The 69,543-nt window shown below is 48.4% G+C and overlaps 4 protein-coding genes across 10 annotated transcripts; 1 reads left to right on the top strand and 3 right to left on the bottom strand.

Annotated features, from left to right (window-relative positions):
* The first annotated feature begins 5,176 nt into the window (after positions 1-5,176).
* Pcsk1n (proprotein convertase subtilisin/kexin type 1 inhibitor) lies at positions 5,177-8,783 on the top strand. Its single transcript, XM_052744414.1, has 3 exons — positions 5,177-5,385; positions 7,662-8,128; positions 8,446-8,783. Exons 1-3 carry the CDS (start codon positions 5,272-5,274, stop codon positions 8,639-8,641), a joined length of 777 nt encoding a protein of 258 aa, XP_052600374.1. The 5' UTR covers positions 5,177-5,271; the 3' UTR covers positions 8,642-8,783.
* Positions 8,784-9,944: 1,161 nt separating this feature from the next.
* On the bottom strand, positions 9,945-10,682 carry Eras (ES cell expressed Ras). The gene has a single exon (XM_052744403.1). It carries the CDS (start codon positions 10,665-10,667, stop codon positions 9,981-9,983), a length of 687 nt encoding a protein of 228 aa, XP_052600363.1. The 5' UTR covers positions 10,668-10,682; the 3' UTR covers positions 9,945-9,980.
* Positions 10,683-15,939: 5,257 nt separating this feature from the next.
* On the bottom strand, positions 15,940-40,246 carry Hdac6 (histone deacetylase 6). Of its 7 annotated transcripts, none has more exons than XM_052745639.1 (29): positions 40,075-40,246; positions 39,236-39,355; positions 39,024-39,152; positions 38,611-38,699; positions 36,363-36,447; positions 36,224-36,264; positions 35,389-35,485; positions 35,147-35,244; positions 33,056-33,160; positions 32,867-32,935; positions 25,735-25,861; positions 25,575-25,640; positions 25,421-25,480; positions 25,266-25,355; positions 24,360-24,466; positions 24,206-24,273; positions 23,845-24,001; positions 23,630-23,758; positions 23,297-23,465; positions 22,993-23,126; positions 22,322-22,390; positions 22,010-22,202; positions 20,301-20,450; positions 18,390-18,564; positions 17,608-18,107; positions 17,425-17,526; positions 17,143-17,289; positions 16,600-16,728; positions 15,940-16,357 (listed from the first exon to the last, which is right to left on the bottom strand). In XM_052745639.1, exons 1-29 carry the CDS (start codon positions 40,180-40,182, stop codon positions 16,289-16,291), a joined length of 3,582 nt encoding a protein of 1,193 aa, XP_052601599.1. In that variant the 5' UTR covers positions 40,183-40,246; the 3' UTR covers positions 15,940-16,288. The 7 variants fall into 7 exon arrangements, with proteins under 7 accessions (XP_052601599.1, XP_052601962.1, XP_052601622.1 ...); XM_052746002.1 differs by having other exon boundaries at positions 16,596-16,728; positions 40,075-40,244; XM_052745662.1 differs by having other exon boundaries at positions 39,024-39,149; positions 40,075-40,241.
* Positions 40,247-57,804: 17,558 nt separating this feature from the next.
* On the bottom strand, positions 57,805-60,999 carry Gata1 (GATA binding protein 1). Its single transcript, XM_052744388.1, has 5 exons — positions 60,783-60,999; positions 59,959-60,336; positions 59,709-59,854; positions 58,660-58,785; positions 57,805-58,176 (listed from the first exon to the last, which is right to left on the bottom strand). The coding sequence occupies exons 1-5, from the start codon at positions 60,997-60,999 to the stop codon at positions 57,805-57,807; spliced, it is 1,239 nt and encodes a 412-aa protein (XP_052600348.1).
* Between the last annotated feature and the right edge of the window lie 8,544 nt (positions 61,000-69,543).

Genomic DNA, 69,543 nt, shown 5'->3' with positions numbered 1-69,543 from the left:
TCTACTTTGAGTCCGAACCTTAGTTATCTCCTAATGGACACTTGCTGTGCTTCTGTTTGTAAGCTATTATTTATAATGCTGATTTGAATAGGCAAGTGCAACTTTTTTGCAGTAATTCATACATTAATTATATGTATATTGATTTTTTCCCCCTTAAACTATTCAGCTGGAGGTTTGGAGGTATAACTCGGTAGGGTGCTTAGTTTACTTCCGTACATGAGACCCTGGGTTTGGATCCCTCCAATACAAAAAATATTCAACTGGAGTTTGAGATTGTATTGCACTTGTATGCCGGTGCTAGGAGCTTGCCTAGTGAGTGTGAGGCCCTAGGTTGATCCCCCAGCATCACAAAATAATGTGTATCAGTTTGGAAAGAATATATATCGTTTGTAAGCAGCATTTGCTCTAGCCCAGGTTGGCCTGGAACTATGTAGCCCTGTGTGCTCTTGTTTCAAGGCACTCTTTCTGCCCCAGCTCCTCAAGCTCCGGGATTACAGGTATGAGCCACTATTCCAGGCTGAAAATGTAAAAGTGGGGATGCAGCTCAGTGATCAGAGTGCTTGTCTAGTATCCTCAAGGCTCTGAGTCTAATCCCCAGCAAAACACACACACACACACACACACACACACACACACACACACACACACACACACACACACACTGTAACAGTATGGTGGCCTAACTTGCAGTTCCAAGTATTTAGGCTAGGGAGGAACACTACTTGACTTTGGTGGTTTAGGGTCAGCCTGGGCAGGATAGCAGGAACCCTTCCCTTTTATTTATTTATTTATTTATTTATTTATTTATTTATTTATTTATTTATTTATTTATCTATCTATCTATCTATCTATTTATTTATTTATTTTGAGACAGGGTTTCTCTGTGTAGTTTTAGTGCCTTTCCTGGAACTCACTCTGTAGCCCAGGCTGGCCCTAAATCCTAAATCCTCCTGGCTCTGCCTCCAGAGTGCTGGGATTAAAGGCATGAGTCACCACCGCCCGGCACACTTCCTTTTTTAGGGATTTAAAAACTATTTTGCTGGGCGGTGGTGGCGCACGCCTTTAATCCCAGCACTCGGGAGGCAGAGGCAGGTGGATCTCTGTGAGTTCGAGGCCAGCCTGGTCTACAGAATGAGTTCCAGGAAAGGAACAAAGCTACACAGAGAAACCCTGTCTCGGAAAAAAAACCAAAAATAAATAAATAAATGAATAATAAATAAATAAATAACTATTTTATTTGGGAAAGTAGCTGGAGAGATGGATCAGCATTTAAGAGTACTTGCTCTTGCAGAGAACCTGGTGTCAGTTCCCAGCACCCACTTGTGTAAGATGAATCTTAAAAGGTCTTATTAATTAAAACAAACAAACAAACAAACAAACAAAACCACAAAACCAGAGTCTGGTATAAGGGGTGAATGCTGACAGATCAGAGAAGCAGAACAAGCCACAGCCAACCTCACCTCAACTCCTCAGCCGATTCTGTTTCCACAAATCCTCAGACTGAAAGCCTCTGAGTTCTCACCCCTGAGGGTCTCAGTTGAACTGCTTAAAAGCCTCTAGTTCCTGGTCCTCATGCCTTATATACCTTTCTGCTTCCTGCCATCACTTCCTGGGATTAAAGGCATGTGTCCTTCCCAAGCAAAGGCATGAAATCTCAAGTGTTGGGATTAAAGGTGTGTGCCACCATGCCTGGCTCTGTTCCCAGCGTGGCCTTGAACTCACAGAGACCCAGACGGATCTCTGCCTCCAGAGTGATAGTGTTAAAGGTGTGTGCCACCACTGTCTAGCCTCTATGTCTAATTTAGTGACTGTTCTGTTCTCTGACCCCTAGATAAGTTTATTAGGGTACACAATATATCAACCACACACTAGGTTGTTCACAACTATCTGTAACTCCAGTTCTAGAGGGTCTGACCCTCTTCTGACCTTTGTAAAAGCGCCAGGCATGAATGTGGTGCATAAACATACATGAACACTCATATACATAATTTTAAAATATTTTCTTATTTTTTATGTCTAATTGTGTGTGTGTGTGTGTGTGTGTGTGTGAGAGAGAGAGACAGAGACAGAGACAGAGACAGAGACAGAGACAGAGACAGAGACAGAGACAGACAGAGAGAGATTTACAGAGGCCAGGAGAGGATGGATCCCTTGGAGCTGGAGTTACAGGCAGTTGTAAGCTGCCCAACATGGGTAGTAGGAACTGAGCTCGTGTCCTCTGTGAGAGCAGTGCATGTTCTTAATCAACCACTGAACTATGTCTCCAGTCCCTCTGAAGGGATTTTTAAGGCATGAATTAACTGTAAAAAGTGAGGAATGTATTCTGGCATTCCCGCACATGTCTGAATGAACTTCATTCACATACACCTCATTCCTCTTTTCACCCTGATGTCATCTTTTCTCCGTACACAGCCATAGGAGAATTACTTTTTGTAAGAACGCTTTCAAAACAGTTTTTATAATATGTAATTATTTCACCAAAGTTTTATGAAATGTGTCTTCATGTAGTAAATCATCTTTTAAATATTTTAATTATTGGGGCTGGAGAGATGGCTCAGTGGTTAAGAGCACCAACTATTCCTCCAGAGGTCCTGAGTTCAATTCCCAGCACCAACATGGTGGCTCACAACCATCTGTAATGAGATCTGGCACCCTCTTCTGTGTACATAATAAATAAATAAATCTTTAAAAAATTTTTAATTTTTTTTTTGAGACAGGGTTTCTCTATATAACAGTCGTGGCTGTACTGGAACTCGCTCTGTAGACCAGGCTGGCCTCGAACTCACAGAGATCCACCTGCCTCTGCTTCCAGAGTGCTGAGATTAAAGGTGAAAAGCACCACCACCTATTTACACTAGTTTTCTGTTAATACAACCTTCAAATTGTAGTCAGGGCACAAAACTTTGAATCCCATCCCCAGCACTACAAAACAAACAAGTCAATAGTAAATAGTAAATAGCCTGATCTACAGAGTGAGATCCAGGACAGGCACTAAAACTACACAGAGAAACCCTGTCTCAGCCCACCGCGCCCCCCCCCCCCAAAATACATAAAACGTGTAGAAGAATGAAGGGCTTCAGTTTCCTATTGAATGTTCAATGAAGAGTACCCCTTAGCTCCTATAGTCTAGCCAGCCAGCCTCTAACCTTTGCTACTTAAGATGCCCCAAGTCCAGAGGCATAGTGGTGCACGCCTTTAATCCCAGCACCTGGGAGGCAGAGGCAGGTGGATCTCTGTGAGTTCGAGGCCACCCTGGTCTACAGAGCAAGATCCAGGACAGTCAGAGCTACATAGAGAAACCCTGTTTAGGGTGGGTGCAGGATGGGGGTGGGGGCGGGGGTGGGGAATGCCTCAAGTGGCTGCTTGCCTTTTCGAAAGCAGCAGAGTAGTTAAGAGTGTCCTCAGTAGATAATTGTTTGATCTTATGTTTAATATACACATATGTTACATCTAACCTGTCACTTATACACTCCATAGGAGTGGATTATATAATCAAAGATGTGAACACCAAGAGGTGGGAGAAATGGAAGCCATCTCAAGTGTGTGTGCACTATATTGGTGTTTAATCCTCAGGTCCAGAAAGGAATGTACTTTTAGCCAGGCAGTGGTGGCTCATGCCTTTAATCCCAGCACTCAGGAGGTGGAGCTAGGCAGATCTCTGTGAGTTCGAGGCCGCCCTGGTCTACAGAGTGAGTTCCAGGAAAGGCTCCAAAGCTACAGAGAAGCCCTGTCTCAAAAAACCAAAATAAAGGAAGAAAAGAAGAAAAAAAAAGAAATGTACTTTTTTTGTGTGTAGTTTGAGGCAGAGTCTCACTATGTAGCCCTGGCCGGCCTTGCACCTACTGGGTAGCCCCAACTAGCCTTGGACTTGCAGCAGGCCTCCTGCTCCAGCCTTTCACAAGGGCACCCGGGAGCATTGTGATGTCACCTGAGATCCTGGGAATAGACAGGCATAATTGATGGATTAGATACATCCTAGGCCACACAGATGGACTTTTCTTTTCGCAGCTTTTTTTTTTCTTGTAGACGGGGTCTTGTAATTGCCCAGGCTAGGCTGAAACTCAGTATCTCAGCTTCCCAAATGCTGGAATTATACGAGTGTTCCAGTGGGGCTGGCTCTTTTCTTTTCTTTCTCTCTTTCTCTCTCTCTCTCTCTCTCTCTCTCTCTCTCTCTCTCTCTCTCTCTCTCTCTCTCTCTTTCTTTCTTTCTTTCTTTTCTGATAGAGTCTCAGTGTGTAGCCTTGGCTGACCTGAAACTCTCTATGTAGACCAGGCTGGCTTTGAACTCATAGAGATCTTCCTGCTTCTGCCTCCTGAATGCTAAGGATAAAAGGGGCTCACCACCATGCCTGGCTTTCCCTCACTTTTAATTTATGCCATGTCACCATATTTTGTTTTAATTCTATTTGAATTTTTTCTTTAGTTTCAATTGTAAATGAAAGCAAAAAAGAGAAATTCTTTCTGGAACAACATATGGACATAAATCTATGTATTTATGGAGAAACAAGTAAATACAGACAGTAAATGAAAACAGGAGAATTTGTGAGCGATTAAAGGAGAGACTGGTAGAAACTAGGAAGATGGAGAGAGCCGAGGCCACACGAGGACGAGGACAAAATAAACACAGCCATGGAGAGGTGAAGGGAATAACAGAGGAGAGAGGGTGGAAAGGAGCACTTAGTGAGCTCCTTCCTAATATCAGTCCTAGAGAAAGAACTTCGTGTCATTTTGAGGTTGCATTTGCTGGTAATAGCCTTATTTGGGGACGAGGCTAATTCCTAGCAGTACGAACTGAGCTGTCCATGGCCATGTCACCTGGACTGAACTCATTTCTCTGTGAACATCGTGGTCCGCAGCATGCAGCCCGTAATTGTTTATCCATCCATCTAATAGAGTAGAGTCTGTTGTTTCCCCAAGGACAGAGACCAGACCCTTATTTCAGTCCACTGAGTCAATTTTCCTTGTCTGTCTGGTAATTCGACAGCAAGGTCTATTGCCCTAGCAACTGCCCTTCAACTGCCATGGCAACCGCCAGTGCAGACTTCAGTTCTCCACTTTGCCCCTTGGACATCTCCATGGCGATGCGCAGGATGAAGAGAAGGCCAGAGCCCCAATTCTGCGCCTGCGTGGAGTGACAGGAGGGGGTGAACAGGAGGAGACCGGGCTCCTGGATGTGCGCAGCCGCAGAGCGCCACGGCTGTGCCCACGAGTCCCAGCGCTGCGCACTTGACAGCCAGTCCGCCCGTCCGGAGCCCGGCTCGTTGGGGCAGCATGGCGGGGTCGCCGCTGCTCTGCGGGCCGAGGGCCGGGGGCGTCGGCCTTTTGGTGCTGCTGCTCTTGGGCCTTCTGCGGCTGCCCCCCGCCCTGTCAGCGAGGCCAGTAAAGGTGCGACTCCAGTCAGCAGGGGGTGGGGGTGGGGATGGGGAGGAAGATGGGGGGAAAGTGTTGGTGAGGCTTTCTTGCTAGTATGTGCATAGAGATTGGCAAGGGTGTCCTGGGCTGCAACTGACAGTCTCCATATAGGCCAAGCGCATTTTCTGGGTGTGAGGATGCTGATGCTCAAGGGCTCTTGGCTAGCAGACGCACCCTGCCCTTCCCTCAGCATCTGGGGCCTGGTCTGACCTCGACCCGCGGGTGGCCTGTGGCGCTGTCCATGGCACTAGGGCATATTTAGAAAAGATGTCCGTGTATCAGTATGTGTGCCTGTGATGTGGCCGAGGTGTATAGGTATTGTGTTCTTTCAGTGTGTCCTTTGGTTTGACTGCCCCTGAACGTCCTGCAATGCTGGAGATTCTTGTGTTTGACTTTTTTTTGTGGGCTTGATTGCTTTCTCGGTGATACCATGTGTATATTTGTGAACTCTTATGTGTGATGACGTAGTATATGGGCGTATCTTCCCTGTGTACTTATGTGTTTCTGTGGTTTTTTTTTTTTTTTTTCATTTTGGAAGGAGTGGTTCTTGTATCTCAGGGTACATATTTCATGGTGGCTTTGGTAGACTGAGTGCTTGGGTTTTTCTATGTGCATCCACGAGATGGTTTCCTTCTTGTTTCTTTGTGGAGCTGTGTCATTGCTGGGAAAGAAGCCATGATGTCTCTGCTCTGCATTGTGTTTTTAAAAGAGATGCCTATCCTTGCACCTGGGTGGCTCGGAGAGTGTGACAGCAGATCATTTCCCCAACAAGGAATGTGCACACAAGCATGAAAAGACCACTTCTGTGCAGTTCCTTGCAGCAGATATGGCAGTGTTGGGTTGCATGTGTGACATTTCAAGGGCTCGTGTGTGTGTGTGTGTGTGTGTGTGTGTGTGTGTGTGTGTGTGTGTGTGTGTAGGGGAGATTGCTGGTGAGTGATTCCCCCAAGGGCAGAAGGTGGTGTGGTGGATGCTGACCAAGGGGAGGGACATGGAGCAGCTTGCTCTCTCCCTCTTCAAAGCTGTCTGAATCACAGAGAAGCGTTTTTTAAATTATTAAATATTTAGCATGGAACAATCTATTTAACATATATGTAAGTTATAAAGAATAATAGCTACTATTCAACTTAAGAAATAAAGTATGACCAATACTAAGGCCTCCTTTGCTAGCCTTATCTCCTATTTTCTGCCCATTGATTCCATGTATTTGCAGCTTATCTTTAAATCTATTGTTTAGTTTCTGCTTTTGGAACATTATAGAAATGGAGTCAGGCTAGGCATCTGCTTCCTGGTGGTCTCACTAAGAAGTCCCTGGTGTTGGATAGTCTTAGGCTATCTACAGTGGGATTCTAGAATTTGCCTTTGTGTGTCGGGGGTGGGGGGGTGGGGGGGGTGGGGGCGGGGGGGGGGGGGGCAGGGCGTGCATGTGGTTTTGAATCGAGGCCTTTCTGAATGCTAGCCCCCAGAACCTTCTTTTGGTTTTGCTTTGGTGGAAGATTCATTTATATTAAAGTGTATGGTTGTAGTTCATTTTGATGCATAACATCATATTCTATGAGTGTATCATGAGTATAAGTATGTCATGGTTTATTTCCAGGGCACTCTTTCCTTTACTCCCCCTACTTTTATGCTATTAGAAAATACTACTATGATGGTTCAAGAATTTATGTCCAGTAGACTTTGAGTGCAACACTCTAGGAGTGGGTCATAAAATCTGTTCTTTTGAGACATGGGCAATTTCCCTTTCAAAATGATTTCTGTAATTTGTTCTGTTTTGTTTTTTAAGACAGGGATTCTCTGTGGAGCCCTGGCTCTCTTGGAACTCCCTTTGTAGACCAGGCTGGTCTCGAACTCAAAGATATGCCTGCTGGGAGCAAAGGCGTGTGCACCATGCCCGGCTTATTTTTGTGCATTTAATTTCCAACAGCGAAGTATTATAGTTTTTATTCCAAACCTGATATCACCCCCCCCCCCCCCAAAGGCAACAAACAACCTGGTATCCAGAAGACTCAGGGCAAGTTCTGAGTGATTAAGGCATCACACTGAGATTGCGTGGATCCTAGAGGTGTTTAGTGGTCTGAGTGCCCTTGGAGGCAATTGAGTGTCTGCTGGGGCCTTAGAGACGATAGGAATTTTGGAGGGGCCCAGTGAATGTGGTGGTCCTTGGAGCCCCACTCCTCTAGTTGGGCGTCTCTGGCTAGAGGGACGATGACGATATCGGTTTTTTCCCCCACTTCATCTTCTCGCAGGAGCCCCGGAGTCTGAGCGCAGCATCGGCGCCCTTGGCTGAGACGGGCAGTCCCCGCCGCTTGCGTCGGGCCGTGCCCCGAGGAGAGGCGGCGGGTGCGGTGCAGGAGCTGGCGCGGGCGCTGGCGCACCTGCTGGAGGCCGAGAGACAGGAACGCGCGCGGGCCGAGGCGCAGGAGGCGGAGGATCAGCAGGCGCGCGTCCTGGCGCAGCTGCTGCGGGTCTGGGGCTCCCCGCGGGCCTCGGACCCGCCCTTGGCCCCCGACGACGACCCGGACGCTCCTGCCGCCCAGCTCGCACGTGCTCTGCTCCGCGCTCGCCTAGACCCCGCCGCCCTCGCGGCCCAGCTCGTTCCCGCGCCTGCCGCTGCGCTGCGCCCCCGACCCCCCGTGTACGACGATGGCCCCACCGGCCCGGATGTCGAGGACGCCGGCGACGAGACCCCTGACGTGGACCCGGAGCTGCTGAGGTGCCGGGACAGGGGGAGGGAGGGAGGGAGGAAGGGAGGGCGAAGGCTGAGATCACCGAAGCGCTGCACTGGAGCCTGATCCCGGGGACAGGGGACAGACGCCCATAGACCCCAGACTGGGTGACACTATACAGGACTAGGGCTCCCGGAGAGGTCTTTGGGGAAGGCAGTTTCTGGGACGGAAGGCAGGGACCCCTGACTTAATCTGAAAGGCTTGAGTGCAAGCAATATGGTGTTACAACGTTGTGTTGGCCGGGCTCGGGACTAGAGTGGTGATGCGGAGCCGCACCCTCACTGCACCCCGCTTCACCATGCAGGTACTTGCTGGGGCGGATCCTCACCGGCAGTTCGGAACCAGAGGCTGCTGCGGCCCCCCGCCGCCTCCGCCGAGCTGCCGACCAGGATTTGGGGCCTGAGGTGCCTCCCGAGAGTGTGCTGGGGGCGCTGCTGCGCGTGAAACGCCTAGAGAACTCCTCTCCCCAGGCGCCCGCACGCCGCCTCCTGCCTCCCTGAGCGCTGCCGCATCCCGCACGCCCTGGAACCCAGGAGCAGCCCCCCAGCAACCCTGACTTCCTGCCAGCACGTCCACAGGCGCCTACCCGGCACCCCCTGAGATCCCCATCTCCTGAACCCTTAATAAAAGCGCTCTATAGCAGCTCTTTGACTGAGTGGCGTGTTCTAGGGGCCGGTGGGCTGGGTGACAGCCATAGTGGCTGTGTATTTGGGTCCTCTACTGACATGGAACGTGCCCCTGCCTAGTCTGCTCTCCTCACTGGCAAAAAAAGCACCTACACAGGCAATAGCAGTGGCATTGACGTACTCACCAGGTGCCTGGGCTAGCCTTCTAGGCTCCGCTGAGGTGGGGTTCCCTGAGAGGCTGAGGTCACTTTCAGCGTCTGCCAGGGGACCATGGCACTAAAGGTCAAGGGGCTATGGCTACACTCGTTGCCCACCAGGACCAGGGACTGCCTGTTGTGAGGGCCCTAGGTGGAGCGCATCTGCAGCTGGTCCAGTCACCCAGCACACCATCAACAACATGCCAAGCCCCGAGCACACAGGGCTCCGTGAACAGTCAGCCCAACCATGGCCTTTGCACTGGTTATTTTTCTGCCCTCAATATGTGCAAGTTTTTTTGTACAAGCGTCACTTCATAACGCATTTTTAAACCTTCCTGTCACTGCGAGCCATTGCCTCTTTTAATATATAGCTTCTATCATTGTCTAGTATTCCTAGTATCCAAAACAAGGTATCTAGTATCTCTCTCCAAGTGCTGGGATTACAGGTGTGTGCCACTACCATGCTCAGATCCCCCAAATTCCTTGAATGAAAGAATTCTCCTAACTCAAGCAACATTCTCCCACCCACATAACACTTAGTATGAAATGAAAGCTGGGTACAGTATACACACCTGTAATATGTAATAGCAGCACTTGAGAGGTGGAAACAGGAAGATCACCCAAGAAGGAGTTCAGTGTCAGCCGGGGCTACCCTGTCTCAGAACAAAACAATCAAAACTCGGCATAGTGGCACATACCTTTTATGGCAGGACTCAGGAGGCAAGGGCAGGCAAGCTCTCTGAGTTCCAGTCAGGGCTACCTAGTACATAGTAATACTCTGTCTCAAAAAACAAACCAACAAAAAGACTTAGTATGGAGGCAGCTTTGAATCCTGAGAACAACATTTATTTAACTTTGCATAGAACTTCATAGAACACAGCCAATGCTGGACACCCCATGTTACCATCTAACTCCTCACCAAATGAAAAGAAAAAGGTGTCCGTAGTAACTGTTATTTGGTGGGGAAGGGTCATCTTGACGCGACCGGCAAGAGGGTCAATTTGCTTGTAAGACCTTCAGGCCACAGAGCAGCCACAGCTACACACGGCTTTGCGGTGCCGGGCCTCCTTGCTTGGCTCAGCCATAGCTTCCTGGGCCCGCCGAATCTCATGGACAAGCAGATCAAAGGCTTCCTCTACACCTTGCCGCGTCTTGGCTGAGGTCTTCACGAAGGGGGCTCCCCACTTGTGAGCAAGGATGGCCGCAGCAGCGTGAGCATCTCCAGCGGTGGTCACTAGATCACACTTGTTGCCCACGAGTACCAGAGGCTGCTTCTGGTGAGGACTCCAGGTAGACCATATCTGCTGCAGCTGCTCCAGAGAGGAGGGGTCATCAAGAGCAAAGACCCCCAGCACGCCATCACCAGCTGCCAAGCACTGGTCACGCAGGGCCCTGTGGATATCCTGGCCCGCTGTGTCCAGCACGTTCAGAACATAGCCTCCGTTGTCCAGGGCCACCTGCTTCCAGTAGGAATCCTGGATAGTGGGGTCGTGGTCTTTCACGAAGCAGTGGTGGGTCATCTGGATGGTGAGAGCACTTTTACCAACACCACTTGCCCCCACCACCACCGCCTTGTACTCAGGAAGCTGCCTACCAGCATTTTTGCATTGTGCCCAGGCCTCGTGGCTTTCCTCTGGGGATCTCGTGCACTGTGCGCTGAGGCTCAGATCCAAGATGCTAGACTTTGTTGACAACGCCGCCATTCCCCAACAGTCAGCTCAAAGGAGCGATGTAAACAGCAGGTGCTGAGGGTTGAGAGAGAATGAGAGGTCAGGTGAGACTGGCTGGAAGAAAGGAGACCCCCCAGGTGTCATTGAATCAACATCGTTAAGTATACACCATGTTGTTTTCTCCTTATTTGGAAGTGGGGTGAGGCAGGGTCTTAACATGTAGCTCTGGCTAGCTTGGAATTTGTCCTACAGGTCAGGCTGACCTCAGTTTAAGCAATCCTCCTGCCTCTGCTTTCCCAGTGCTAGAATTACAGGTGTGTCCCACCATGTCCAGCCTCCTTCTTAAACCCAGAGACTCTTTTCAGTTGCTCCTTCAACACCAAGCAGGGATGTCTCTTTTCAGTAGTTTTTCATATACATACATACACACATACACACACACACACACACACACACACACACACACACATATATATATATGAAATTTTATATATATATATATAATTTACAAATTGTATTTATTTTGTGCACGGGAGGTGCTAGACTGGGATTGATGGAAGTGATCCCACCCCCATGGTGGGATTGTTTTTGTGTACCATAGCATTTGTGTGGAAGTCAAAGTACAACCTATGGAGTAGGTTCTTTTTCTGCAGGAGTAAGCAAGGTAGTCAGGTTTGGTAGCAAACACCTTTATCTCTGAGCCATCTGGCCTGCCTGGGATTTTTCAAGTACTCCTACTACTAATATTAACATGCACCCCATGAAGCCCACCCGGTTAAAATGTGTGACTCTTGTGTAACCGTTACTGCAGTTGAATTTGAGAATGTTTCAAAAATTTTGAACATCTGTATGTTCAGAAAAAGAATCTCTATGGCCCTTACTAAGTCTCTCTCCATTGCACAAGGAGAGTGGGATTTGGGTTGGTTGTCTTGGAACCCCAGCTTGGCAGAGTAGTGCCTGTCTGGTGACTGGCTGCTGGGAACTTTCCCACCAAGGGGTTTATGTTGTAAAAGAACATCTTACTGCAGAGAGATAATCAACCCAGCCTGGAGATCTATAGCTCAGTTGGTTTTAGTGCTTCCATAGTATGCACAGAGCCCTCAGTTCAATCCTCGGCACCGCATAAAAACAGCCTGCTGCCTCACATCTATAATATTCCAGTATTCAGGAGGTGGAGGAATGGTTAGAAGTTCAAGACCAGCCTCGGTTACATAACACATCGGGAGCCAGACCCTATCTCAAAAAAAAAAAAAAAAAAGACAAGCCAAATCATATAGTCTAGTACCCACCTATATTGTGAGGCAGGGACAGAGATATTCACAGAAAGTAAAAGAAAGCTAGGGATGTGGTTCAGTTGGTAGAATGCTTTGCCTAGCCTGCATGAAGTTCTGGATTTGATCCTCAGTACAATAGGAAATCAGGCAGAGGACCAGCAAGACTGCTCAGCAGGTACTAATGCTTGCCTACTGACTTGAGTTCTTTCACTGGAACCCATGGTGACTGACACAGGCTTATTCCTTAGGAAATAGCACTTAGGAAACAGAAGTAGGTGAATCTCTGTGAGTTCCAGACCAGCCAGGGCTACATAGGGAGACCTTGACTCAAAAAAAAACAAAACCATCACCACCACCAACAAAAACCTGGAGACAACAGCACCCCCAACAAAAACAACCTTACCTGCTGTGAACTAAACGTTACTTTCTACATTTTATTTTATAATCCACACTGTTGTCTATAATCTCACATTGTCTGGCACCAGATAATTTGTTAATTAATGTTAAGTATTTTATTATTTAATATTAGCTAATTAATTAAAAAAAAATCTTCCCGTATGCCAAGCACTGATATGGTACAGAAAAAAAAAGACTCAACTCCTGGGGCCTTTAAGAAATTCTAATGAAAAGAGGGACAATAAATATGATAAATAAGGAAATTATCTTGCATAGTAGAAGAGGTTAGGCACACAGCAGGTGCTCAATTTGTGTTAGCTATTAATAGCAAGTCATTAACTCCCTGAATGCACCTCCATATCCGGTTGGGGAAGGGCCTTCCAAGAGTGCACCATAATGGTGTTTGCCACACTTTTCACTAGAAACTGGGAGGAGTGGCAGGGGGCAGGTGGTGGGTTCCAGGGGTCCCTAGCAGATTTTGTAGAGTTGGAGGAAGTGAGGAGGGATGGGGGTGGGGGGAAGGCCTTAGGTGGAGGGATCCCTCTTTGAAAGGGGCCACTGGAAGTGCCTACCCACAAAGGGGATGCAGGGTGAGGAAAGTAGGCAGAGAGCGGGGCTTTGGAGTATCCCAGTGTCTGGACCCAGAGAGGGAAGAGTCTGCAGAGGCGATGAGAGACAGAACCAGGAGGGCCTCAGTGCCGAGGCCCGAGTAGTGGAAGAACCCAGGGGCTGGGATAGTGGTGGCAGTGGAACAGGTGGAAAGGAGACGTCAGGTTCTGGTATATTCGGAAGGAAGGTGGAACTGAACAGCTTCCTTTCAAGATTAAAAGGACAGGGGGTCAGGACAGAATGACTCTTAAATTTCGGACTAGAGCAGAGCAGCTGCAAATCTTGAGGTGCTGTGACTAGAGGTGGGGATAAATACGAGAAGGGCGCCTCCCCAAGGTGCTGGCGACTACCACAGTGACGAACGGAGGTCGGGGGAGGCCGAGTTGAGCCCCCAATATGGCCACTCAAACCCATCTTTGTGATACCCCAGGAAGGCTGGGGCTGTAGTCTCCGTGTCTCTCGTTCACAAGGAACAGAGAAAAGAGTGAGGGGACTGGCCCCGGGCCCCTCGGCAGGAACGGTAGAGACAGCACAGATCGGCGCTTCAGCTCTCTGCGCAAGTTACACAGAGCCCTATGTAGAAGTGCTGCTGGAGCATCCCCAGAGAGCTCTGGGGACCCTGGGGTCACCGGCTCAAGCCGCCTCAACCAGTCGTCTAGACTCGCATCTCCGACCCAGGAAGGCAGGAGTCCCAGGAAGGCGAGCAGAAGCGGGCTGGGCACACGGGGTCCAAGAGAGAGGGAAGGGTACGGAGTTGCTCCAAATACGAGAGCTTGCGGGCCCCTTCCCAGGGTTAGCCTCAACAACTCGCCTGGTCTCCGCACTTTTCCGTGTCAGAGTCAGGTGAGGGGGAAAGCTCCGGGTTGGGGAAGGGCGACCCTAATCCATCGCCGCCGCCGCCGCCGCCGCCGCCGCCGCCGCACTCCTCCACTTCGGACGCAAGTTAGAACGGCGGCGGCGGCGGCGGCGGTGGCGCCCTGGTTCTCCTCTCTCCTCCTCCCACCTCGGGAAAGAGCCCTGCTTCCCGCTCAGCGCGGCACTCGACGGAGGTGAAGCGAGTGCGAGGCGTGCGCCCCCCGACAAGGCAAGGACCGCGAAGGGGCCCCTGGAACCCCGCGCCAAAAGACGTCTGGGCCAGGAATGCCAGCGTCCCACTTACCTGTGTGCCCGGAGTGGCGGTCCGCTGAGGGGCGGCAGGCTGCTCTGACCGGACAGTCTGGGGGCTACGATGCTCCCTACCCCCAGCAGCGGCGGCGGAGGGCGGGGATGTGGGCTCGCCCCCTCCCACCTGCCCGACCCCTGACCCCCCGCCTTCTCCCCTCAGCCGTCGCACAATGTGGAGAGCAAATGTGGGCGGGACCTCCACCTGCCCCTCTCTACACAGCACCCCCCTCTCCGGCCCGCCCCTCCCTCGCCTGGATTGCTTGCTTTAGGGTTGCTTCAGCTTGGGCCATTTGTGCGTGTGTATAGTGCTGTGTCAGGATTTGACCTGGAAGACCCCATTTTGGAAACCATTTTGTGGTTTTTTTTTTTTTGACCCAGAGAACTTGTACAACTTCAGCTGGGTTTCTAGGTAGCTCTGAGGTAGGTTGTGTCTGTCCTGAAGGGAAACAGTTGTAGAGGAAGGGCTATTTTGTGAGGGCAGAAAGAACCTGATCTGAGGCAGAAGTGCAAGTTATAAATCCCTCAGACTCTCTTGCAGCTATGGCAATCATAGGCTAGAATTCTGAGCAAGTAAGGCAGGGCATCTGTAATGCTTTCCCAAAAGGGACTGGAATGGGTTGTGACTTAGCTCAGTTGGTAGTGCTTGCTAAGCATGTAGGCACTGCCTAAAATGTATGAAGTGCTGTCATCCCAGCATTAGGGAGGTAAAAGCAGAAGGCTCAAAAGTGCAAGGTTAAGGCTGAAGAAATGGCTCAGTGGTTAAGAATACTTTTTGCTCTTCCAGAGGACACAGGTTCGATTCCCAGCACCCACACAATGGCTCAAAACCATCTGCAACTCTAGTTCCAGGGTTATCTGTCACCCTCTTCTGGCCTCTGTGGTACCAGACATGCACATGGTGCAGAGACATACATGCAGACAAAACACTCATACAAAAATAAAATTTAGGGGGCTGGAGAGATGGCTCAGAGGTTAAGAGCACTGACTGCTCTTCCAGAGGTCCCGAGTTCAATTCCCAGCAACCACATGGTGGCTCACAACCATCTGTAATGAGATCTGGTGCCCTCTTCTGGCCTGCAGACATAACACTGTATACATAATAAGTAAATAAATCTTTAAAAAAAAAAAAGAAAATTTAAAAGGATGTACAGGGTCAGAGTCTGAAGTCAGCCTGTTATATGAGAGCCTATCTAAAAAGGGGGTGGGGGGGAAAGAGCTGCCCTTTTCTTCTTTTTGAGTAGGTGAGTCTCTGGAATCAGAAGGTGGCAATGAACAAAATTCCTAAACCATCAGCCAAAGCAATTTTCAGATGTGGAATAAAACTCCAGAAAATCCTCCAGTTATTCAACTCAGGATGCCACCCATACCCACTACGTCCAAGTTAAAATTGAACCTTATCCTCAATGAGATAGATGGGCAAAAAAGCCCACGAGGCTACTTCCTGACAGTTTTCATGTCTTCTCACCCTAGAATTCAGCTGGGATAGGCTGAGACCCTCTGTCTTTGTCTTTAGTAGTTCTGACTGGCCTAGAACTCTGCTATGTAGACCAGGCTGGCCTTGAACTCAGAGCTCCACCTGCCTCTGCCTCCCAAGTTTGGGGATAAAAGGCTTGTGCCACCATGCCTAGTCAGACTCCTATTTCTATAATGGGCAATCATTTTCTCAGGAGTTCTATTAGTTCATTCCCAGTGGAGCCGATCTAGCTGCCTGCTTCCATTTTAGTTAGATTTGGGGGGCGCTGGATGGACAGTTGACTTGATGAAGACCCCCCCCCCCAACCAATTTCTTCTTCCCTCCCTTCCTCCAGTTGTGCTGGCTGGGAATGAGGGGTTTTTCCAAATTAAAAACAGCTTTCTTCAGGTTTTGTAACAACTTAAACTTTATTAAATATGCAAGGCTGCTGTAGCTGCCAGTTGTGCCCTTCAATGTCATCCTGGTGATTGCAGCTCCTTCTTAGGGCTACTAAGTTGTCCCTCTTTCCTTCTGGGGTAGAACAGTGGTGTTCCTCGAGCAGGCAGTGAGCAGGGGCAGAGCTACAACCGAACATCATAGTCTTTTTAAAAGGATTTGCACTTAAACAAGCACCTTGCAAAGGATATTCAGGGATGGGTTTAAGTGAGGCCACCCTCATCCAAGGTACAGGCTGCAGTGAACTAAGCTGCTCTGTCTAAGGCCTCAGAAGGCAAACAGGCAGCAGCAGGTTCTGGGACTTAGTGTGAGTGGGGTATGTCCTCCCCAAACTTGTTCTGGTGGGCAGCGCTCTTCACCTCCTGGAGATCCTGAGGAAGAAGCAAGGACACAGTAGGTAAAAGTGAAGGTGGCTCTATTGCGGTCACGAAGAGGCGGTCGCCACTGTAGCCCTTAACGGCCGTGTCTCACGGACTACTCACACTCCTGCAAACACCCATGGGGCAGCCATGCAAGGAGTCTGTGTTCTCCTCTTACCAAAGGACAGAAGGGATATGGGGTGGGGAGGGACCGGGCTCAGTGTGCATTGGTTAAACCCCCTGCCCAGGCTCACCTGGTGGTGGACATAAGCCTGACAGTGATAACACCAGGTGGACAGGTCAACACAGCTGAGGACTAGTGGGTGTTCCGAAGCTTCGTGGTGGTGGACCATATGGGAGTTGACGTAACGACTGCAGTACACCTGAGGTTGAAAAGGGAGGGTTCAGCCGGATGGTGGCGCACGCCTCGGGAGGCAGAGGCAGGTGGATCTCTGTAAGTTCGAGGCCAGCCTGGTCTACAGTGTGAGATCCAGGACAGGCGCAAAGCTACACAGAGAAACCCTGTCTCGAAAAATCAAAAGCCAAAAACCTAAATAAATAAATAAGGTAGGAAGGAAAGAAAGAAAGAAGGAAGGAAGGGAGGGAGGGAGGAAGGAAAGAAGGAAAGAGAGAGAGAGAAAGAAAGAGAAAGAAAGAAAGAGAGAGAGAGAGAGAGAGAGAGAGAGAGAGAGAGAAAGAAAGAAAGAAAGAAAGAAAGAGCGAGTGAGGGTTGCCTGGCACCGGCTGAAGTTTGCTGCTGGGCCAACCTCTACCCATACCCTTCTTTTGTTCCATACCTGATAGCAAGTCAGGCACACCCAGTTCTCCTGGACCGTTCCACAGGTCTCACATGGTTGGGCCACATCTAGGCCTTCTGCAGGAATGGGGCACACTGCCGTCAAATGGGGACACCAGGATAGTGGGGTCACAGCATAAAATACATCCTAGAGTGGGTAGGTAAAACTGAGTAAGTAAAGGATTCCACCTCTCCACGAACATCACATGCTCCATCTGGAGGCCGGATAGCCAAGGCAGCAGCAGCAGCAGCAGCCATAACCCCAGGCTCTGCCTGAACTCACCTGGCCACTGAAGTTCCCAAATGCCTGTGTCAGCATCAAGCTGTTCATGCTCTGACCTCCAGCTGCTTCTCCTAGTAGGCCCTCCTCGGCTTCAGGGGCCTCCTAGACACAGAAGGAAGGATGTAGCTGAGAATGCCCACTTCTTGCCCTTTCTACCCTCTTCCTGGGTGTGCCAGGCTTTACCTGAGCGCCACCGCTTACTTCCGAACTGCTCAGACTCCCAGTCAGCTGCTCAGGGGACTGCTGGGCTGCGGCTCCCTGCACAGGTGAAGCTTCTGTGCTCTCTTTGTCTCTACAGGAGGCTGGAGGGGTCCCAATTGGCTCAGTTTCTTCTCCCGCAGCCTCCTCTGAGGTGGTCTGATCAGGTACATGTGTGGTTGCTGCTGAGGCACGCTGGTCCACTGCGGTTTCTCCCTCGGTCTCCTTTGAGGTGGCCTGGTCCGGTGGAGCTCCGCTAGCAGCTTGTTCTGGGGACTGGCCCTGAACAAGCACTGCCTTAGCTGTCTTTGATTTAGTATGGCCTAGAGTACATTCTTTTGCAGATAACGTAGTCTTCCTTGGGCCTGCTTCTGGAACCTTTCCTTTTGGTGTGGTCGTTCCCTTAGCTGACACAGGACTGGTCGCTTTGGGCAGCTTCTTGAAGACAGGCTTAGAACTGGAGCATTCTTCCCTGTCTTCCGTCTCTGGAACGATGGAAAAGATACTTGAGTGTGGATACCACCCCCTTTCTGCCTCTAATCCTCCCTCCCTTCTTTGAATTGAATTCCCTTATAGTTTTCAGTTTCTTTCTCTCTTCTTTTCTTTTCTTTCTTTTTTCCCCTTTTTTAGGTTCTTCGAGACAGGTTTCTCTGTACAGCCTTGGCTGTAGACCAGGCTGGCCTTGAACTCACAGAGATCTATCTGCCTGCCTTTACCTCCCGAGTGCCGGGATTAAAGGCCTGTCCCACCACCGCCCGGTCACTCACTCATCATCCGCAAACTGCGCCAGTATTTGCGATGGACTTGGATGGTCTCGTTGATTGAGGCCAGGGCTCCTGGCTGTGGGGGTCGCAGCAAGGTAAGCGGGGGTGGTGGGTCTCCAAGGAGGGAATGGGTGCAGGCAGCCATAGATTCAGAGATGGATGCCAAGTTGTAGCCACCCTTTGTAAAAGAGAAGGAAGAGTACAATGAGGGTCCATCAGGGAATCTGGAGGGTTAGCTATCCTGGCTCTCTAATTGGTTCTCCTCCTTGTTCTAGGGTACTAAAAGTCTATAGAGTGCAGGGCAGAACCAGGAACAAATGAGTGTAACACACATTTGTACAATGGGCAGTACTCACTGTGAGGTGGTTGTTGGGGGAATGTAAACTGTGCTGTCAAGTGCAAGATAATAATAACAACACTGGTAATAGTATTAATAAACAATAGCTTACATTTACTATTTGCTGTGGGCTAGACCCTATTTTAAATATTTTATGCATGTTAACACAATCCTCACAATGACAGATGCTCAATCTGTACAGAAACATGCCCTCATTCCATATCTGTCTTCACACTGTCCAGGAACCCTTGGCCACACATCATATAAAACACAGATTTGACCCACACAAGTGCACATACATGGCAGATCCAAGAGTTCCTCTTGTGACCTGGGACAGGAACAACTAATATTCTTTCTGTATGATCCCCTAACCTGAACTCTTTCCTACTTGATCAAACCTGTTTCTCCTCTTTTTATACATAAGGGAGCCAAGGCCCAGCGCAGTTAGAAGACTTGTTGGAGGTCGCAGCAACTGAAGAAGCAGTGCTGGTATTTAAATGTGCGCTGACAAAATAGTCCACGTTGTTGCTAATATCACCAAGGAATTGAGCCTGGGCCCTTGGTACATGCCAGACATGACATGTTCTACCACTGAACTACTAGTTCATGTTCCTAACCAATACCCTTAACCTTCCATAAGCAGTCCTGGGCAAGCCACAAGTGGGACATTTTGTAAGCCAGTTAAATTCTCTGTGACTTACTGTCCTCATCTCTGAAGACAGCACCCAAGTTTGCTGCGAGGGTTAAGTTACTGTCTGAAAGATGTAACAGCAGTCCTCCTGAATGCTTAAGGGAAGTTCCTTGTCTGTGTATCCTGCATAATGGGCGCTAACAGCTTAGATGCAAGATTATAAAACATCGGTAGCGAACTTCTGCCCTCCGGGGTTCTCCCATTGTGCTGTAAGCCTGTATTTAAGACCTCCTCCCTCCTTCAATAAACCGCATTCGGCATTAAAAAAATAAAAAAAGATAAATTATTACATATGGAAAAAAAAGAAAAAAAAAAAGATGTAACAGCAGGAAGACAGAGCATCTTTACAGTGCACACTGTATGCCAGGAATGCCTCCATAATTAGCCGGCCCCATCTGTAGATCAGGAAACCCAGGCACAGGGGTGGGGGCACCCGTTACTTACAAAAGGTCAGTGAATTTACTCTGTCTCTCTAACATGTTAGGAGCAATTCAGATGTGGTGAAAAGCAGACCTCCAGAGCCAAATGTTCAAGTCTCAATTCTGCCATTATTAAATAAGTGGCCTCAGACTAGTTACTATTCCAATCCATTCTCTGATGTGTTTTTATGGGGGGGGGGGTTGAAACAGGGTTTCATGTAGCCCAGGCTGGCCTCAAACTTGATATGTACCTGAGGATGACCCTGATCCTCCTGCCTCCTCCTCTCAAGTGCTGGGATTATAGGTTTGTGCCACCACAACCCGCTCGTTCCTCTGACCTTGAGAGGAAAATGAGCTGAACAGACTCTACCTCACAGTGCTGTTTTGACAACTAAACTGGAAAGACTGACATAGTCACCTCCTCCCAGCTGCCCTCCCACCTTGACAAGAGGGATCAAGAGAGTTACCTCTAGGACAAGGATAATGCGGCCATTGGCAAGGCCCATCAGCAGGTGAGTAAGGTGGGCATAACCCTCAGGTGTCACTTGGCAGCCACCCAGCGGGTCCCCTTGTGCAGCATCAAAGCCAGCTGAAACCAGCACCAGTTCTGGGTTAAACTGCAGTAAGGAGAGAAGAGAAACACGGGCATCAAGGCTTGGGTGGCAGCAAGTGATGGAAACAAGGACAAACGAAGGCATGGAAATGTAAGTCAGAAAGCAGAGGATGTGAGAACACAGATCTGAAAAGAAGGAGCAGAAGACAGGGAAACCAGGAGAAACAGACATGGACAGCCTGTCAGAGACAAGGGTATACCCACCAGAAACTCAAGATATGTTGGGAGACAGGGGCTGGAGAGATGGCTCAGCAGTTCAGAGCTGGCTGCTTTTCCAGGACTAGGGTTCAATTCCCAGCACCCATATGGCAGTTCACAACTGTCTGCAACTCCAGTCCCAGGGGCTTTGATGCCCTTTTCTGGTTTCCATGGGCACCAGGCATGCATGTGGTACATAGATATATATGCAGGCAAAACACCCAAACACATAACATAAATAAAAGCTGAAAAAGGATATTGGAGACCCGCTACAAACTGACAGAAGGGGGCCTGAGATAGTCATGGGATAGCTATGGGTCACAGAGACAAGGATAAATGGAGACTCAGCTGGTAAGAGACAGTGAGAAGAGAAATGGAGACAGAGCCATGTCCTCTCTCTCACACACAACAAGGGTCAAACATGGGACACACATGCACATGACGCAGGCTTTTATACACATAATATATACTAATACGAGTGTCATACACCCCAACTTCCAATCTTACAACCCCACACTGGCAGGACTGCAAACCACACCAGTCACACACATATACTTGGTTTCTCCTGGGGACAAAAATACACAGCCACTCCTGCATAGCCACAATGATGTACATATAGCCACCACAGTTATAATGGTTAGACACACTCTGTTCGTGCCCACAGGAGGCAATCGCTTGCACACGGCTGCAGACACATAAAGGGTAGTGACTGCCACCTGTGCATGGTCACATGCATGCAGATCTAAAAGCACACTCCTAAGGCCAGACTTGTAGACTTATGTCCTCAGTGAGTCAGTCCCACACATGCCACTGGCCGGCCCCCAGCTCACACACAGCTAGGTTACCCCTGAGTTGGAGCACTTGGAGAGAGCCAACACAGAGACATCTGGACCCAGTCAAACAGACATGGATGATTATCTCACTACGCCCCCCACATTCGAAGGTCTCTCTCGAGTCATCACAAGACAGCAGCATCCAGCATCACATCTATCACATACAGAAAGAAGATGACAGCCACTGTGCAACATTACACACATGTATCCAATCTCCTGCTTCCCTTGTACACACAGTTCCACAGACAGCATCTCTTGCAGATACCCTTATAACCATGCAATCATGATGGCAGACATATCCAGGAGACACACACACGCATTTACATACAGCCAAGACAGTTGTTCCCATATAAAATGTCATAGAGAGGCCATTCACATGCAGCCATATGTACATGGTCAGACAGATACATAAGGCTATCACTGCCACCCCTGTCCCAACAGCCATCATATGATCAGTTACCTGGTAGTCAAACACACATGCTGAGGAGGCAGATAGGTGCTGCCACCTACACAGATGTCACATGAGCCTTACCTCATAGGCGATGGGAAGTACCAGACGATACCAAGTAATCAGGTAGTCAGCGTCACCCATGCGGGGCCCATTCCAGGGCACATTGACAGTGAAGCCTATACCGGCAGCTCGGCCTACTTGGCTACTGGCACCCTCGTCCCCCATGGGGAAGAAAGTGCCACGGTCGTACCGGTGCAGGGACACGTATAACACACTGCCAGGGAGAGGACAGGATGAGAAAGGGGCCGTGACAAGTTGGGGGCTACAAACATTCCTGCAAGGATGGTTTAGCACCCTCCCACACCATCTCTTGCTAATAGTCCCATCTCTCACCTGGGGTCATCTTCAAACATGTGCTGAGTTCCATTACCATGATGAACATCCCAATCCACGATCAGGATCCTGGGGGAGAGAAATAGCTCCTTTTAGCAGCCTAAGACATTTAGCCCTAGGAGAAGGAGGGCTATGCCTAGCTAGACTCCTGGGGTCTTCGGAAGCATTTGGTGCTGGGTAGTAGGACCATGGGTATCTTGAGAAAGCATTGGCCATCATTTTAAGACTGAAGGCCCAACCTTGGTTTCCAAGGGCTTTTCTATGGGCCTAAACAAGTACTTGAGGCTAGGTCCTAGATTCTTCTGAGGACTGACTAGGGAACAGGGCTCCAGGCCTGGTTGGCTAATGTCACATGCCAAACCCTAAGTCTTTTGGAGTAAGTACCTGGAGCCTGGGCTTGGGCTTTGTTGGAATGACCTGTTAAGGATCAGGAATGTTGGTGTCATATCCTAGATCCTAGTTTATTAAGCATCTAGATGACATGATCTGGTGACACTACTAACACAGCCCTTCTGCCTCTTTTGTAGTCAAGTGCTGTCCAGTGGACCCTTGCTTGTTTCTACAAAAGCTCCTGGGACTGTACCATGGATCTGCCAAGTGAGACTGAATGGGGGGAGGAGTGTCCAGGTTCCTTCAAAGATTGGGTTTTGGGGTCTCTGGGCAGCCCTCACCGCAGGGCACGTCCAGCAATGGCTTGGGCATGGCGAGCAGCCACAGCCACAGAGTTGAAAAAGCAGAAACCACAGGCAGCATCTGGTTCTGCATGGTGTCCCGGAGGGCGCACTATGGCAATGCCATTCAAAACCTGTGGAGAGGAGCAGTAGGTAAGACCCTGGCCCTCACTCCTGTCCTTTCCCAGCAGAGACTCTCCCACTGCCTCTGTCCTCCTAAGGAGGGGCAGGGAGTGCTCTCTTTCTATTTCCTTAGGACCTCATCTCTTCAGCCAAACTGCCCTGGCACCCCAAGAAGACGTACCTCTCCTGAAAGCACAGCTTCCACCAGGCGGCAGGCGGCGCCTGCAGCAAGCTGGGCACAGGTGAAAGTGCTGGGGCAGATGTAGATGGAGTCAAAGCTGGCACCTTCACGGTGCAGCTCCCGGGTTTTCATCTTTTCTGTGGCCCGGATACGCTCGACGTACTCGGCGCTGGAGACACAGAGAACAATGAGCCACAAGCTCATCCCCAGGTAAGGTCTTAGACCTCTCTAGGTGGGCAGTAGCTCCACCCACCATGGAGTAGAGCCCCAGGCCCTACTCCTAGAACTTCCCTATAGTCCTGCACCTGACCTACCCCTGGCACAGGGTCTGACCTGTGGCAGGTAAGAAGCTCAGCATCCATGGCAGGCCGCACAGGCAGGATGAGGCAGCGTGATGCAAGGCCCAGCTCCTCTAGGTGGCACATGATCCGTAAGATGCGCTGAGGTGTCTCAGGATGATGACTAGTGGTGGGGGAAAACGAGAGCTGGGGGTGTAGTGACTGAGGTGAGTGATCAACCATCACTCACCCCCGCCCTTGAACACATACTTGTCCCACAGGTTGCAGTGGCTCATCATTTTTTCGTCATAGACCAGCCCAGTGCGTTCCTGCAGCGCTGGCCATGCATCCAGTGGTAGTGCGGCAGTCTCCCAGCGGCCTTCCTCATCTTCCTCTTCTTCCACTTCATCTTCCTCCTGGGGCTCGACTAAAGAGGGGCTCAGATCACCTGACTTCCTGAGTCTGGATCCCATCATATTCTGAGACAAATGTGGCCCAGACAAAAGGCCTAAAACCCACACGGCCCTCCCCACCAAGGCATCCCAGGAAAGCAAGAGGGGATCTGGAAGAGAATATCCCCAGTTGCTCATTCCACGTCTGATGCTGATCATGCCCATTCCCCACCTCCTACCTGATCCCGCAAGGATCTCCCAGAAGGGTTCAAGGGCTTCTAGAGTGCAGGAGATAGAAGTCCGGGCACTGGGGGTGGTGGAAGCAGGTATGTGATAAAATGGCCCCCAGGCAGGTAATAAGGGCTCTCCATTTCCCCATTTCCCCTGGCTCACCTTGCGCAAGGTGCACCAGGGGACTCCAGCATGGGGCAAGGGTCTCCAAGAAGAGTGTGGAGTGATGCACTGACACCCTTAGCCAGGGCATGGAGGTTATAGCCACCCTGGGGAAGGAGTTGTTGGGGGAGGCAAACAGAGGGCCAGATATTACCAAGGAATATACTGATACTGATAACAGCAACATTATTCGGGTACATACTATATGTCAAGCAACAAGAAATTTAGAGGGTGACTTCATTTAACTCACTGGACAATGATGTAAAGTGATTAGCAGAGGCACAAAGAATTATGAAGTAGTAAGGCTGAGCAAGGAACAACTTTACAAAAAAAGTCCCATGAAAAAATTTCAAGAATCAATTATTTATGATTATGAATGTTCTGCCTGCATGTGTGTATGTGTACCACGTGTGTGCCTGTTAGATCCCCAAGAACTGGAGTTATGGACAGTTGCAAACAGCAAGCTGGAATCGAACCAGGGTCTCTGCAAGAGCAGCAAGTGCTCTCAACCACTAGACATCTCTTCAGCCTCCAGGAAGAAAACTCTTGTTCTGTTTTTAGTGGTACTGAGAATGGAACCCCTTGCATATATCAGCTAAGCATTCTACCTTGTAACTCCATCTCCAAGGCCCAAAGATCTGTTCTTAAGCCTTCAAGTGGGCCAGTGAGATGGATCAGAGGATAAGAGGGCTTGCCACCAAGCCTGATAACCTGAGTTCAATCCCCAAAAAGAATCTACATGGTGGAAGGAGAGAGCCAACTCTCACATGTTGTCTTCTGACCTCCACACACATCATGGTACATGCGCATAGTGTATGTACATGTACACACAAACAATAAATAAACAAATATAAACATTCTAAGTCCTTTAGGACCTCCAGGGTTAGATGAAAGTGAGTTACTCACCTCCAGAGACAGAATCAACTTGCCTCCTGCCAGACCCATGAGCAAATGCGTTAGGTGGGCAAAGCCTGGTGGAGTGGTAGCCATCTCTCCCTGCGGGAACATGAAGCTCAGTGTACTTCCCTTTGCCTACCTAACACCCGGAGAACTTGCCTTACCTTGGGGTCTCCTTGGAGGGCATCAAATCCAGCAGCCACCAGGACCAGCTGAGGCTGAAACTGGGGAAGGGAACAGACTATGTGAGAACACCCACCTTCACAGGTCACCCCTCAGTGTTGCCCCCCACCCTCAAATTTCCTGGATCTCCAAGACCTCAAAGGCAACTGGCAGCAGGATGTTCAGGAAAGCAGCAATGTAGTCAGCATCCCGCATCCCCACCTACAGACACAGAAACGTGATACAACAGTCAGTCACCTTTCTTGAGCCCGTGGGAGGGCAAGGCTAGGCTCATTTTAGGTGAGAAGACACTGACCTGGTTCCAAGGTACATTGATGGTATATCCTTGGCCTTGGCCAAAACCTGTAGTGGACCAGTTAGAAGCCTTAAGGTGGGGCCAGAACCGACCCTGCTCATATCGGTGGATGGAGAAATACAGGACACTAGAGGCAGAGAAAGAAATGTTGAGAGTTGCATAGTATGTGTTAACTCAACCCCTAGCATAGAAAAAATTAGGGAATTGAAGAGTCAAACTTAAGGCTCCCAACCTACAGCTGCAGGGATTTATTCAAGTTGTTTTTTACCAACTACTCAACTCATTCTCTTGCTCATAAGTTTTTCCGATTCTCAATCTATACTCTTAATTTTTCCATTAATTTACCCTCCTACTCATTCACCAACTTATTCCTTTTCCCATTCATTACTCCTCTCCCAGTGGTTTACCCCTTTTTTCTACATATTCATTGATCTCCGACAGGAACCCTTCTGTCAGTGTCCACCCAATTTTAGACTCAAGTCTAAGGTCTCACGAGCTACTGAGTCGACCCAGGAACCTGAGCAATGATGACCCTATGAGGCTAGTCATGTCTTCTCACTGCTCCCCACAGTGTTATCATCCCAAGGTAATAACACCACTGAATACTGGAGGTCCATGGGGGTCTTACGGGAACGTATCTGCACAAGCCAGCCAGGGCTGTAAAGAGTCTCATCAAGTCCATGCTGGGGAACTTCGAGATTCCACGGAAAGAAGTGGAGAGATGCAGAGGCCAGTAATGAGGAAGGACAGGGCTTGGTTTTGTGTGTGTGGAGCTAAAGTGAAGGATGGTGTCTGAGGCTGCCATAAAGTCAGTGAGGACAGTCTTTTTTCCTTAATACTTCACAAAGCCATCTCTACTACTTCTATTTCATAGATGAGAAAGTGCCCACAGGGGTAAGAAGGACCACGACACAAAACTGATGCTGAAAAGCCACAATGTGCAGGTTCTGACTAAAAAGGTAAAATCTGTAGGCTCAGACAGAGAGGACATATGTACATGTTCTGGGTGAAAAGACACGATGAACAGATTCTAGCTAAAAAGGCATGATATTCAGGTTGAGACTAAAAGAACATGATGGACAGATTCCAACAGAAAGCAGAGGGCTGGGGGGTTAACTCTGCTTGGGGAAAAATGAATAATCTATCATTTATCTGTCCATCTGTCTATCCAGTTACCCTCTATCTGATCAACTACACCGTGCCTTGTTCCAGTAGTCTGAGGCAGTATCCTACCCGCCTCCTTTTTATGGGAAATGAAAAAATAGGGGTGAGCAAAGAATCTAGACTAATTCAAGAAAGATATCTTCATATATGTTGATAATATAGCTGTGAAATTTAAAGGATATAAAAATAATACTTAAAAATGATTAAAAGTATCTTGGAATTGGGGAATGAAATCCCCGTAAAAAGCTTTAACCTGCATGGGTCCATGCTAGGTCCTCTGTATATACGCTGTAGTTGTTTAGCGTGGTGTTCTTGTGGGGCTCCTAACAGTGGGAGTTGGGCTGTCTGACTCTTTTGCCTACTCATGGGGCCCTTTTCCTCCTACTGGGTTACCTGATCCAGCCTTGGTATGACGGTTTGTGCCTAGTCTTATTGCATCTTGTTATGCTGTGTTCGGTTGATACCCCTGGGAGGCCTGCTCTTTTCTGAAGGGAAACAGGAGTGGATCTGGGGGAGAGGGGAAGTGTGGGGGGCAGGATGGAGAGGAGTGGCAGGAGGGGAAACTGCTGTCAGGATGGAACATATGAGAGAAGAACAACAACAATAAAGCGCTGGTCTTGAGTGGGTAGAGGATGATTCTTTGTTTTGGTTTTGATACAGGGTTTCTATTATGTAGCTCTGGCTGGTCTACAGCTTGTTATGTAGACTAGGCTGGCCTTGAACTCACAGAGAACCACCATGCCCAGTCTGGATTATTTAGTTTTGTTTGCTTAATTATATTATTTTAAAATTTCTGACACTGACATGTAAATCTTGGCTTTAAACCTTCAGCAAAGTAATGAGTAGAGGAGAGTAAGAATTTTCCTCGGGGGAATAAATAAGCGAAGACTTGAAGAAACCCAGCTCCCCAACAGCTCTCAGTCAGAGAACAGAAAACAGCACTCATCAAGTGTGGTGGTGCATGCTGTGATCCTCGTACTTGGGAAGCAGAGGCAGGTAGATCTCTGTAAGTTCAAGGCCAGCCTGGTCTACAGAGTGAGTAGCCAAGGCTACATACACAGTGAGACCCTGTCTCAAAAGACAAACAAGTAGCATCCAAGGAAACTAGGTTTATAGAGTAAACAGAAGAGGATTTTATTTTTATTGATTGATTGATTGTGTGTGTGTGTATGCTGCTATGTATTGAATTGAGGGCTTTACACAGCCCAGTAGATGTGTGTATGTGTATTCATATGTATATGTGTCATGTAAAAGACAAAGGACAACCTTTGGTGTTGTTACTCCAGAATCATCCACCTTGTTTTTTGTGATAGGGTCTTTCATTGGCTTAGAGCTCATCAAGTAGGTTAGGTTTGCTGGTCACTGAGCCCCAGGGATCTGCCTGTCTCTGCCACTCCACTACTTGGGATTGTAAGTGTGTACCATCACTCTGGCTTTTTAAAATATGGGTTCTGAGGATCAAAGTCAGGTCCTCAGAAGCGATTTACTGACTGAGCCATCCTCAGACTCCAAAAGGATATTGTACAGTGAGTTCCACCAACTTCAAGTATAACAGTGGACTGATAGAACAGGTTTACTCTCTACCTTTCTGACACCCCATGCAAAGGACAGTAGAGGTGCCAGCCATAGCAATGCATATATATATAATCTCAGCACTCCGGAGGCTGAGGCAGGGGGATTGAGACTTTAAGGATAATTTAGGTTACATAATGAGACTATATTTTACCCCACACCCCCAAAAGGCTTATTCAAGTCTTACTCATTTTCTCAGACATGATACTGAGGTTCATGCTTTTTTTAAAATGCTGGGGAGGGAAGCTAAACCCAAACTGTAAGAAACAGTTCTACCACTGAGCTATACCTCCAATGAGTAATATGTTTGCTAAAAATGAATCCCTAATTTTAAAAGATACATTCGAGAATTTATGCAGAAATAATCCAGGATTAGAGTAGAGGGTGTAGATATGGATGAAATAAACTGGCTTATTAATGCTGAAGCATTTAACCCAGGTTGCCACAAACAAACAAAATAAAGAACACAAGTGGAAGAAATTTAAAAAGATAAAACAGAAGAATTAGTTAAGTGTTAAAATAGTAGAGATGACAGAAAGAGCCAGAGATTAAAGATTAGAAAATGAAGTGAGGAGCTGGAGAGATGACTCAGTGGTAAAAGAGCACTGGCTGCTCTTCCAGAGGGTCTAGGTTCAAATCCCAGCACCCACACGGCAGCTCACACCTGTCTGCACACCTGTACAGTTCCAGGGAATCTGACACACACCTTTATCAAGGCTGAGGATTATAAAAAGAGATGCTGGGGGCTGCAGAGATGGCTCAGAGGTTAAGAGCACTTACTGCTCTTGCAGAGGACCCCGGTTCAGTTCCCAGCACCCCCATGGCAGTTCACAATTGCCTTTAGCTCTAGTTCCAGGGGATCTGACTCCCTCTTCTTACATCTGCAGACTCATGCACACCCATGGTATACATCCATACACTAAGGAATACACATAAAAATAAAATTAATTAAATAAAAAATGCACTCTATACCCCCTCCCCCAAAGTGGCATTCTTTTTTCCCTGGTATTTGCAAAGTCCAACCTAATGCCTGGATCTTTTCCCACTGTCCCTGAACTTGAGATCTATATCAGCAGACATCCTGTTTCCATTCTGGGGAAATGCTTTTTAGGAACACAGATCTACAAATAGCACAGCACAGTAATCTCATGATGGCCTCAAGAACAGCCCTTCAATTTGAGGTATAAATAGCCAAAAGGAGACACTTGAGGAAAAGCACCAATATAAAAGAGAAGAACCAAGAAGATAATTCAGTTAGCCTCGGAATGAAGAGCTATAACATGGAATGGGAGAAAGCTTAAGGTACTTTTAATTCTTTGTTTCTTTCAAGACTGGGTTGCTCTGTGTAGCCCTGGCTGTCCTGGAACTCGCTCTGTAGACCAGGCTGACCTCGAACTCAGAGATCTGCCAGCCTCTGCCTCCCAAGTGCTGGGGGATTAAAGGCGTGTGCTACCAAGGCCCAGCTCTAATTCTTATTCTATAAAAACAAGCTCAGGAACGAGAGGGTATAAAAACAAGAGAGAAAGAAAATGCTTGTGCCGATCAAAAAAATGTCTAGCTAGAGAGGGTGGCACATGCCTGCAGTCTTAGCATTTGGTAGGCTGAGAAAGGAGGACCTCAGGTTGGAGGCCAGCCTGGACTGCAGAGAATAAGATCAAAGCCAGCTTGGGCTACACAGTAAGATCTCATCTCAAAAGAAAAAAGTCAGAGTACATAATTCAATGGGAGGACTTACAAACAGAATTAAGGCCACCACTCAGGACACTGAGCAAAAGTAAAAAGAGATAGAAAACATGAAATAAGCCATCTAGGAGAGGAGAGATGTCAGCAGTTAAGGGGATTTTTGCTCTTCCAGAGGACCTGCATTTGAGTTTCAGCATACAGACAGCTCACAACTGTAAATCAAGTTCCAAGGAATCCAATGCCCTTTTTTGGCTTCCAAAGGTACTAGACATGCACACGGTACAGACATACATGCAGGTAAAACAGCCACATACATAAATTTTTTAAAAATAAAGGTTTATTTTTAAAAAGCCGCACAGGGCTGGGGATGTAGCTCAGTTGTACAATGCTTGCCTAGCATGCATGAAACCTTAGGTTCGACCTCTAGTGTCTTAGAAACCAGGCCTGGTGGCACAGGGCAGGAGGAAGAAGAGTTCAAACTGAAAAAAAAATCCAGACCATCCCTTAGGATTGAGGGTTTGGAGCAGGAAGTCAAAATGAAAAGGCAAAGAAGGGAAATGAAAATTAGATAAAACTGTAAGAATAAAGTGGACTAGATGAACCTTCATTTGAAAAACTAGGTAGCAGAGAAACAAAAGAGATCTGTTTAGAGGAGGTGGATGTGGCACAGGTCTTGGCCTCCCTGGCATCCATGTGGGAGAGGCAGAGTTAAGACCCCTGCACTTCATGGGCAGAGGGCAAGGGACTCTCATCCCAGACAGCAACATACTTGCCCTGGCCCTGGAGTGTAAAAGGAAAACACCTCCTGTCCCCACTTAAAAACAATAGGTCATCCTCAGCTATATACAGAAGTAGAGGCCAGCCTGCGCTAGAGACCCTGTCTCAAAAGTCAAATCAAAACAAAACAAAATTCCGTAAACGATCCAGCCAGGAGGTTTAAAATCTAATAGGAGTCTGAGAGGACAGAGAAACTAAAGTTATTATCAAAGATGTAATATAAGAACATGTAGCCATGCGGTGGTGGCGCACGCCTTTAATCCCAGCACTCGGGAAGCAGAGGCAGGTGCATCTCTGTGAGTTCCAGGCCAGCCTGGGCTACAGAGTGAGATCCAGGACAGGCGCCAAAACAGAGAAATCCTGTCTTAACCGCGCCCCCCCCCCCCAAAAAAAAACCACGTGCAAAGATAGAAGGTGTAGGCTGCAGATGTAAAATGTCAACCCACTGCTAAAGAGACATTAACAGGACCTAGAGTTCACGTGGGATAGCAGATGGCAAAAAGAGGAGAACCTAAAGCCTTTCAGAGAGCAAAACAGATCAACTCAGAAAGAAGTGAGAAAGACAACTGGCATCAGCACCAAGTGCTGGAAAATAGTAAAGCAACGTTTAAAGAACAAAGCATCAAGATAGGACCAAGGGCCACGAGAGCACAAGTGGATTCTATATAATAAATTGGATGGACGGCCAGATAAAACAACTACTATTTACAATATAATACCCCCTAGTAGCAAACACTTAACCATTTTCTTTCTTTCTTCCCTCCTTCCTTCTTTCTTTCTTTTTTTTTTTTCTTCTGAGACAGGGTTTCTCTGTGTAGTTTTGGAGTCTGTCCTGGAATTCACTCTATAGACCCAGGCTGGTCTTGAACTCAGAGATCTACCTGCCTCTGCCTCCCGAGCGCTGGGATCAAAGGTGTACACCATCACCGCCTGGCTTCACTTAATCATTTTCTCCAGGAAGGATAAACTAGCACCCTTCTGGGGTAAAGTCTGGCAGCATACACCAGACCTTAAAGCATGTCGATCTGCCTGACTCAGCAACCCACTATTAGAAATTCATTATACAGCTATACCTAGAGATGTAAATTCTGTATTTACAATACTATTCACAGTAGAATTGTCTACAATAGCAAAAACTAGTAAGTATCTTAAATGTCCTAGGATTAAATGACCAGAGCTACAAGAATGCAATGAAATACTCTACAGTCTTTACAAAAAATAGGATGCTTTTGTAGCGTCAACATGGTAAATGTGTCCCCAATACAGTTAGATGAAATAAAGCTGCTAATGAACATATGGAGAATTATCCCATTGGTAGTATATTATTAATAATAGTGAATATCTCTGTATACATAAAAATCTATGAGGCTAAAACCTGAACTGTCAACTTCTTTTTATTTTCTGCGTATATGTGTGTGGGTGTTTGCATGCTACGGTGTATATATGGAGGTCAGAGGACAACTTGTAGGAGTTGATTCTCTCCTTCCACCATGTGGGTTCTGGGGATCAAACTCAGGTTGTTAGGCAATCACCTTTACCTGCTGAGCCATCTTGCCAGCCCCCTATTTAATTTTAAAAAATAGTTTGAAGTACTGTTAAAATAAACAAAGTATTAATTTGAGGTCCACTCCAGCTTAGGGGTAAATTGTTGAACAAGATCTCCAATTACTTTTAAGTCAAATCCCACCTCTTTCACTTGTCTGCATAACACTAATTTCCTACTCTGCATATGGTTCAGTTTCACCATCTGTAAAATGGGAACTCCGTAGTTCTTGCTTCAGAATTTGGAGAGAGCAGACAACCAGGACGCAGTATATTTCCTCATCCCAGGCCAACTCACTCAATGTGAATGCCTTTCCCTCCTTCCTAACACCTATGGCTGGGTCTCACAGAAGTAGTTAGGAGTCCAGTATTTAAGGTGGGACTTGAGATATACCTGGGGTCCTGGTCGAAGATGAACTGTGTTCCTTGACCATGGTGCACATCCCAATCCACAATAAGAATCCTGTGGGCAGGAGAGAGGAGAGCTCTGTACAAGGGGATCAAGTGAAACAGGGAGGAAGAACCTAGACCATGGTACCCCTCTTCCATGCTACCCACATTCCATCCATCATCTGCTGCTGACCTCTGAATGCGGTGCTTCTTTTGAGCATAGCGGGCAGCCACAGCCACATGGTTGAACATGCAATACCCATCCATAAGACTGCGCTGGGCATGGTGTCCAGGAGGCCTAAGCAAGAAAGGGAAGGCTACAGATTTGGGAGTCTTCCTCCCACGCTCCCCATTCTTCCAGCATAGATTCTGTCAATCTGCCAGCAACTGAGTAACTGTGGCCTCTGAAGCTTTGCAACCCCCAATCCAATGCTCTCTCATCAAAGGAGATTTAAACACAACCATTAAAATGTATCCACGTGCCAGGCGGTGGTGGTGCACACCTTTAATCCCATCACTTGGGAGGCAGAGGCAGGCAGATCTCTGTGAGTTCAAGGCCAGCCTGGGCTACACAGTGAGTTCCAGGACAGCCAGGACTACACAGAGAAACCCTGTCTGGAAAACAAACAAACAAACAACTATACAATACAGTGAAATTCTGTCTCAAAACAAAACAAAAAAATCAACAGAGAGAGACAGAGAGACAGACAGAGAGAGAGAGAGAGAGAGAGAGAGAGAGAGAGAGAGAGAGAGAGAGAGAGAGAGAGAGAAAATGTACCCATGCATGCATTTGGCATCGTGGCACATGCCTGTAATACTAGCACTCGAACATGTTGAAGCAGGAGGATCTATATAGTTCAAGGCCAGCCTGGGATATATAGTGAGCTCCTGTCTCAAAAAATAGAACATGAAGTTAGTTGTCCATACATACTTTCTCATACCCAGTCATTTTGCTACATGGTCTTAGCTGAAAACTATGTAGTAAACATTGCTATGTTCGCACTGGGGATTTAGCTCAGTGGTAGAGCGCTTGCCTAGCAAGTGCGGGGCTCTGGGTTTGGTCCTCAGCTCTGGGAAAAAAATTGCTATGTTCATAAATGTGCCACTGTTATTTGCTATGGTATTTGAAGCAGCAAATGACTGAAAAGCAAAATGCCCAACAGCATGAGAGTGACTAACTTAGAAAGTATATTTCACAATGGATTCTCACTCAGGTATAACCCATACACTGTTAAGAGAAAGCTTTCAAAAACATCTAAGTTGTTGTTGTTGTTGTTTAATACACAGAAGCTGGGCGTTAGTGATGCACGCGTTTAGTCCCAGCACTCAGGAAGCAGAGGCAGGTGGATCTCTGTGAATTCGAGGCCAGAGCTAGTTCTCAGGCAGCCAAGGCTACACAAAGAAACCCTGTCTTGAAAAAGCAAGAAAAAAAAATGCAGTTTGGAAGGGCATCGTGTGCTTACTGCCCCTGGAGATTAAAAAGGGAGCGAGGACAAAGGCTAGCTTCTGCATTTTATCAGTACTAGGGAGTCGGCTGTGGCAAGATAGGCTATGATTTTCCATGGCAACAACAAAACAGAAAATGCTTTGGGCGAAAATCTGAGATGTCACAGTTTGTTGGCTGCATCTGGATTTCAAGATGTTCCGATAGAACTGGCTGCATCTGGATTTCGAGATGTTCCAGATAGGAAAGAAATATGTACCTGTGAATAAGTGGACTATGATACTTATCACTTACTAATGAGACTATCTGTGAGAGGACACAAGTTACTGATTACAATGACTACCTTTCAGGAGTGCAGCCACGAGGAGAGGAGAGAGGAGAATTTTTATTGAACTCCCCTTTGTACCATTTCGCTCTTTAACCACATGAACATACAGTACCCAAGTTAACATATTTTACATTTGAGGGAAAGACTTTTTTTTTTGAGAAAGTATCTTATGTAGCCCAGGCTGGCCTCAAATTTACTATATAGCTCAAGGTAGCCTTGAACTCCTGATCCTTCAACATTCACCTCCAAAGTACTGGTATTACAGACATGGACCTCCATACACCACTAGGTAGGAAGATTTCTTTTTAAATGTAAGAAACTGCCAGGCAGTGGTAGTGCAACCCTTTAATCCCAGCACTCAAAAAGCAAAGGCAGGAGGATCTGTGAGTTCAAGGCCAGCCTGGTCTACAAAGCAAGTTCCAGGACAGCCAGGGCTACACAGAAGAATCCTGTCTCAAAAAACCCAAATAAAATGAAATAAAAATTTAAGAAGCCAAAAGCTTGAGTCCTACCTGATGACGGCCATGCCATTCCGAATCTCAGCCCCCAGGACCGCATCTACCAGCCTGAGGACAGAGCCTGTGGCCAGGCAGGCACATGAGTATGAGTTCTGGAGACAGTGGAGAGCCAGAGAGAAAGAATGAGAAAGGACTATCCTATCTATTTAGCCTCTTTTTCCCACAGTGAGGTTGGCATGGATATGGGAGACCCCGGAATTGCTGCCACACCCTGGCCTCACAGTTCTCATGCATACCGGATGCAGATAAACTGAATCATAGGTGCCTGCTAGTATGCGAAGTTCTCCTTCATTCATGTACTGGGTTGTTTCCATCAGATCAATGTATTCCAGGCTAGGGACACGAGATAGGGGATAAGATTTAGAACCCTATCCTCCCTCCCAGCCACACCTTCTACAAACCAGGCCTCTGGCCAAATCAGGCCCCCACAGTCAATCTAGGGGATCAGCGGAGATGTAGGCCACAATCCCTATTTCTTCTCTAGCCCACTTCGGCTCCACGGCTGGACCCACTGGCCACCCCTCCACCCCACCCCCCACCCCTGCCTTTTGGAGCTCAGCTCAGATACTCTGCCAAGCTAGTTTTCTGTGAGTCACACTGTACCAGGCCTCTTCCTCTGAGTTCCTACAGCCCCCTAGGAGCCTCCTGATCCCTCTGCCAGACATCCACCATCAGTTAACAAACCACATTATAAGAACTCGAGCCTATCCCAGGCTTAGGATCTATAAGATGCTGTCAGGTACCTGACAAACATATTGACCGTCCTGAAGAACTAAGATTTTTTTCTTTGGGGGGGTGGGAGGCTTTTTCAGACAGGGTCTCACATAACCCAGACTGAACCTGCTATGTAGGTGTGGACTGTCTTGAATTCCTGAATCTCTTGTTTTCCTGTCCCAAGTGATGGGATTATAGGCATGTAATCACACCTAACTGGAACTTAGGTTTTTTGAGCAATGACAGATTCAGAGAGGCTCAGGGACTTGTCCAAGGCTGGCCACGGAGTCTATGGATTCTTTCCTGGTTGGGCCAGAGCATCCTCCTCCCCGCCCAACCCCACTCCCAAGTTTTCACCTGTGAACCAACATCAGCTCCTCCTTCTCAGCAAACCGGGCCTGGGGAGACACAAGGGATAAAGGGGCTAGAGCACAGGCCATGCCTAGGTCCTGCCAGTTCCCTGCCCACCACCCGCATGCCGGGGGCGGGAGTTCACCTGAAAAGACACACAACGGTCCAGGAGGCTCTCCAGAATCAGCTGCTCCTTGATGGCATGGAGCCGCTCGGGGCATTCAGGGAAGCTAGGGAGGCAGAGATGCAGTGACTGACTGACACTGACACACACACACACACACACACAAGCACGACACTAGGGACCATATCTGCTCTAGTCACATCTCCCATCCACACCCCTCCCCCACAGCTGCTCATCCCTTCCCTGTGGCATCAGCCTTTCTTCTTGTCACTTCTGAAGTCATACACTTTCCTCCAACAGTCCCTGCTGTACACAGCAGCAGCCAGTGGTGAAAATTCTACTACTCAAAACCCTTTTGTAGCTCCTACTCCATTCATAGTAGAAGCCAAAATCTGTATCACACCTAGAAGGCTCTAAAAAAAGATCTGTCCTAGAGTGAGAAATCCACTGGCGTCTGCTTAAAGGGTAAAGGAATTTATTAGGAAAGAAAACTCATTAAACAGGATAGGAGAATCGTTGCAGGGTCCTGGAAGGCTGAGGTACTGTCCTCTGCTGCTCTGGCTGCCTGAGTCAGTCCACTCCACCCAATCCCACAGGGGAAAGAGACCAGCCTACGTGTGGTCTCAGGTCTTAAAGGTAGCTCCCAGCTACACCCCAGGGGCAGGTAGTTCAAGGTCATAGGCATGTAGAACAGGTATCCAGCACATCATCATCATCCAGGGGCTGTGCTTCAAGGTCATAGGTTGACAATATCCACTACCCTGTCCGCACCCTTTTTCTGACCCTATTTCTTACCACAGGCCCCCTCTTTCACTCTGTTTCGCCTACAGTGGTCTCCTTGGTCTTCAACTGAACACATACCTTTCGGCCAGGCCCATGGGCTTCAATGTCCTGTGCCTAGGACACTGTTCCAGAATGACTCCATGGCTCACTCCCTTAAGGCCCCGTTGTATTTTTATTCAAATGGCAGCAATGCCTTCCCTGGGTGTTGATTTAAGAAAACGGAAGCCCCCCTTCTACTCCAGCCTCACTCTCCCTCCCGCCTCCGTTCTTCTGGACAGCTCTACCACTCCCCTTCACGGCGTTTGAAGGCAGCTTTGTTACTGCTTTATCTCTAACCCCTCAACAAACGTTGACCATAAATGAAACCTTTTGCCATCACGAGTTAGTTTTAGGTCAGGAGAGGGGAGAGAGCTACTGTATTTGTAAACACCAGTGTAAATGATTAACAGACAATGGCAGAGGCTGGTAAAATATCTAAGATCAGATGGGAGAAAGGTAGTGGCCAGTCAAAGACTTTCGTGAGCATCCCAGTAGTTGTGAAAGTTGAAAGAGGAGGGATCAGCCAAGGGTGAAGAACCCTCTCGGCTAGAGGGGGCCTGGCATGCTGAAAGAACAGTGGGTGAGGGGAACTGAAGCAAATGAGGGCTGGCTGAATAGGTCACAAACGGTGATGTGGAGCCAGATCACGTGGAACCGTGGAGGCCAGGCTAAAGAATTCAGACTTTACCTTAAGAGCAATGCTCTGCCCTTGAAGTATTTTAAGAAAGGGAACATCATCGCAAACATATTTTTTAGGCTTCAGTGTGGAGGCTGGAAGCAGGGGACCAGTGAGGAGAGGTCAGATAGGGAATATATTTTGAACATAGAGCCAAAAAGAATAAGCAGATTCTTCTGAAAGGTAGAGCAGATACAACGTATATTTCAGCATAATGTCTCTTCCTCAAGGAAGGCTCGGGGACTCCGTGGGCTAGCTACTAGTCCAGGGCCGTCTAATAAACAAACACTTCTAGCCAAGTGTGGTAGCTCATGCCTGTAATCTCAGCACTCAGGAGGCTAAGACAGGAAGATCATCAAAAGTCTGAGGATAGCTTAGGCTAAATAGTGAGTTCCAGGACAGCCTAGGCTATGGAGTCAGATTCTGTCTCAAAACAAAAAAAAAAACACATGAACTCCTAGTCACTCTGTCTTTGTTCAAAACTTCATCCTGCTGTCAGCTGTTTAATGATCTCCCCTCATACTCACCAATCAGCTGAGAAGGGACTTTTCTACTTTGTTCACATATATCACCAACTCTTTGACACACAGCAGACACTCCATGTATGTGTTGGCTTAAAATACAACTCTTTCAAGAACGATCCCTACCTCCCTAAGTCATCTGCTTCCAGACTACAAGCTAGAATAACAAAAGATCCGTTCTTGCTTGGGGGAGAGGGGGGCAAATGTGTAAATTTCCTACTTTGGGGACAATCTGGAGGTCATCTCTCACCTGTCATCCCAAAGGCAGTGGAAGTCATTTAGCTGCTCATCAAACACCAATCCAGTACCAACCAATACTCTTGTCTCAGGGTTCAGATCCTGCAGGGGAAAAGAAAAGAAACACAGATTCACTCAGGGCTCCAATCAGAGAGGACACGGTATACTGTCCAGGATGGGGAAAATCATTGTTTTGTTTGGTAAAGAAGGACAATCTAAGCCGGGCGGTGGTGGCGCACGCCTTTAATCCCAGCACTCGGGAGGCAGAGGCAGGCGGATCTCTGTGAGTTCGAGGCCAGCCTGGTCTACAGAGCGAGTTCCAGGAAAGGCGCAAAGCTACACAGAGAAACCCTGTCTGGAAAAACAAACAAACAAAAAAAAAAAAAAAAAAAAAAAAAGGACAATCTGCAGCCAGGCTTCTCTCACCAGCTCTTGGAGCCCCGCGATCAGGTCTTCTTCAACTGCTTGGCTGAGCTTCTTCATTTTGCCTTTTTTCTTTACCTCTGCTAGATTGGGGCTGGAGTGGGGTGCAGTACCCTTCTTAACACCTCGCTTCTGCCAATCAGAGACAAGGATCAGTCTGGACATGGCTGGCTGCCTTTCCCTCCCCCCTCATCAGGGTCGGTCTGGGGCCTCACCAAGGTGGCGCTGGAGTCTTGAGGGGGCGACTGGGGATTGTGCCTACCCCTTCGCTGCCTGGTAGAAGAATCTTGGCCGGTGGAGGTCATGGCTGAAGAGCCTTCGCCCCTGGCACGGCTCTAGCAGGGGTGTAGCTGGCGGTGAGGCCCCTGGAGTGTCCAGAGGACCCACATCCCTGTCCCTTTCCAGGCCCCGCCCCTATTCTAGATCGCATCCTTCACGCTGTTCCATTCCCGTGCCTTCTAAACCCTGCCCCTCAAGGCCATCTTCTGCCACCGAGGAAACCTGGTCTCGCCCGTTCCCCTCGACCTCGCTGCTTTTATACGAGTCTCTTTCCTCATCTTGCCTTTTCACTAAACAAGGTAACCTCAGGCTCAATCCGGCTCTTCTAAAACCTGCCCTTTCCAATCACCGCCCCCCCACCCCTCTACTCCCCAAACCCTTTCATACCTCTAATCCTCGCCCAGAACGCTTGGCTTCTGCAACCTGCCCCCTTCAGCCTATCTCCCTGGATAATCACCGACCCTTCTAGTCCGCCAGGCCAGGCTGCGGCGGCCTCGGCACCACCCTTAAAGACTCACTTAATTCCACCTCCTATCGGGCCGAACTCGCACCTTCCACAGCCTCTGATCTGGCTCGGATCCTTTCACCGTGCCCCGCTGCTCAGGGGAAGCCCCTTTCGAGCGGAATCCATGAGACCCCACCCCCTTCTCCGATGCCTACCGTTTAACCAAGCTCCCTCCGCCAGAACCAAGCCTCCGCCCCCTTCAAGCTCCCTCCGCCAGTCCCAAGCCTCCGCCTCCTTCCCGCCCGGCCTTCGACGCTGGCCAATCCTTACCGCTCTACTCATGGAGCGCTGCCCCTTTCTCAAACTCCGCCCTTGGCTAGCACCGCCAAATTCCCGGCGACCTGTGTGGCCCCGGGCACCTGATCCCTTCTTTTCCATTGGGCTGAGCGTTTTAATTTGCCCGCCCACGACCAGCCCACAGCGCGGATCTAGTCCGTCCCCAACGTCTCTGGTGAATGCCACACCTCTCGCGAGCTCACCCAACTAGCGGGTCGTATTGCGCCTGCGTAAAAGATGACTCACTGGTTCGAGACCCGGATCTGCCCCTAGCAATAACCGCCCCCTCCCCCTAGTCCTCACCCCCCCCCCACCCCCATCCACTGCCGCCATTCAGATTGCTATGGCTGCCATTCTCAATTCCAGGCTAGTCATCTTAGGAGCCCTACGGACCGGCATCGGTTGTGCCGTGCAGTGATTCGAGAGGAAATCAAAGAAGCTAGGGCGTTCAGAAGGGACGTCTTCTCGGGGATTCCTGCACTGCGCTTGGTGATGACGTAGCTAGGGCAGGCAGGTGACTAGTCCGATATAAAGGCTAGTGATAAACTATGGACGGATAAGGACTATGGCTGCTGGTAGCCAAAATGATAGTGATGATAAGTGTTGAGAATTTTCTGAGTTAGTAGTCACTAAGATGGTACTCAAGAAGCATCTCCGAATGTTAGCCATTCACATTCTGCGAAAATGGGTAGTGCACTGAAGGAGTCGCTAAGTGGCACACCTTGGCAGTAAGCCACACCTCTGTGATGTCGTTCGCATCGTTATGGCTGCTTTGCAGACAACACACAGAGGGACTTAGACATATGATCTTGGACAAGTCACAGCTCTGTCCTCAGTGTCCTTATCTGTAAAATTGTGATGCTAGTACCAAGGCCAGAATGGACTTGGAAGGGATGTTTCTCCTGGATGGCAGCTCAAGCTACCTGCCTCCCTCCACTGAGTAATCAAACTAATAGCAGGTAATGGACGGGGAGGGAAAATTGTCCCCGTGACTCTTTGGGACTCCCACTCTGTGTCTAAGTATCAGGCCCACAGGAGGCCAATTCTCTCCCATTTCCTACTGGGCTGTACGCTGAAGCTGGAAAGAAACTTCTGGAGTTCTGCATCACTGACTAGCAAACATTGACAATCCCATAATCCAGTAGCCAGACCCTCTGACCCTCTTGTAAATGTCAGTTTCAGCCTCCCCAATTGCTTTAAGGGCTATGGGTCTAAATCTACACACACTAAGGAAAATATATAATGAAGAATATTCTGGGGATGTGATGCCTGCAAAGCAATATATTAAAGATGATTCTTAAAAACAGGGAAGTCTCATTTCCTGTACAATCAGAAGAGGTTCCTTTACAACAGGAGTCAGTAAATTTTATGAACGGTCAGATAGAAAATAAAGGCTTTGAAGCCACATGTAATTTTTTTTTTTTTTTTTTTGGTTTTTTGAGACAGAGTTTCTCTGTGTAGCCCTGACTGTCCTGAAACTTGGTCTGCAGACCAAGCTGGCCTTGAACTCAATCCACCTGCCTCTGCCTCCTGAGTGCTAAATTAAAGGCATGCGCCACCATGCTCAGGATATTTTATTTATTTTGCCTGTATGTATGCCAGTGCCTAAGGATGCCAGAAAGGGGCACTGAATCCTCCAGGAGCTGCAGTTAGAAGTGTTTGTCAGAGCTGTTTGACGTGGTGCTAGGATTCAAGCACTGAGCTATCTCTTTAGCACAACAGTCATTTAAAACACTGGTTCTCAACATGTGGGTCACGACTCCTTTGCCAAGCTTCTATCTCCAAAAATATCTACATGGCAATTCATAACTGTAGCAAAATTACAGTTATGAAGTAACAATAATTTTGTGACTGGGGGTCACCACAACATGAAGAACTATACTGAAGAGTCGCAGCATTAGAAAGGTTGAGAACCACTGATTTAAAATCATAAAAATTGGCACACAGCGTGGCTTTTTTTCCCCGAGACAGGGTTTCTCTGTGTAGCTTTGTGCCTTTCCTGAAACTCACTCTGTAGTCCAGGCTGGCCTCGAACTCACAGAAATTCGCCTGCCTCTGCCTCCCGAGTGCTGGGATTAAAGGCGTGCGCCACCACTGCCCGGCCCCCAGTGTGACTTTTAATGGTCTCTGCTGCAGAGTTCTTGGTTTCCTTCATCTGGCTGATTTCTTTTCCAGAATGAAGGCAAATGTGCTTTGGTAGTTTTATGTCAACTTGACACAAGCCAAAGTCATCTGAGAGGAGGGAACCTCAATTAAGAAAATGCCTTCACTGAGCTGGGCATGGTGGCACACGCCTTTAATCCCAGCATTGGAGAGGCAGAGGCAGGTGGATCTGTGTGAATTTGAACCTGGTCTACAGATCGAGTTCCAGGCCTGTCAGGATGATTACACAGAGAAACCTTGTCTCAACAAACAAACAAACAAACAAAAACCAACATCAACCAAAAGACTAGGCCCAAACCCTCATATCAAGGCTGGGTGAGGTAACCAGTAGGAGGAAAAGGGTCCCAAGAGCAGGCAAAAGAGTCAGAGACAGCCCCACTCCCGCTGTTAGGAGTCCCACAAGGATACCAAGCTACACAACTGTCACATATATGTAGAGGGCCTAGTGCAGTCCCACGCAGACTCCAACCTCCATGAGCCCCTATGAGCCCTGCTTAGTTGATTCTGTAGACTGTGTTCTCCTGGTGTTCTTGACCCCTCTAGCTCCTACAGTCCTTCCTCCTCCTCTTCTGTGGGGTTCCCTGAGCTCCACCTAATGTTTGGCTGTGGGTCTCTGCATCTGTTTCCATCAGTTGCTGGATGAAGGCTCTCTGAGAACTGTTGGGCTAGGCACAGATCTGTTCTTCTTGCTGGCCATAAGGCATTTTCTTAATTAGTGATTGATATAAAGGGGCTCAGTCCATTGTGGATGGTGCCATCCCTGGGCTGGTGGTCCGGGGTTCTGTAAGAAACCAGACTGAGCAAGCCATGGGGAGCAAGCGAGTAAGCAGCACCCCTCCATGGCCTCTGCTTCAGCTCCTGCCTCCAGGTTCCTGCCCTGCTTGAGTTCCTGTCCTCACTGCTTTTGATGATGAACTGTTTTATGGAACTGTGAGATAAATAAACCCTTTTCTCCCCACGTTGCTTTTAGTCATGGTGTTTCATCACAACAATAGTAACCATAACTTAGATAGAAATTGATACCAGGAATGGTATATTATTGTGACAGACATGACCGTGTTGTTTGGGGAGGTTGTAGAAGGACTTTGGAATTTGTGGCAAGAAAAGCCATTGAGTGTCCAATGCTTGTTGAGCTGTTCTGTAGGAACTAGGAAGATAAGAATGTTGAGGGCAGTGCAGATGATGGAGGCCTGGTTTGTGAGTTTCAGAGGCAAGTTTTTTTTGTTGTTGTTTTTTCAAGACATGGTTTCTCTACGTAGCCCTGACTGTTCAGAGGGAAGTTTAAAGACTTTATTTGGGCCATTTGTTTTTTTGAATTAAGATCCTGTGGTTCTGGTCAGCTGGGGATGAAGAATCAGCTGTGATTAACAAGAGACCAGAACTACTAAAGTGAACCCTTTGCTGGGATACTGAAGGCTGGTCGGCTGGAGCTGAGAAATTAGTGGTGTGGGAAGTATTTCTTCAGAGTCAGCACACAGGCTGTGTTCCAGAGGCAGCCAAGGTTGTACCTTGCGCTAACAACTGAACTTGGTAGTGTAAGCATCACCCAGGTGGTACTGGTTTTGAAGGCGTGAAGGGGTCATGGAGAGCAGCTGAGGCTTGGCACTGTGAGAAGCTAGGAGAGGCCATTGGTGAAATGCAGCCTCAATAGCAGTTGAAGCCCAGGACTGAAGGGACCATGCAAAGAAGTTGAGGCTTTGCACCATGAAGAGAGCCTACGAGAGGCTATTGGTGAAAGTGCAGTCCAGTTGCAGCAGGAGATCCCAGCATTTTGGAGATGTCTGTCCCATGGGATGACCACCAAGAACAGCAACAGTGGAGTGGAGCCAGCCGGAGGCTAGAAGACAAGCTGTGTGTGCTGGAGAAGTGACCCAAGTCCCTCGGAGGAACACAGAAGATTGTAAGTGAATCCCAGGCATTGGACATTGAGTGATTTATATTTTTGGAGTTTGGTTTTGCTTCGATTTAATTGTGGCCATGCCCTGGTTCTCCCCCCTTGAATTAAAGTATTCAATTTATTTTTGATTTAACAGGAGCCCACAGTTGAGAGACTTTGACTTTTAAAAGGCTTTGGATTTTAAGAGAGATTGACTATTTTAAGAAGAATGAACTTTTTTTTTTTTTCCTGGAGCTGAGGACCGAACCCAGGGCCTTGCACTTGCTAGGCAAGCGCTCTACCACTGAGCTAAATCCCCAACCCAGAATGAACTTTTAATGTGTTTGAATTTGTAAAGAATATGGAGTTTTTAAAAGATATATATATATATTTTTGGTTTTTCAAGACAGGGTTTTTCTGTAACAGCCCTGACTGTCCTTGAACTCACTCTGTAGACCAGGCGGGCCTCTCCCCCTTCTTCTTCCCTCTACTCCTCCCTCTCTCTTTCCTTTCTTTTTTTTTTTTTTCTTCTGAGACAGGGTTTCTTTGTGTAGCTTCCGAGCCTGTCCTGGAACTCGCTCTGTAGCCCAGGCTGGCCTCGAACTCACAGAGATCTGCCTGCCTCTGCCTCCCAAGTGCTGGGATTAAAGGCGTGCACCACCACCGCCTGGTTCAGAATAAGATTTCTTGTGTGTGTGTGTGTGTGTGTGTGTGTGTGTGTGCATGTGCATGCACATGGAGGCCTGAGGTCAACTTTGAGCATCTTCGCTTTCCTCCTAACTGCTTTCCTATTTGTGTATGTGTGTCTATGAGTGTGGTTTGTGTGGTGTATGCATGTGTGTGCAAGTGCATGCACCTGTGCACATGTGTGGAGGCCATAGGAGGTTGTCAGGTGTCATATGTTACTTTCTGTCTCCCTTACCCCTTTTAGACAGGAGTTCTCCCTGGATCTGGAATTCATATTTTTAGCTAGGCTAGCAGCCAATAGCTCCGGTGATCATTCTCCCTCCCCGCCCACCCCGCCTCCAACCCCAACACTCAGGTTACAGGCATTCATGAAATCAGACCCAGCTTGTCTTAGGAGTGCTTGTATCCGAACCCAGGCCCCTATGGTTGTGCAGAAAGTACTCTTAACCATGAAGCTGTCTCTCCAGCCCCCTCCATCTTATTTTTTGAAACAGAATTGATTTTTTTGGGGGGTGGGTTTAAGACAGGATCTCTCTCTGTAGACCAGGCTGGCCTCCAACTCAGAGATCAGCCCACCTCTGTCTCCTGAAGGCTGGGATTAAATGTGTGTGCCACCACCACCCAGGGAGACGGTCTCACTTGAGCTTTCTGACCGGGCTATACTGGCTGGCCAGCAGGCCCCAGGAATCCTGGTTTTGCCTACCTGGTGCTGAAAGTACAGGTACATGCGACACTTAGCTTTCTTAAATTGCATTTTATTTATGGATACGTATACATTTGTGCATGCTCGAGTGTGCCATACCATGCTTGTGGAAGTCAGAGGACAGATTGTGGGAGTTGGTAGGACAGAGTCTACCATGTGGGTCTCAGGGAGTGGACTCAACATCATTAAGGATTTGTGGCTAGCACCTTTACCTGCCAAGCCTTCGCCGTAGTCCCTGGCTTTAAAAACAAATGATCGGGCTGGAGAGATGGCTCAGCGGTTAAGAGCACTGGCTGCTCTTCCAGAGGTCCTGAGTTCAAGTCCCAGCACCCACATGGTGGCTCACAACCATCTGTAATGAGATCTGGTGCCCTCTTCTGGCATGCAGGCATTCAAGCAGGCAGAATACTGTATACATAATAAAAAAATAAATAAATAAATAAATAAAAAATAAAAAAAAAACAAATGATCACAAGCATGGGTTCTGGGGGTCCAACTCGAGTTTTCATGCTTTCACTACAAGTACTTTACTGCCTGAGCCATGTTTCTAGCCCCAGGATGAGGTTTCTTAAGCATTATGACAGGTTCCTAGAAAGAACTTGAACGGTCAATTTCCAGGTCATCTAGGTGTTTTCTGTATAGGTGCCATGCTTATGCTCACAGAGACATTAAAATTGGTATACATTAAGCCAGGCAATGGTGGCGCACGCCTTTAATCCCAGCACTCGGGAGGCAGAGGCAGGTGGATCTCTGTGAGTTCGAGGCCAGCCTGGTCTACAGAGCGAGTTCCAGGACAGGCACCAAAACTACACAGAGAAACCCTGTCTTGAACCCCGCCCCCCAAAAAAGATTGGTATACATTGAGGGCTGGGATGGGAGATGTAGCTCAGTTGGTACTGCTTGCCTAGCATGCATGAATCCCTAGCTTTACACATCTGTAATTCCAGCACTTGGGAGGTAGAGGCAGAAGGCTCAGAAGTTCAAGGTCATCCTTGGCAATATAGTAAGATCAAGGCTAGTGTGTGTGCATTAAAAAAGTGATATTCATGCACAGTTTCAGATGCAGGGATTATTATTGATTAAGCTAAATATTACGTTATGCTAGTTGTTATGAGAAACTCAAGGGCTTAACAAGTATTTATAATTTTTCCTCATATAAAATACAATCAGAATGTTTACTGCTGGTCATTTATGGACCCAGAGCAATTTCATTTTATGACCTACTTCCTCTACATACTTGGAGTTCTCACTATTTAGTTGGTGAAACGGAGAACAAGAGGCTTGCGTGAGAAGCTTTTGTGGCCCAGACCTAGAAGTGGTAGACGACACTTTGACACATAATTAAAAATCAATTTTGGAAAATAATTCTATTGGCTTAAAATCACATTTGTTTCCTTTTATTCAGTGCTGGGGATGAACCCCAGAGACTCATGCATGCTGGACAAGTGATTTGCCGCTGAACTACACCCTCACCTCCAGCACAGAAGTTCTTTACTGCAAAGGTAATTTCTCTGAGTTCAAGTTCTTGTTTCCTGTCTGGAGTCAGGAGAATGACTCTGTTAGTTAGTAAGGCAGGTTTATAGGAAACTAAGGAGTTGGAGACATTGTCAAGGGAGAGAGAAGGATGTACAGAGTTAAGATTATTCCTTTGAAAGCCAGAAGAATGGCCTTTGGCAGTTAGTCAGGCCAGAGGATTACAGCATAATAGACCAGGTGTCATGTATGACACCATTAACCCAGAGGGTTACAGCTCATATAGATACATGTTCCTCATGTCTCCTCCTTTGGGGCTCCATACAGGTTAAGGCAAGGCTTTCAGGATAATGCCATGGCCAGGCTAGCTCCAGAGAACCCAATCAAATTTTTCTGTTTCTGATCTTCTTGCTTCTGACTCCCAAGTGCTGGAATTACAGGCATTTGCCACTATGTCTCTCCGTGTGTGTGTGTGTGTGTGTGTGTGTGTGTGTGTGTGTGTGTGTGTATGTGTGTGTGTGTGTGTTGCTAGGGATTGAACTCAGGGCTTAGGCAAACACTGTCAACTGAGATACACCCCCAGCCCTTTCAAAACCCTTCTTGCTTGTGGATCTATGCTATTGATTACTAGTAGTTAACACTGCTAACCAGTCCTGTGGTCTCTTCAATCCTGGCAAGTGCTCTTTCAGTGAGCTGCATTCCCAATAGGAGAGTATTTCTAGAGAGAGTCAAGCTGGGATTTCCAAGACAAGGTCAGATCATAGATTTCTGTAAATGATTAAAGAGTTTCTTTTGTAGAAAGAAAAGGGAGCTGGAGAGGTGGCGCAGCGGTAAGAGCACCAGCTGCTCTTCCAGAGGACCTAGGTTCAATTCTCAGCACCCACATGACAACTCACAACTGTCTATAACTCCAGTTCCAGAGGATCCCACACCCTCACACAGACATGCATGCAGGCAAAAATATCAATGCACAGAAAAGAGAAAGGAAAGGAAGGAAAAAGGGTTCAGAAAAATATTTTGTACGTAGTCTGGTCAGATATCCTGGTGCATTTGGGAAGCCAGGCTTCTTGTAAAGGTCAAGACAGGGAGCCTTGTGAGGAGGCATCATCACATAGTAGCCACACAGTAAGCAGGAAGGCTTCTGCCAGGTGAAGCCCTAGGTCCGTAGGTTCATACATAAGACTGGCAGGGTTCAAAGTAGAGAGTCAACAGAGGTTCCCTGTAGTCAGAAGGTCCCAGGAAACCTTCCGACTACAGTTCCCTGCTATTACTTCTGATGGGATCTTGCTGTGTAGACCAGACTGGCTTGTTTGTTTGTTTGGTTGGTTGGTTGGTTGGTTGTTTTGAGACAGGGTTTCTCTGTGTAGCCTTGGAGCCTGTCCTGGAATTCACCCTGTAGCCCAGGCTGGCCTCGAATTCACAAGGATCCGCCTGCCTCTGCCTCCCGAGTGCTGGGATCAAAGGCGTGCGCCACCATCGCCCTGCCCAGGCTGGCTTTTTGCAGTCAATTGATTTTATGTGTATGGTGGTTTGCCTACCTAATGTCTATATTCTATTTGCATACCCGGTGCTGAAGGAGGCCAGAAGAGGGTATCAGATCCCCTGGAAATAGAGTTAAAGGTGCTTGTGGGTGCTGGGAATCAAACCTGGGTCCTTTGGAAGAGCAGCCAGTGTTCTGGCCTGCTGAGCCATCTCTCCAGCCCCCTCCCTTCCCTTTTGGTTTTTGAGACAGGGTTTCCCTATGTCGCCCTAGCTGGCCTAGACCAGGCTGGCCTTGTATCCATAGAGATCTGCCTGCCTCTGCCATCCAGGTGTGGGGATTACAGTCAAGCATCACCATGCCCTGCTAAGAAAGAACTTCCTGAACAAGTTCCAAACAAGTCTGTGTTGCAAGGTGGATCCCGGGTTCCTGCTGATAGCACAGGGTGAGGCAGGAGATTGAATAGGACTGTTATGCCTGGCAGTGGTCAGGGCTTATTGCTGACAGGGAAAGCAAGAGCTCCACGTGATCAGAGTTCCTGAAGGAGGTGAGGAGGGCAATTTCTACAGAGAAACGTCAGGTCGGTACAAGTCAGAAACGAGTTTATTACAAGTGGGCTCTATTTAAGATGCCTCATGGAAGACAGGGAGTTAACCCAGTGGCATGCCAGGGATGTTCCTGCCTGAGGTCCAGACAGGACCCACAGAGCGGTTAAGGCTCACATAGAGGGTGGGTGGTACAGGGGCTTTTTAATTGTGTGTGGCCCAAGATTCCTAACTGGGCTAAGGTCGGGGCTGGTGCGCCTATCCAGGATCAGAATGGATTTCCCTGTGGATCATTAGAAGGCTCCCTTCCGGGTGTAGTGGCTGATGCCTGAAGTCCCAGCACCTGCGAGGCTGAAGCAGGAGGATTGCCACGAGTTCAAGGTCAGTCTGAATACATCCGGAGCAGAAAGCCAGCCTGGGTTACATACAGAGTGAGACCCTGTGTCAGAAAAATCGAGAAAAACAAAACAATTAGGTGGAAGCTTGAAGTACACAGCAAGTGAGAACAGGGAGGGAGAGATGGGGAGAGGGGGGATAAGAAAGGCAAGAGAGCCAGCCGGTGGTGGTGGCGCACGCTTTTGATCCCAGCACTCGGGAGGCAGAGGCAGGCGGATCTCTGTGAGTTCAAGGCCAGCCTGGTCTACAGAGCGAGTTCCAGGACAGGCTCCGAAGCTACACAGAGAAACCCTGTCTCAGAAGAAAAAAAAAAGAAAGGCAAGAGAGAGGGAGGAGTAGAGGGAAGAAGAAGGGGGAGAGGGAGGGAAAGAGGGAAAGAGGGAGATGGACGAATGGAGGGAGAGAGGGAGAAAGAGGGAGAGTGCTTTCACACACACACACACACACACACACACACACACACACGAGTGAACAAGAGGTCTAGGTCTATAGAGTCTCAGCTGGCCTGTGCTCCCTGCACTCACTCCTATGAGGGGGTGAACCTGGGATCTCTTATCAAGATAAGGCCAGGAACCTATGTAACAGCAGTTCCAAGTAGAGTTGCTACTCCAATAAGGGATGTCTGCAGGGTGTGAGAGTTGAGAGGTGAGCAGCTTTTGGGGCCAGGCATATATATGGCTTTTATAAGGCCACAGCCATTCTGGACACTCTTCTGAAAGGAATATAAACTATTGTGATTTTTGTTTTTGAGACAGAATCTCTATATATCTCAAGGCTGGGTTTGCATTCACTATGTAGCCCAGCTGGCCTTGAACTCATGACAATACTACTGCTTCAGCCTCCTGAGGTCTGAGATTACAGGTGTGAGTTGCCATACCTGGAGACACTCAGTGGCACTAATTGACAGTGAGTTGGCCCTGTGGTGAAGAGTTAGGTGCCCACAGTGTGTTAATTTCTGTGTCTCCATAGCTCTAGTGTGGGATTCCAAGGGAAAACATCTCTATTAATACAAATAAAACTGATTTACAGGACTGGGGGCAGTCACCCATCCCAAACCTACTCCTTAAACTCAGGGTGGTTAGGCAAGATACTTATCAGGTCCAGACCTCACTTTTTTATTAGTAAAATGAATATGAATAGACTTTCTTCAGGCATTGTGAACTAAAGTAGGCCTTTTTTAAAAAAAAATTATTTTTATTTCATGTGCATTGGTGTTTTCCCTGCATGCATGTCTGTGTGAAGGTGTCAGATTCCTTGGAACTGGAGTTCCAGACAGTTGTGAGCTGCCATGTGGGTACTGGGAATTGAACCTGAGTCCTCTGGGAAGAGCAGCCAGTGCTTTTAACCACTGAGCCATCTCTCCAGCCCTAGATTTTTTTTTTGTTTTTTGAGGCAGGGTTCCTCTGTGTAACAGTTCTGGCTGTCCTGGAACTAGCTTTGTAGACCAGGCTAGCCTTGAATTCAGAGATCCGCCTGCCTCTGCCTCCGCCCAGCTAAAGTAGACCTTCTTGAACTGTGAGTTAAGACTGAATATGGATCTGTGGGTGTGGTGGCCCACACTTTTAATCCCAGCATTGAGAAAACAGAGATGGGTAGATTACTCTGAGGCCAGCCTACTCTACATATTGTTCCAGGCCAGCCTGGGCTACATGATGAGAGACCCTGTCTCAAGACAAAAGAAAACAAAACAAAAGACTGAATGTGGGATTACATAACTGAATGTGGGGGTCATGAAAAATTTGGTAACAGTAAAACATTTCTGAATGTTTAATGGCCAAAAATTAACCCAAAAATATATCCAATGTGTTTGTGGCAGTACTTGCTTGGTGGCAGCATAGTGTTGTGGGGTATCCACCAGAGAAGACTGCTCAGACATGGGCTTAAGCCAACAGAAAGGCTTTATTAGCCAGCTGGTCACTACAATGTTTAGGATCCCAGTGTAGTCCCGAGCTTTTCTCAGGGTGAGATTTTAAGCACAAAAACCATGTCCTGGGTTGACATACTTCAGTTAACAAGAACAGTTAGCCAGAGGCAGAACTACAGAAGCCAAACAGCAAGGTTAGTCCATTTAGAGACTTTCCCAGAACTATATGGACTTTGGTGGTTTAGGCCTCTGTTTTCATTTTGGCAGGTGGTGCTGTCTATGTGCTGAATGGTTCTTCCATCATGGAGTCAGTTGTGCTAAGGTCTGGGGAACTACTAAGATCTGGGGTCCTGTTGCAATTGGACTTCAATGCAGTCCTGGTTTGTTTGTTTGTTTTCCAGAGCTGAGGACCGAACCCAGGGCCTTGTTCTTGCTAGGCAAGCGCTCTACCACTGAGCTAAATCCCCAACCCCTCTTACTATCATTCTTTAACATGCAAATATCAAATTAATGTGTGCCAGGCCTCATGGCACCAGTCTGTAATCCCAGGCACTTGGGAAACTTAGATATGAGCATGACAAATACAAGACTTAGTGAGACTCTACCTCAAAAGATAAAAAGATGGGAGGCAGATAAGAGAGAGTAGCCGGGCGGTGGTGGCGCACACCTTTAATCCCAGCACTCGGGAGGCAGAGGCAGGCGGATCTCTATGAGTTCAAGGCCAGCCTGGTCTAGAGAGCGAGATCCAGGAAAGGCGCAAAGCTACACAGAGAAACCCTGTCTCGAAAAACCAAAAAAAAAAAAAAAAAAAAAAAAAAAAAAAAAAAAAAAAAAGAGAGTGTGGGGAAATGAGTAATCAGAGATAATTATATACATGTATGAGGAAAATAAAGTTAAAAAGGAAAAAAAGGCTGGCATTATAGCTCAGTGGTGGGGAGCCTGCCTCTCATGAATCAGGCTGAGTTCAGTCCCCAGCATTATATTGTATTCGAATGTTTGACTTTAAAAAAATATTACAGTTGTCAGGCATGGTGGCACACGCCTTTAGTCCCAGCACTCGGGAGGCAGAGGCAGGTGGATCTCTGCGAGTTCGAGGCCAGCCTGGTCTACAGAGCGAGATCTAGGATAGCTGGAGCTATGTAGACAGATCCTGTTTCAAAAAAACTTAGTGTTTGAGTGGGGTTGGAGAGAGAGCTCAGAGGTTAAGAGCACCGGCTGCTCTTCTAGAGGACTCAAGTTCAATTCCCAGCACCCATGTAACAGGCAGTAAGTTACTCCAGTTCCAGGGTGTCTGAAACCATCTTCCCGTTTCTGTGGGCACTAGGCATGCATATGGTTCACAGACTTATGTGCAGACACTCATACACATAAAATAATACATTTTAAAGATGTAAACTACTATTTGAAGTGCTAACTTGAGTTCATTTTTAAAAGCCTTAAGTAAATTTTGGTTTAGGATTAGGACAGCATTTTCAACTTCTAAAATGACCCTAAACATCCTTCTTTTTAAAAAATTACATTTATTTATTTATTTAGTGTGTGTGTGTGTGTGTGTGTGTGTGTGTGTGTGTGTGTGTGTAGGTCAGAGGACAACTTGCACGAGTCAGTTTCCTCCTTCCATTATGTGGGTCCCCCAGATTGAACTCAATTATCAGGCTTGGCATCAAGCGCCCCATCTGTTGAGCATTCTTGCTAGCCCAGGCTTAAATATAATCCTCCCATTTCATACTATGTAGTTATTTGAAGTGGCATTCTCGGCACTGATAATAAGATCAAGACACACTTCATACAGTTTCAGGTACTCAGCCAAGGCTTCTTTTGTATGTGTGAAGGTCAGAGGACAGTCTCTAATGCCATTCCTCAGGCACCTTCCACCTCCTGTTTGGGACCTGGCATCTTCTTAGCCTGGAACTTCACAAAGTAGACTAGGCTAGCTCCCCAGTGAGCTCCCCGGATCGTCCTGTTTTTCCCTTCCATCTTACCAGGGTTGTGATTACATGTGCAGGCTACACTACCTGGCCTTTTACATGGGTTCAAGGATTCGAACTTGGGTCCCCACATTTGCAAAGCAGATGATTTACTGACTATGCCATCTTTCCTGTTCCAAGATTTAATTCTCTATGTAAAAATAAATATCTTGTTGTGGGGCAATGGTGGCACGCGCCTTTAATCCCAGCACTCGGAGGCAGAGGCAGGGGGATCTCTGTGAGTTCGAAGCCAGGCTGGTCTACAGAGTGAGTTCCAGGACAGCCAGGGCTACATGGAGAAACCCTGTCTCAAAAAACAGAAACAATAAATAAATATCTTGTCAGTATGAAAATTTGCTTTCATTTTTGAAAAATGATAAGATATATATACTGAAGAATTGTTTTAAATAGCTTCACAGAGATCCGCCTGGCTCTGCTTCCCAAGTGCTGGGATTAAAGGCTGCTCCAGGACCACCCGGCTTGTTTGTTTGTTTGAACTTCTTTATTGACTCTTTGAGAGTTTCACATTATGCATCCCAATTCCACTCACCTTGGTCCCATTTCCCTCCTGCAGTGCCTCCATACAAAAGAAAACAAAACCCAGCCAGCCAGCCAGCAAGCAAACAAAATTAAGAACAAAACAAAACAAAAATAACAAAAATCCTCTTCTCTTCTTTCCTGCCTACAACGCCTCTCCATTGGTCCTGGGGGCATTGGAAACCTCCGTGTCCCATATAGTATATACCCTTTTGTCCAATCAGCTTTACTAGCAAATGTTCGTTACAATGAGTTACTGGTCTGGTTCAAGGCCTCTGGGTTCTGGTACACCATTATCACTGGATCCTCACCAGAACTCCTCTGGGATATCCTGTATACCTATTTTATTTTGTTTTGTTTTTGAGAAGGAGCTCATGTATCCCAGGCTGGCCATGAACTTTTTTTTTTTTTTTAAAGATTTATTTATTTATTATGTGTACAGTGTTCTGCCTGCACATATCCCTGCAGGCCAGATGAGGGCGCCAGATCTCATTACAGATGGTTTTCAGCCACCATGTGGTTGCTGGGAATTGAACTCAGGACCTTTAGAAGAACAAGCAGTGCTCTTACCCTCTGAGTCATCTCTCCAGCCCCTGGCCATGAACTTAATAGGCAGCCAAAGATGACCTTGATTTTAGGATCTTCCTGCCTCTACCTTAGAGGGAAAGAGACCAATCTTTGACCAGACGGCCTGTCCCAGCTATGTGCTAAGCTGTGTGGCCTTAGGTTGAAAGGACCAAGCAGACGCCATAACAGGCTGTTCAGTCTTCTCTCAGAGATCAGCCCTCAATTTCAGTTTCCTGAGACTTGAGCAAGCAGTTTCTGAGAGGACCATGAACAAAAGACATAGTCCTTGCAGTAGCTCCCTTTCTGCACGTACTCTGACCGCTCAAAGTTCAGCCAGATGTTTACTGTCTGGGACCCCTCACCAACTTAGAGGTACGTGCATGGGTCAATGTGAACATGCGAGGCCAGCCAGCCTTCATGGCAGTTCAAGGACAGAGCATGGGACTTGTCCAGGCCCGCCTCCAAATGATAACTGTAACCCCCAACCAGTAAATTCAAAGGTTACACACCCTCACCCAATCATATGATGCAAAGGCTTGTACCACCCTGCTTGCGGGTTTTTCCCTTTAAAAACCCCTCACCCTGAGAGCTCAGGGCCGTCCTCCTCCACCCGCTGTGTCCAACTTGCTTGTTATCAATAAACCCCTGTGTATTTTGCATCGGATATTGGTTCTGTGATGGTCTTGCCTGGGGGTTGGGGGTGGTGGCGGTGGCGGTGTCTCAAGACGTGGGCGCAACAGGGTGAGTCACTTTACCTACTTGTTTTAGAATGTTCCCAACTTCAAAGTATGTTATCTTCTAAATGTTCATTAATTTCCTTTAAAATATTTTCATTTTTAAAGACTATTTTTACCTTATGCAGATGAGTGCTTTGCCTACATGTATGTATGTACACTGTATTCCTAGTGCCCTTGGAAGCCAGAAGAGGGCACCAGATCACCTAGAACTGGAGTTACAGCTGCTTGTGAGCCGTCACGTGGGTGCTGGGAACCAAACCTGGCTCCTCTGCAAGAGCAGCAAGTGCTTTTAACTGCTGAGCCATCTCTCTGTAGCCATTCCCCCAAGGTATTAAAAGACATATTTCACTTTGGGGGAACACTTCACCCAGTTTAATAGGAGTGTGGAGAGGTACTTGGCAGTGTGGCACTCCCCACCTATGAGGTATTAAATTCATAAGCCGGGGCGGGAGAGGTGGCTCAGAGGTTAAGAGCACTGACTACTCTTCCAGAGGTCCTGAGTTCAATTCCCAGCAACCACATGGTGGCTCACAACCATCTATAATGAGATCTGGCGCCCTCTTCTGACCTGCGGTCATACATGCAAACAGAACACTGTATACATAATAAATAAATAAATCTTTTAAAAAATAAATAAATAAATAAATAAATAAATTCATAAGCCATTTTTAAATTTTAGTTTCAATTTTATGTGCATGGGTGTTTTGCTTGCATGCACTTCTGTGCACCCCTTGTGTGCCTGGCATGCACTTCTGTGCACCGCTTGTGTGCCTGGCATGCACTTCTGTGCACCGCTTGCACACCTGGTGGTGCCCTGGGAGGCCAGGAGAGGGTGGAACTGGAGTTACAGGAGATTTCGAGAAACCATGTGAGTGCTGGAGATCCAGCAGGGTCCTCTGGAAGAGCGGTGTGCTAACTAGCTGAGTGCTCTCTCCTGCCTCCAGAGGCTACTTTTGTGTCATTGTTTTCAAGCCTTGACTTGCCTGTCCCCAGCTTTCCAAACCCTGGGATTACGGATCTGAGCCTTTACACAGAGCTTTGTTTTAAGATGAGGTCTCAAACTGTACCCCAGGCAGGCCTCAAACTAGTGGCAGTCTACCTGCCTCGTCCTTCCAAGTGCTGGGATTAGAGGTTTGAGCTACCACGTCCTGTTTCGTGCCTCGGTCCCTTCATCCTTTCCATTTCCTACAGGGCGGCAGGCTGAGCTGAGTTAAGGCCCACAGAACACATTTGAGCTTCGATCTAATCCACTCTTTCCCAAGACTGTCTTCTGGCCCAGGGAGGAGGGTCCCTAATCACAGAGGGACAGTATGGATTTTGACAGCTCCACGAATGTACACAAAGTTGCTCACATCGTCATCCCTAAGACACACAAGTGACAATGACACATTCTACATGGCACACACATGCCCATACATACATATTCAGAGACTGGCAGAGAAATAACTGCCATTGCCAGAGCAACGGAGACATTCTGAGACACACATCATGGTACGGTTTGAAGATGAAATGTCCTCACAAGCTCATCTATTTAAACATTTGGTCCTTAGCTGGTGGCACTGTTCTGGGAGGTTGTGGGGCCTGACTGGTTGGGGTGACTCTTATGGGTTATAACACTTCTGTTTCTAGTCTTAGTCTACTTTTCTGTTCGGGCTGTCATGTGAAGAGTCTTGCCATAGTTCCCATCCCCGTGATAGCGGCTGTGCTCTGCTGTGATGTATTGGAATCCACTGGAAACCAGGAGCCAGAATAAATCCTCCCCACATAAGTTACAAAATACTAGGAGGTATTTTGTAACAGCAACAAGAAAAGTAATTGACATGAATTGTCAAAGCCATATTATTGTGCCTCATACATAGTTCTTGCTCAGTGTTTGTGATGTCACACTGTCGCCCAGAGTCATGCACAGCCACACAACTACCTCACCTGTCTCATTGCCTATCATTGTACACACTTTTCTACATGCGGTTGTCCTGCAGCTTGGTGACACCCTTGCCATCTCACGCCACCTCACCCACAATTCATACACCATCTTACAATGACACATGGAACCATTGGATGCTGTCCACGAAACTTCATATACACAGTTAATGTTGATGTATCATGATTTTCAGTTGTGAAATAGTATGCCTGCCACCTCATCCAGGCTCATGTATGCATACATTTCAGTTGGATTCTGTTGTCAAAGAACCAGACACACCACTCCACACCCTCACCTGACACTGGCATTTATTTAACCAAACACAGACTTGTGGCTCTAGTTTCAGGTCGTTGATGATTTTATTTTACAAAATCTTCGAAGGTACAGGCAAGGAGATGTCCGGAGCCCATAGGGTTGGGCTGTAAAGAATAATGGCTCCAAGAGGGGGGACACGGGCATAGTGGCAGAGGCCTGTAATCCCAGCACTCAGGAACTGAGGCAGGAGGATCTCAAGTTTGAGTCTATCCTGAACTACATAAGGAACTGAAAGCCGCCTGGGCTACAGAGTGAGACCCTGCCTCAAAACAAAACAAAAATACAGAAACAAAAATGTCAGGCATGTCAATAATGCCTATAATCCCAGTACTTGGGAGGTAGAGGCAGGAAAATCAGGAATTAGGGGTCACCCTTAGCTACATAGTTCATGGTCAGCCTGGGCTACAGAAGATCCTGTCTCAAAAAAATAAAAAAAAAAAAGGGGGGGGGGGACACCTTCTCTGCCACAAGGCCCAGGCCATTTTGTGTACCTTCAAGAGCTGAGGGGAGCCACCACAGTGGTGCTGGTGGTGGGAGGCACAGGCCCTGCGGGGAAGGAGGCCGTGGGCGATCCCAGCAGAGGTCCAGAGAAAGGCATAAGATGGCTGACAGGCCCTGACAGCACTACAGGTCCCAGGCCCTGGTAGAGATGAGCAGTACCTGCGGTGCCCAGTGTCAAGCCTGGGGCCACTTCCCCACAATTCCCACTACTGCTGCCACCAGCTACCACCATGAAGCCACCAGCTGGTCCTTCAGCTGCTCCTGCTCCTCCCAGGCTTGACCCTCGCTTCTTTTTCCCTTTTCCGGAGGCCTTGCGGTTCCTAGTCTGAATTCCATCCTTCCGCATGGTCAATGGTCGGTTCACCTGTAGAAAGGGAGAGCACAGGGCTGCTAGCTCCAGCCCTTTGTGTCTGTGCATCCGGGCTAGGGACATCCTCTCAACCCCCCGCTTCTTTAAGAATAGGGAATGAATTCAATGACTAGGACAATATACTGCCTGGCGTAGAGAAACCTGTGGTTGTGGGTGAGGCCCTGAGCTCGGAATATCCTCCTAGACCGGCAAGAGGTACCCAAGACTTAGAGCATGGGAGTGAAAGGTAGTGGGGGGAGCAAGAAGGAACGGGAGAAAGAGGAAGGATGGAAAGGAAGCATGAGGTGGAAAGAGTGGATGAGAGTGAGGAGAAGCGAACAGAGAAAGAAATTACAAGAAAACGGGGAGAGAAGAGGAAGGAACGACTCAGGGTGGAAGAGGAAGTTGCACGTAGATCAGGACTGAGTGAGGAGCAGGGAGCGTGGGGTGAGGACACCGTGCCAGAAGGACCGGAAGGACCATGCAGGAGGGTGTCACCTGGTGTAGCTTGTAGTAGAGGCCACAGGCATTGCACACAGGATCTCCGCTGGCATTTCTCCGCCAGAGTGTTGTGGTGGTCGTTTGGCAGTTAGTGCATTGGGTGCCTGCCCGTTTGCTGACGATCTGAGGGACAAAAGGAGGGGAGATCAGTGCCCTGGGGAGGTGGAAGTCGGGGACAGGGACTTACAGAGCCTGAGAAAAGGGCTGAAGGGGTGGGAGTCACATTGAAGGCAAGGATTCCTGTCCGGGAGAAGGAGCTTATTTACTATTATTACTTTGGTTTTTTGAGACGGGTTTCTTTGTGTAGCCCTGGCTGTCCTGGAACTTGCTCTATAGACCAGGCTGGCCTCGAACTCACAGAGCTCTGCCTGCCTCCGCCGCCGCCACCACTGTCCAGCAAGGACTTCATTTGATAATCTGTGGGAGACCCCTTCCATCTGTTTCTCATCTTTGGCCACATATCTGAAGCTCTTGGAGGACATCAGGTGTGCTGACTCAGACCTACAATCCTGACAGTCAGGAGACAGACAGGAGGCCCACAACAAATTAAAAAAGCAGTCTGGTATGCAGAGTTCCAGGCCAGCCAGGGCTACATAGCAATGCCCCATTTCAAACAAAAACCAAACCAAACCAAACAATTTCTTAGGAACCCACAAAACTTCTCGGCGCTGGGGGTGTAATTCTATGGTAGAGTGCCTGCCTAGCATGTATGAGGCCTTGGACTCCATCCCCAGCACAAAAACCAAAATCCTGTTGCCTAGTTCAGTGAAGTCATGACTTCTAAAAGAAGGGATCCAAGGAGACTACAATGTGAACCATGAGTAAAAAGCCCGCTGTTAAGGATGCGGGTGAAGCTTTTCACACAAACGTGAGAACAGGGTTTCTGTTTGAAGCCTCAAAGGGTAGGTAAGGGATGGGGATGAGGGCAAGTATACTATGTGTTGGAGACAATTCTGAGTTGGGCAGGGGTTCCTGTAGCATGGGAGAATATGGACTCTGGGCTGGAACTCATCTCCTGCACAGGTCAGGCTAACCCCTGGTCTTACCAGACGCTTCTTGGGTCGGATGAGAGGCCGGTTCTGGCCATTCATCTTGTGATACAGGCCACAAGCATTGCACAGGTAGTGACCTGTTCTGTCCCTTCGCCACAGTGGAGTAGCCGTTGCTCCGCAGTTCACACACTCTCTGGCCTCTGGTAGGAGAACAGAGAGAAAAAGTTGAGCATCAACTCAGTTTACCTTTGCCTTGAGCTACCTAGCCCAGCTCGACCTCCCTGTCCCTTTTTGAGAGCCTCACCACAAGGGGCCAAGGGGAGGCTTCCGTGAAACTTGGGGGAAGAATAGGCTGCTGAACTGAGAGGGCTCCCAGTGGGAGAGAAGAAAGGACCGGGAAAGTCAGGTCCCCCATAAGCACTGCTGGTGATGGGCAGCGATGTGGGCAGTGCAGTCCCCAGGGTCAGGAGGTCTGGACTCAGCCGCTCTGTCTTCAGGGTTTCCAAGAAGGTGGTGCTGGTCTTCCCATCCGGGTCTTCCAGCGTCTGGGGTGGGGCATCCTCGTGGCTGGGGCATACAGTTGAAGCAGGGTAGAGGCCCGTCTTGCCGTAGGCCCAGCTGGCATAAGGTGAGCCCCCTGGGATTCCCTCCATACAGTTGAGAAGTGGGTAGACCTGAAACACTGTTGGAGTGGTATGGGGCGGGGGGAGGGAGAAAGAGATCAAGAAACCTAAGGTAACCCTGCTTTTCGAATGCTATGGTGTCCATCAGTCCCAACAATGGCAACTAGGTTTCCAGTCTTCCCACAAGAGTTTCTTGATGCTGTGCGACTCCTGGATTGTAAGCCCCTCTGGTCACTATAGCAACGACAACAGCCTCCATCCCTTCCTGTCTGGGGTTCGAATGACTGCTGTTGGTACACATTTCCAACCTTGCTTCTTACTGTGTCATTCCAGAGGGGCAGACAGAGAGGAGTACTGGTGTGTGGCCCTGGGGAAATGGGTCAGTACATCCACACACAGAGCTTCCGTTTGCAAGATGACCTGGTAGAATTGTGAACTAGCTAGTAACCTCTGTGGCGACCCCTAGAGCCCCGAGCCAGTGCCAAGGCAGCCCCCCAACGGTTACCTGGAGAGTGTCTATAGGCCTCGGTGTCCCTGTAGTAGGCCAGTGTGGTGGCTGCAGCCGTGCCTGTGTTCGGGGAAGTGGAGGCTGCTGCATCCAGACCCTCAGGCCCAGAGGAGAAGAACCCTCCTGAATCTGGTGTTGAGGACACCAGGGCAGAATCCACAAACTGTGGCAGGGGTTCTGCGGTCCCCAGGGCTCCTAGGCCAGGAAAATCCATGGAGATACTGGGGTTTAACCTGTGAGGACAGGAGTAGTTGTCAGATGTGGAAATCCTTTTTCCTCCCTAAGGTGGCACCGGGGCCTCTTTCTCCTTTCCATCTCTCAGCTGCTTTTCCTCTTCCCTTTCCTCCCTTCTCACGCTGTCACCTCGCCTGGCTCTCCTTCCATCCTCACTTCCCGTTCGTCTTTCTCACTCTCTTCGGATTGTCTCACTTTTCCCTCCACAACTACTCCTCTTCCGCCCTTCTTCCCTCTTCTTCCTCTCCCCCCCCCGTCTGTCCCCCCCCCCCGTCTGTCCTCCCACTCCCGCATCTCCATGTCTTCTCTCTCCCCCTTTCCCGTTTCCTGTCTTCTGTCGCCTTCCTTCCTCCAGTCTCTCTCCTCCTTCCTCGTTCCCCTTTCCTCCCTCCCCTTTTCTTCCTCACCCCCTCCCTTGCATGTTTCTCTTCCTCTTTCTCTGTCTCCTCTTTCCTTCCTCCTCTCAGTCCCCTCTCTACCTTCCAGCCTTCCTCTTTCTCCACCTCCCGTGAGCCTTCTCTCTTCTCCCATTCTTCAAGTCCTCCTCGTCCACTTCCTCTTTTTATTCCCTCTTCCCCTTCCTTTCTCCTCTTCTGTGGAGGCAGAGTGCACAACTAAGGTCCTTGGACCCCTTGACAGCTCCCTCAGGACTTTGGGGTTCACCCTTCTGTGCTCCCCAACTTCATCCCTATCTGTTGTATCTTGCCATCTGACTTTCTCAGAAACCCCGTGGTTTCCGGCTGAACCCCCCTCCCCCACCTCAGTTATGTCTGTAGACAGAGGGCCCCATTAGTTCCTCCCTGCTCTATGGGGGGTCAGTACCCCTGCCTCCACGCCGCTTATCTCTGCCATCCCCGCCCAACTTTTGAAATCACCCCAAAGCTACTGGCTTCCTCTGAGGAGAGTGACAGGTGGGAGGTGTTCCCACCCTGGTATCCTCCCTCCAGGGAAAAGGGTCTGTTTTCAGGAACCTTCAAGTCTCCCCACTCCCAGACCTCAGTTTCCCCATCTGCTAAGAGCTGAGCGATGATCCTTTCCCTCTGTCTTATATTGCATGTCTGTGTCTTTGGCTCTCTGTCTCTCTGGGCCTCTCCCTCTGCTTCCTTTCAGGGCTGACTGTTTTCCCTACATCATTCTATGCTTCTAGGATGTACCTATGAAAACAAAGATGTTATCTTTGTGTGTTTATGTTGTGTGTGTGTGTGTGCGCGCATGCGCGCGCATGGGGAGGACAGAGGACAACCATGGGTGTTGGTCCTCACCTTCCACCTTTTAAAAGGTCTCTTCGTATTTTCTACTGTGTACATACACCAGGATAGGCCTGTGAGTTTCCAGTGATTCTCCCCCACCTCCCATTTCCCCAGAAGTATGCTGGGGCTACTGATGCGCATGCTACCGTGTCCGTATGGATTTTGGGGATTTGAACTCAGGTCCTCACACTTATTTAGCAAGTAGTTTATCCACTGAGCCATCTCCCCAGCCTCCTAGGGTGTATCTGCCCTCTCTTTGGGTCTTTTATGAATTTGTGCCCCCACCTTCTTTTGTCCATCTAATCTTCTTTCTTTCTATCTTTACATCTTTCTCAGCTGCCTGCTGTGTTTCGGTCACTCTGGCTTTCTCCTATACTCACAGTGCTAAATGGCTCTCAACTTTTCCAACTCTGTCTCTCAGTGCCTCTTCCTCTTTCTCGCTGAGCCTTGGCCTCTCTCTTACTATTCCTACAATCCCTCAGTGTGCCTTACTACACCCAGCTCGGGGAAGCAGTCCAGGAGCCTGCCTCTGCCCCGACCAGTGCCCTATCTGGAGGGAGAAGTGGGAGATAGGTTGAGCATAAGAGCACCTTCCCTACCCACTGGGTAGATCGGCAAGGGCTGGGGACCGTGCTGGGGACCGTGTCCACCATCACCTTCTCGACCTCAGAATCCCCACCTTTTTGGACAGTGTCTGCTGGTTTACCTTCCTCCCTTTCCTCCCTCTCTAATCCCGTGTCTGTCTCTCCATGACTCATTCTCCGTCCATTTTTCCTTCTCTCCTTTCTGTTTCTGGCCCTCTCATTTTCTGTCCGTGGCTCTCCTCCTTCCTCCCTTCTGAGGGTTGTTACTCTTGCATGTGTTTGATGCCTCTTGCTTGTTCTCTCGGTGTCTCTGTCTCGGGTTCCCCAGTTCTCTTTTTGTACCTCCTCTCCTCTCCCTGTCCTTCCATCTCCTGGTCTCTGTCACAGACTCTTCATCTCCTCACCCACCCATCATCCTCCCCCTCCGGCCTCACTGCCCGCCCCTGTACCTCTCACCTTGGTGGGTTCAGAGCTGCCCACCCCTCCTGTAGCAAGGGCCCACCCTCCACCCCAGTTATCACTCTCCCGACAGAGATAAAGTTTATCTCAAGGCTGGGGGATATGAGAGCTCCTTATCAGCTGCCTCACTAGAGAAAGCGCTGCTGCCCTAACCAGGAGGTACAGCAGCTGCGTCTACGGCTCACCCTGGGCCCAGCCCCTCACCCCAGGTAACAGCCTTACCCCAGGCCTCCGCAAGGGTCCCACGGGCCCGAGGAGCTGAGGCAGGATCTGGGGAGCAGATGTAGTACTTAAGGGGTTAGAGGGAGAGTTGGAGAGTCCAGTGTGGAGTTGGAGTCAGAAGTGTGGCTATGGAGTTTAGGCGAAGGACATATTGGGTTTGAGAAGTAGAGCTGAGCTGAAAAGTTCAGAGACATAGTTTGGGTTCAAAGAAATGAGTTAGGAAAACAGATGGGGTTAGAGAAGTAGAGGTGAAGTTTGCAAAGTTAGAGATGTAGTTTTAAGGTTGGAGAGAGGTTCTGGGGGTCAGGGTAAAACGTGAGAGGGACAAGGTTTTTTCCTGGGCAGCAACTGGGTTTAGGAGAGAGAGGGACCTGGGCAGATGGGACCATGGCTGACATCTAGAGATGAATTCTGGGAGCACAGGAAGAGTGGGAGAAGCCGAGACAGGGTTGGAGTAGAAAAGTGTGGAAAGGGTGGCATTCAGGGGGCAGTTAGGGCTTAGGGAAGACGGACGCAAGGATCATTGTGACAGAATAGACTTGCGAAGAGCGGACTTAGTGTCTAAAGTAACACACACATTTTGGCCAACAGGTAGGGCAAGGGGGCAGTTTGGGGAGGTCAGAGAGAAGACCCGGGGAGCAAGCACACGGGGTCTGGAAGGCAAAGGTGGGAACTAAAGCTAGGTTTCCACAGGTCAAAGCCAGGTGTGCTTAGCCAGAAAGAAGGCGGTAGAAACACTTGGGAACAGAAATATGAGTCTTGGGGAAGCCGAAGTGAGTTTTTTTTTTCTTTTTTCCTTTTTCGGGAGAACAGGCAGAGACAAGTTTCAATTAGTGGAAATCAGATTTGGGACAGAGATAAGAGTTTGGGGGAAGGAAGAGTTTGGGGGGTGGTATATTTGGAAGGTAGGCCTGGGAGTATGAGGAGAGAGTTAAGGGGTCACGGGACATAGATAACTTAGAAGGAATGGGAAGAAGTTGGGGCAGGTAGAGGAAGGTTTGAGGAGAGAGATGGAGGTTGGAAACAGAAGAAGTCTAGGGAGCTGTGGAGGAATTCGGGGATGACCCACACTTTCGGGGCAAGCTATGGGTCAGAAAGCCTGGAGCAGGCTCGGGCAGCAGGCTAAGGTTGCCTTGCTGGAGGCGCTTTGGGAATTGAGACTGACCTGGGCTGGTTGATGCAGAAGGTTCAGCCACCTTAGTGATGTGGTGAGCTCAGTGTGATCCCAAGGGTGTCCTCACGGGCCTTGGCCTTTGAGGCTCCCTCCCTCCCTCCCTCCTGCCAGCCCGCCCTCCCTCCCACCCACCTTCTCCCTCCTCTTTCCTCCCCAGGGAGTGGCTGGTGCCCCAGTGGGTGGGGCAGTACAGGGGAGGGGGTGTGCCGCCTACTTGTGGGGGACCTCTCAGTAGTCCCTCCACCCTTCCTCTCTATCCTGTAGATGGTTGGATCCAGTTTGCCTTTGGCTTCTATGGAGTCCAGAGTCTAGTCAAGTTATAATGAGCTCTAGTCAAGAAACACGGAAATATTAAAATAAATTTCATGCAGCACTAGGAAAAAGCCCCTACGCTATGCCAGGCTATGTGTGGGTTGGACCTGTATGTGTGTGAGCCCTCCTGAATGCCAGGAGAGGACCGATGTAGCTGTACCCATTTTGCAGGTGAGAAGAATGAGGTTTATAGAGGTTTGGGAGTATTTCAACCAGAACCTGTGGGCCACCTTTATGAACCAGTCTGAGGGCCTGGGCCAGGACCGGTGGAGTGAGGGTACATTTCTTTAGTGTTTGGGGCTTGTGCTTGGGGCTTACGCCAGCTCTGGTCTGCTCTGGGGCAGCAGATAAGTCTTATCAGATGGAGGCGACTGTGGCTGTTGGTGCCGCAGTAACAGGCTGTCTTGGGGTTGGGGGGCAGGGTGGGGGATGCACACAGGGACGGTGCCTCAACTTCTTGCCCGCCATACGTTAGAGGCGGGAAACTGAGGCGACACCTAGAGTGGACTCCCTTGGGAGTCCCTGAGGATTAGGATAAGATGGCAAATGGGAGAGATAGTAAGTGAAAGACAGAGAGGCAGAGGCAGGAACAGAGAGATACACAGAAAGAGGTGGAAATGAGGAGCCAGAGAGGGACAGCGGTAAATAAAGGAAGAGACAGAGGCGCGGAAGGAGGCAGAGGGAGGGCGCCTAGAGAGATGTTCAGAGAGCCTGAGATGTTAAACATGTAGGGAGAGTCAGAGAGACAAGATGGGGCCGAGCTGGACAGGAGGTCAAGGAAAGACCTGGAAATGACGGAGGCCTAGGGCACAGAGAGAGGAATGAAGAAGGAAGTTGAGAGGGAGACAGATCTCAGAGGCGAAATCTGAGAGTGGGACCCCCAGCGGGGACAGTCTAGGATATGCTCCATGCTGGCGGCATTGTGTGAGGCTGCGGCTGGTGTGATCTGTGTGGCTCTGCTGTCAGCCTGCATTGAGGGGACACACCTCCGACCCTGGTCACTGGATGCCAACGATCCATCCCTGTCTTCTTCCCACTCCACTGGTGCCTCCCACAACATCAACCTTCATCGGTAGATGCTGAGCACTGTTTCTGTGTAAAAACCGTCACACACACTTGGATTCTCGTAAGACTTTCTATCATATCCCTAGCAGTTCTCCAGCTGGGGAGACTGAGACTCGTCGAGGGAAAGGCAAGGATGACGCCATAAGTCAGTAGGGTCAGTCAGCCTGCCTACCAGCCTATTCCAGAGGGAGCTGATCTTCTCATGGTGTTTCTGTGAGAGCCATTGTCCCCATAGGCTTTAAAAATGGGAGGCTGGCCGGGCGGTAGTGGCACTCGCCTTTAATCCCAGCACTCGGGAGGCAGAGGCAGGTGGATCTCTGTGAGTTTGAGGCCAGCCTGGGCTACAGAGTGAGTTCCAGGACAGGCCCCAAAACTACACGGAGAAACCCTGTCTCAGAAAAAAAAATGAAAAATTGGAGGCTGTGTGCCACTTTCCTTTGTGGATTTACCAGGGAAGGACACAGATTCTGGACCTGGAGCTAGCTCAACCATTCTCTTCCCACCCACCCACGTACTAGTTGGGAGACCTAGATGGAATTATTCAAGCGTTACCATTCCCCCATCCCTAATGGCGTCACAATGATAGCTACTTCCATATTGGGGACAATAAATGAATTTGAATGTTAAGTGATCCAGCTGACTTTAACCTGAGTTCTCAATATATCAAATATTCTATTTTTTTTAAACTGAGTATTCATGTGAATTTGAAATCTTCAAGTAGAGTATTTTGATTTGTTTACTGGATGCTTATTGTATGCAAGTGCCAGTCCCTCTCGCTTCCCAACTAGCACTGCTGTGAATTCCAGTTGTAATGCTAACAATGTGCTGACACCAATTAATACTAATATTAACTCCAGATTTTAATAATAATAGCAGTGGTTGGCCAACACTATTTTAATTCTTTTTTTTTTTTTTTTCATTTTTCGAGACAAAGTTTCTCTGTGTAGCTTTGGAGCCTGTCCTGGAACTCACTCTGTAGACCAGGCTGGCCTCAAACTCACAGAAATCCACTTGCCTCTGCCTCCTGAGTGCTGGGATTAAAGGCGTGCGCCACCACCGCCCAGCTCACTATTATTTCTAATCTAAGACTGTTATTATTTTTGTAGTGCTAGGGATGGAACCTAATGCATCTCTCATGTTAGGCAACAGCTTTGCCACTAAGCTGTATCCACAGTCTTAAAACAAATTCTTATTCATTCCAATTCTAAGAAGAACCTCCAGTTCTCAGCACCGCCCCCCCCATGCTAGGAATGTAACTCAGGGCCTTGCATACACTGGGCATGTGCTTTGCCAACTGTGCCACATCCCCAGCACCTGATTCAGCTAGCACTTTTACCAGCAGGACCGTATCAATAAATAGACCAACAGGAGCAGCATTATTGATTGGCGGAACACATGCACCATGCTCAGTATTTTCCATGCTTAATTCGATTACATTCTCATCAGATCCTTGTGGTATATCACTACTCTCACGTGCCAGACTGGAGTAGGGGCACAGAAATTAGACTATCCAAGGCCTCTGGTACTCATCTCAACCCTCACACTGATTGACTGCTAATTTCTGGGCAAGTCTTCCTCTGTTGTATCGCTGGGAAAATGGTTATAATCAGACTTTCCTCACCCCACAGCAAATGTAACTCAGCTCACGGTCCCTGCCTGGCACACCATGAACGGTATGCTACGTAAATAATAATTCTCAACATTACTTAGTATTGTTAGCAGAGGCTGTGAGTCTGGGGGTGAGGTGTGGGGGAGCCCCACTGGCAGGGCAAGGCTAGAGACATGGCCCATAAAATGGTGTGGTGCTAGACTCACATTCCATTTCTTCATTCCTGGAGGCGACAGAGGACTCAGTAAAGGAAATGAAGGGTGGGGAGTAGGGTGCCTCTGAGGCCAGGCCTCACCCCATTCCCTCCCCCATCCCTGTGGAGGGGGTGCAGGCCCAGAAGTCTGTGACCACAGTTCAGCCAGCAGGGAGGCAGCTGGGAAGGCATAGATAAGAGAATCAGCGGGGGCCAGGCTAGGCTTGGGGGAGCCCAGTGCCGGCGGGGGTGGGGTGTCCGGGTTGAAGCGACTCCCCTGTCAGGCTTCCATTTGAGACCCATGCCAATGTCCTTTCTTCCTGGACTCCTTCCTTGACCGTGCCCTCTCCCTCCTGGCATCTTTTGAGGTTCTGGAGCCTCTGTTTGAATCAAGCCATAGACTAAGGCTATCTGGGCCTCTTTGAGACTAGACTTCACTGGGGTGATCCAGAGCAGGACTCATTCGGTAGCACTGCCTCAGAAGCAACCAAAACCTCACCAAGGAGTCATGTGTTTGACTTCGGAGTAAAACTGTTGGTTATTATCTCAAGAATTATTTTTAATCGAGACATAACCATTATACATATTTATGGCACAGCACAGTCATTTGATACATGCACATAATGCATAATGATTGAATTGAGGCCATTAGCATATCCACTTCCTTAAACACCAAACACCGGTGGTTTCTTGGAAGGGGAAACAAGTTGATTATATAAAAGGAAAACTAGGATAATGGTCTTCAGAGGCTGGGAAGGGGAGGTTGAATATGTCTAATGCCTTACAGCCCGGTAGGGTGACTGGTTGACAACAACCAGTTAAATGTAATATTTGTTGTCATTATTTAATGATAAAGAAAATAACACAGAGGACACAGTGGCAAATGTCCCGGGATGAAGGCGGGAGCATCAGGAGTTCAAGGTCATCTTCAGCTACATGGTGAGTTTGAGACCAGTCTAGGGTATATATGATCTTGTTTTTAAAAAAAAAAAAGTGAGGACCTGGGTTCAATTCCCAGCACCAACATGGGGGCTCACAATCATCTACAAATCCAGTTCAGGGGATCCATGCCTGTCTCACCTTCGTAGGGACCCACATGGTACATATACAGGCAAAACACTCATGCACATAAAAAGAAATACATTTTAATTAAGATGGCCATAGCAACGAATAAAGTAACTAATACAGTGATTGTTCTGTTTGTGTTCTTCCCAGTCGTCTGTGGTGTTTGTTTTATTCCTTACTGCCACCAGCCCTATACAGCCACCAGTGGGTCTTCTTCCTTTGTCTAATTTTTGGTTTTAGTTCAGAGACAAGGTTTCACTATGTGGCTCTGGCTTGCCTGGAACTTTCTATGCAGACTAGGCTGGCCTTGAGTTCACAGAAATCAGCCTGCCCCCGTCTCCCCAGCTGCTAGGACTAAAGGTGTGTGCCACCTTGCCTGGCTCTTGCTTCCTTTGTTTAAAAAGGGTTATTTTAGATTTGTTTTTATTTTATGTGTACAGGTGTTTTGCATGTAAGTCTGGTATCTACAAAGGCCAGAAGAGGACATTTGAGCTCCTGGAGCTGGAGTTACAGATGGTTGTGAGCTGCCATGTGGTTGCTGGGAATTGAACCTGGGTCCTCTGGAAGAGCAGCCAGTGCTCTTAACTGCTG

The sequence above is a fragment of the Peromyscus californicus genome, unplaced genomic scaffold, assembly GCF_007827085.1.
Source record: "Peromyscus californicus insignis strain IS unplaced genomic scaffold, ASM782708v3 Scaffold_10__1_contigs__length_136768540, whole genome shotgun sequence".
Lineage (NCBI taxonomy): Eukaryota > Metazoa > Chordata > Mammalia > Rodentia > Cricetidae > Peromyscus > Peromyscus californicus.
Note: the sequence above shows the minus strand (reverse complement) of the source record. Positions and strands in the feature narration are given on the sequence as shown.

Coding starts and splice junctions, on each gene's coding strand:
- Pcsk1n (XM_052744414.1), top strand. CDS start 5,272: ATGGCGGGGTCGCCGCTGCTCTGCGGGCCGAGGGCCGGGGGCGTCGGC. Junction 5,386..7,661: donor TGTCAGCGAGGCCAGTAAAG/GTGCGACTCCAG, acceptor ATCTTCTCGCAG/GAGCCCCGGAGTCTGAGCGC. Junction 8,129..8,445: donor GTGGACCCGGAGCTGCTGAG/GTGCCGGGACAG, acceptor TTCACCATGCAG/GTACTTGCTGGGGCGGATCC.
- Gata1 (XM_052744388.1), bottom strand. CDS start 60,999: ATGGATTTTCCTGGCCTAGGAGCCCTGGGGACCGCAGAACCCCTGCCA. Junction 58,786..59,708: donor TCCGACCCAAGAAGCGTCTG/GTAAGACCAGGG, acceptor TTTGTCCCTCAG/ATCGTCAGCAAACGGGCAGG. Junction 58,177..58,659: donor TCTACTACAAGCTACACCAG/GTGACACCCTCC, acceptor CCCTTTCTACAG/GTGAACCGACCATTGACCAT.
- Hdac6 (XM_052746002.1), bottom strand. CDS start 40,182: ATGGAAAAGAAGGGATCAGGTGCCCGGGGCCACACAGGTCGCCGGGAA. Junction 36,448..38,610: donor CACTGCCTTTGGGATGACAG/GTGAGAGATGAC, acceptor CTGCCTCCCTAG/CTTCCCTGAATGCCCCGAGC. Junction 24,002..24,205: donor GGAGATCCTTGCGGGATCAG/GTAGGAGGTGGG, acceptor GCCCCTCTTTAG/TCGAGCCCCAGGAGGAAGAT.
- Eras (XM_052744403.1), bottom strand. CDS start 10,667: ATGGCGGCGTTGTCAACAAAGTCTAGCATCTTGGATCTGAGCCTCAGC.